This window comes from Nicotiana tomentosiformis, chromosome 1 (genome assembly GCF_000390325.3).
Source record: "Nicotiana tomentosiformis chromosome 1, ASM39032v3, whole genome shotgun sequence".
Lineage (NCBI taxonomy): Eukaryota > Viridiplantae > Streptophyta > Magnoliopsida > Solanales > Solanaceae > Nicotiana > Nicotiana tomentosiformis.
The window spans coordinates 96,527,077-96,599,165 of record NC_090812.1 but is presented as its reverse complement, the minus strand read 5'-3'; the positions used below and the strand labels follow the sequence as shown (position 1 = coordinate 96,599,165).

The 72,089-nt window shown below is 37.2% G+C and overlaps 3 protein-coding genes and 1 pseudogene across 16 annotated transcripts; 3 read left to right on the top strand and 1 right to left on the bottom strand.

Moving 5' to 3' along the window:
- The first annotated feature begins 3,660 nt into the window (after positions 1-3,660).
- On the top strand, positions 3,661-12,231 carry LOC104106667 (uncharacterized). Of its 12 annotated transcripts, none has more exons than XM_070188186.1 (15): positions 3,661-3,794; positions 3,998-4,028; positions 4,127-4,197; positions 4,973-5,012; positions 5,161-5,210; positions 5,616-5,801; positions 5,913-6,066; positions 6,408-6,805; positions 6,910-7,038; positions 7,133-7,254; positions 7,375-7,466; positions 7,535-7,644; positions 10,772-10,905; positions 11,294-11,385; positions 11,603-12,231. In XM_070188186.1, exons 1-14 carry the CDS (start codon positions 3,753-3,755, stop codon positions 11,358-11,360), a joined length of 1,626 nt encoding a protein of 541 aa, XP_070044287.1. In that variant the 5' UTR covers positions 3,661-3,752; the 3' UTR covers positions 11,361-11,385; positions 11,603-12,231. The 12 variants fall into 12 exon arrangements, 10 of the variants coding, with proteins under 10 accessions (XP_070044287.1, XP_070044284.1, XP_070044295.1 ...); XM_070188183.1 differs by having other exon boundaries at positions 5,613-5,801; positions 6,913-7,038; XM_070188194.1 differs by having other exon boundaries at positions 5,613-5,801; positions 7,375-7,463; positions 7,535-7,626.
- A 780-nt stretch (positions 12,232-13,011) lies between these two features.
- LOC104095975 (glutathione S-transferase APIC) lies at positions 13,012-14,862 on the top strand. Its single transcript, XM_009602244.4, has 3 exons — positions 13,012-13,235; positions 13,487-13,535; positions 14,231-14,862. Exons 1-3 carry the CDS (start codon positions 13,089-13,091, stop codon positions 14,674-14,676), a joined length of 642 nt encoding a protein of 213 aa, XP_009600539.1. The 5' UTR covers positions 13,012-13,088; the 3' UTR covers positions 14,677-14,862.
- Positions 14,863-50,195: 35,333 nt separating this feature from the next.
- Positions 50,196-50,769, top strand: LOC138910754 (uncharacterized mitochondrial protein AtMg00810-like; annotated as a pseudogene).
- A 3,311-nt stretch (positions 50,770-54,080) lies between these two features.
- On the bottom strand, positions 54,081-58,570 carry LOC104099027 (putative indole-3-acetic acid-amido synthetase GH3.9). Of its 3 annotated transcripts, XM_070188178.1 has the most exons (6): positions 58,131-58,569; positions 57,755-57,856; positions 56,835-56,857; positions 56,025-56,123; positions 55,154-55,435; positions 54,081-54,593 (listed from the first exon to the last, which is right to left on the bottom strand). In XM_070188178.1, the coding sequence occupies exons 1-6, from the start codon at positions 58,424-58,426 to the stop codon at positions 54,298-54,300; spliced, it is 1,098 nt and encodes a 365-aa protein (XP_070044279.1). In that variant the 5' UTR covers positions 58,427-58,569; the 3' UTR covers positions 54,081-54,297. The 3 variants fall into 3 exon arrangements, with proteins under 3 accessions (XP_070044279.1, XP_009604191.1, XP_009604192.1); XM_009605896.4 differs by having other exon boundaries at positions 56,025-56,857; XM_009605897.4 differs by lacking the exon at positions 57,755-57,856 and having other exon boundaries at positions 56,025-56,857; positions 58,131-58,570.
- Positions 58,571-72,089: the final 13,519 nt, after the last annotated feature.

Genomic DNA, 72,089 nt, shown 5'->3' with positions numbered 1-72,089 from the left:
AGCTGCAATTCAATTTCAATAAATTTCTAATTTATCAAATAGCTTTACAAGCTGCAATTCAATTTCAATAAATTTTCAATTTATCAAATAACATTACAAGCTGTAATAAACTGTCCAAGTATCGTGTAATTATTATTATTATTAAGCACGATTTCTGCCGAGGTCGTACGGCCCGATCCAGAGTTTTGTGTACACTGCCGAGGGACGTGCAGTACGATCCATAGATGCATCTATCCTGCCGAGGCGTTCGGCTCGCTCCACAAGAAAGGAGGATATTTTCTTATGTACCTCCGGAAGGAGAGTATATTCATTATAAGATAAATTCGGGAGGATGAACAATTTCTTTAAACAGTTAATTAATTTAAACAGAAAATTAAGCATATGAAATTTTCATCTTTATTATATTTCCTAACAATTCACAATTTATATATCAAATAATTCAATTAAATAAAAATACAATTTACACAAGTAATTCATGTTTTGTGTCCTAAACTACCCGTACTTTAGCATTAATAGTAGCTACGCACGGACTCTCATCACCTCGTGCGTACATAGCCCCCACAATTAACAATCATTATTAATTTAATCACCTATGGGGTAATTTTTCCCTCACAAGATTAGACAAGAGACTTACCTCGCTCCGAAGTTCCATAGCCGGCTCCAAGCCTTTCAAATAACTCGACCGATGCCTAACGCTCCAAAACTGGCTTTCGCTTTATTAATATTCACAAGTTTTTAATCCTCCTCCGACATCGTAACATTGAGTAAAATACTCATACGCCATCAACAAATTGATATCTACAATTACAATCCCAATTACAATCAAAATATGACTCAAAAATATTTATCAATATCCATTTATGGCTCTCAAGTTGGCTACAAGCCTCCAACTCAAATCGTCTAATAGGTTCACTTACTAGCACATTCAACTCCACTCTTATCATTCAATACCCATTTGAAGTCATCAATGATATTACATTAATTCTCCAACACCGCCAAATAACTATTTATCGTCTTCCTTAACCAACATTTCCAAAACATTCAATTTGGTGATTACTTAGTTGAATACTTTCAACTAAGCTAGAATATGATTCCATAGGTTCATTGCATCCTTTAATTTCATTTCTAAGAACACTATTTTATCTTTCCCTCATTTTCTCAAGAACACTATTCATGTCATGAACTAGAGTTTATGAAATCAATTATCCAACCATAACAATTTGAAACAACTATTAGAATTACTCTCACCGACTCATAAGAAATGAGTTTGAAGCTTAGTATTACCTTCTTGAAGCTTTTCTGAAATTTCAATGTTTGAGAAATTTGGTGTTCTTGAACAACTTGAAAGATTTCTAGGGATTTCAAAGATTGAAGGATGTTAATAGGATGTTATTAACTTAAAATATCCAAATAAACTCACCTTATAATCTTAAGTAGTCCCCAAGGTCGAATCCACCATGAAAGAACCAATCCCTAGCTCAAGAAAATCCCCAAAAATGGCTGCTGCCCGTGACTGCCTTATAAAGGCACAAGTGCTTCAGCGAGTTGTACCTTGCTCTGTGCAGGTTGTACCTCGTATTACAAGTTTTGCCCTGCTGGACACCATTTACTAAAACGTCCATAAGTCCTTGTAGAAATATCCAAATGACGAACGGTCGAAAACTTTAGAAACTAGACTCGAAGATCTTTCATTTGATAGGTTTTTCACCATATAAATCCTTATATATATATATATATAGGCATGCTCGTCCAAAGTTAGGTTTTTGTGTGTACTTATTTGGAACTTTAGTCTATCATGTAATTTCCAACTTGATTAAGACTTAGGGCTCTCCTTAGACCCTACATCACTTATAATATGACTCGTTCACTTATTAACATACGAACCTGCTGGAACCTTAAAATCCCGATTCCGGGGTCGTTTTCTCAAACTGTTGACCGAAGTCAAATTTGCCCTTTTAAGGCTAACTTAAGAAATCAAGTGTTCCGATTTCAACCCAAACACTTCCAAATCCCGAACCAACCATCCCCGCAAGTTATAAATCATTAAAAACACATCCGGAGAGTTTTATTTAGGGGATCGGGGTTCTAAAAGTTGAAACGACCGATTGGGTCGTTATAGCCTTAGCCTCGTCACTACTTCGTCGAGAAGAGGCTCAGCACTTACCAGTACATGGGGTCGGTTGTACTGATACTAAACTCTGCACTTCTTGTACATATTTTGGAGTTTGGTCCCAGCGGCGTGCCATAGACTTGCTCGGATTTCAGCTATTCGAAGGAGACTTGAGGTATAACTGCATGGCGTCCGCAGTTCTGAAGTCCCCGTCTATTTTACTTTAGCTGTGTATTTATTTTCAGACAGCTTTATTTTATTCAAACCTTTATTTGTATTATTCTAGAATGCTCGTGAATTGTGACACCAATTATGGAATGGTATTTAGACACCATTATTTTTATGGATTATTTCACTATATTTCAAACTTTGCTTCCGCCTTTGTTTCCTTGATTATTAATAATATAAAAATTATTTTAAAAATAGATAATATTATTCTAACGTTGGCTTGCCTAGCAAGTGAAATGTTAGGCGCCATCACGGTCCGAAGGTGGGAATTTCGGGTCGTGACAAATATAGAGAATATTTCTCTAGCTTACCTTTAATTGTAACCATAGAAAGCCTAAATTATCACTTCTGGTGGTCATAGGCATATACCACTTCTGGTGGTTAACGAAATTTAGTTACAATGAGATATACGAAACTAACCACTTCTGGTGGTTGTATATTTCTTGCAAACTTTGCTGGAGTTTAAGTGGATTTAACAATGTTATCCACTTTTGTAATCCTTTATTAAGATAATTAGGATGAAAACAGATACCAAAATAGGTACCGTATACATAACATATAACCAAGCAAGCGATGATAAAGATATTAAAATATAAGAAAAAAGCTCAAATTAAATTACGCAAATTTAGCCACTCTAGATGTAAGTGATATCTACATGATCACTACTGTAAAGAAGAAAAACTCACTACCTCAGGGATATAATCTGCCTTATGATGCTCGGAATGAACAAGATCTAACCACGAACATAAGAGTGTCGCCTTCTCTGTGGCTGTGAGTTGCTTCATGCACAAGAAATTAAACTCAAATAAAGAGCTGAAGATGTCAGAGTCTCGTGCTGATAACGTGTTATAAAATAAAGACTGTAAAGTAAATAAATCGAAGACAAGTATAGAGGGAGATTGATATTTTTATTCAACTTTAAACTGATCTACATAATGAACTGAAAACTCCTCTATTTATAGAAAAAAGGAAGCAGCTGCAAGGCTTTTCTTGAGCTGCTTGTAAGTTGTCTGCATGAGCTGCTTGTAAGCTGCCTGTATGAGTTGCTTGCAACCTGCCTGTTTAATAAGAAGATGCTGCAAATCATTTCATTGAGTTGCTTGCAACCTGTCTGCATTAGCTGCTTGCAGATAAACTTCAATAAAGTACCAAATGTATAATCTTCTTCGGGAAGATTATCTATAGCGTAACAATAAATGGATATCTACAATATAATTATTTTCATAACAAATTGAATAATTTCAGATTTTTTGAAAAATTATAATTTTTTACAGATTCACATAAATTGAACCATAAATAAAAACTGAGGGAGTAAAAAAAAGAATAGTAGGATGATATTACTCCGTTATTAGTCTAAACTTCCCGCCACCTCCCCAGTCAGCTCGCAAAATTGCGTCTTTGCCTGTTAGAAGCTATGGAAGAGGGAGGCTTAGCTGCCACTAGTGGATTTCTTCAGGTATTCTGAATTCTTCGAACCTCATTCCACTCCTTTACTTCATAATTTCCGATATTCAGCTCAACGATCGGCTATTCTCTTGTCGATTACAGTTTAGGGTTATCTGCTATTTTCAAGCGAATTTTGTGTTACTTTTGAATGATTTCAATGTCTCCCATTAAATTTAAACTGACTTACCCCAACGTTGTCCAATCATAATGTAGGAAAAGCAAGATTCTGACCAGAGTGTTTCCGGTATCTTCTCCTCCTTTAGAAATTAATCTTCGGAATAATAAACCTAGCTTAGTTGTTCTTTTAATTGTATCTGCTTTTGTGTTGTTTGAAATTATCAGAAGAGGAGGATATGGATGATGACAAATGGCTGGCAAATGACAATTCTCTTAGTGGACCCTCAGGAAACAAGGTATATGCCTCATGTATTTTGTTGCTTACATTTTCACATTCCTCTCCTTTTTACGGGTTAAAAGGCTAGCTGCCTTCTATAATGTCGTGGAGAAACCCTACTTTATCATTTATTTAAGACAATTTGTGTTAGTTTGTCGAATGTCAGCTGAGCAGACTAAATCCAACAACATGCAATCAAGTTCACAGATAAATTCAAAGAAGAATCTAGAGAGAGAAGTTAGAGAGAAGTGAGAGCATTTTTGTGTATTGTGTAAAAATGAGAGAGTGATTAACTAATTAGTGGAAGGGCACTGTTTATAACAGAATCACGTGCCCCTTCCAATTAACTTCCTAACACGTCCGCTAAGTTTCCTCAATCTACATTAGGATGAGTCCTAGACCAACTAATCTTGATAATTTGCTTACTGTTAGAATGAAAATGGGCGCATGGAAAGCTGAATGGATATAGAGGAGTCATATAGCCAACCCCAAGTAGTCTAGTTGGTTGATTGATTGTTAAAGTGGTGCTTCCTTTTATGATGTTTTGGCACATCTTGCTTTCTAACAATTTTCAATGCATTGGAGGGGTTAGGTTTCTGTTTGGCCTTAGATCATTAGCAATTAAATTATAGTTGAGATAAACTGTTTAGTTTTTAATCACAATGACCAGCATGTTTACTGCATTATTTTTCAAGTTAGGCTATTTGATTTTTTCCTGCTTTCCTTATTTTTTGTATCTATTTGCTCATGAATACTTTATAATGTCCAAGAGTCTGATGTTTCTTATTTGTCAGGGATGTATAGGAGTCCTTTCCCAGCTTGAACTACTAACAGGTATTCTCAGTGAAACTTTTATCTGGCAGCCGACTCATCCACTAGAATTTTCATTCTTAACATCCCCCCGCCCATCACCCTCCCAAAAGAAAAAAGAAAAAAGAAAAGAAAAGGGTCTTTGAAAGTTATCCATGTTAATCTTGTGCAGATGTCAAAAGACTTCATCACTCAGCCCACACATTGAATTCTCATCAGCTGGTATTGATTGAATTTACCTCCTTTTTTCTCTCTTTACCTTCATTTCTTCCTTCTATTGTTCCTTTGGTCCTTTTTCTTTTCCTTTTTTTTTGGTTAAATTTATGTTAAAGAGTTATTTCCTAATCGGCGTTAACGGATCATGGTGGTTGAGAATTGAACATGGAAATACTTTTTGACGGGGAGTTCAGAAAAAAAGTTGTTCTCCACTTCTCCTCCTGTTCTTCTGGAATCATCTAGTTTAAGGGACAAACTTTAGTAACTGAGGCTGGAGGCTTGTACTGTCACAATGTGTATCCTTTCCGCAAAAGGGATCAGTTACTAAGTGGAGAAACACAAAAGTGATAAACAATAAAAGGTCCAAATGACCAACTCCTCTTACAGTTCTGTTTGCTTTCCTGTTAGCAGAGGCAAACAGGCTTATGCAAAGAAGGTGACGTTGAAGTTCCTTCTTTTAAGAGTCAGGGTGGTGACTTCATCAACAAAAGCGATCACTGGATGGCATTGTCCTGCTGCTTAGATGACGGATTTAGTCACGTTTCTAGAACGACACCCGCTTCTAATTCAGAAGAGGAAATTATATCTGATGATGAGGTATGATTGAAAACTGTATGCCTTCAAAATCAATGTCACTAAAACTTGATTACTTAATGTTGTGTTCAACAAATACTAAGTGGCTCTTTTTGAGGTTAAAATATCTGGCAGATGAGGCCTTTTGCTGACGGAAATTTAAGAAGAGATGGTAAAAGCACATTGCCTAAAGTAAGTGCAGAATGCAAATCAGGAGTTTTCTTGAATAAAGATGCTGGTTCTTCATCGTCGTACAGTGCCTCATCAAAGTTGAACAGATCATCTAAAGGTATTAGTACTTCTGTCAACTTCATTTCCCTATTTTGCATCATCTGTCTTGATACTAATGATGTCGTCAACTCAACTGATGAGAAGTTTGGTCTTATCAAGCATTATTAATCATAGTTGGTTTAGTTGTCTTGAACTAGGCTGTCACTAACTAGCATAACATGTGTAGTAATGGTGCTTCTCAAGAACAAGAGCACATGGATTCCAAGCAAAATAGAAAAGAAATGGACGCATCTTAACATTGAATTCTCAAGTCTTATATCTATGATGGCTCTTTTTCTTTGTGATCCATTGGGTTTTCAAGCTGTACTTTTAATTTTTTTTTTTTGCAATCAACTGCAGGAAGCCGGGGCAAATCTAAGCCCAAATTTTTGTTCCAATCCCGGCCGCTGACGAAGGATTTTGCTTTGGTTGTCCATGATACTTGTGAAACCAGCACACCATTATCTGTTCTTCCCCTAAATGTAGAATTAGACATGCAAAGAAATAATATAGAGTCACTGGATGACTTATTGGAGGATTTTGGTGGAAAAGAAATACAGCAGTTCGAGGAGGATTTTGGTGGAAATGACATACAGCAGTTCGAGGAGGATTTTGGCGGAAATGAAATACAACAGTTCCAGAAGCATTTGGTGCCATCTGAAGTAGCAGTTGTACATGATCCAAATGAGCATTCAATGGCCGAGTTTCTGGATCACTTTCAGCATACAAGTTCCCGACCACAAGGCAATTCTAGAATGGTTTGCTTTCTTCTGTTCCATATCTCTTTTCTTAAAGATCTTAGTAGCACTTCTGTATTACCATTTTTACTATTTCGTGAATGTAAAGATCAAGTTTTAACCAGCAGCTGCAAACAAAAAGACAAGGATCACGGATCTTACAGAAGAGAAACTTATTGCTGCTCGGTGACAGAAACATGAGCAATGGCGACCAACCTGAGGCACTAGATAGTGACCCATCTACTGACGAGGATGTAATATGTAGTTAATCTTTTACTGTTTTATCATAGCGATCAGTTGCATAGGTAGTTCTCTCAATGGCTTTTTTTTTTTTTTTTTTTGTTTCAGGAAATTCCCCAGATTCTGAAGCCTGCTATACCTCAGAGGACCATGGCTGACCAATTTCATCTAGCATTAGGAGCTGTATCTACGAATGAGAGGCTATCTATTGCAAGGCCTAGGCAATTTGGGTTAGTATGGAACTAGAAAGTGTCAGTAATGAGCATATTATGCATGTTTTCTAGGAACAGATGAAACAGAAAAATCTTCAAATTTCATCTTTTCTCACTTACATTGACATGTCATGCCAGATTATCTGGAAAGTTGCAGCAGCTAATACAATGTGAAAAGGACAGAGATACATATTTCTTGGAGAAGTCACAAACACATGATGCTTCAAGTGGTAAAAGGCCAAACTTGTATATCTTCTGTCCTCTTGCTTTTTTCTGACCTCTTCTGCTGTTATTGCAGGTGCAAAAAACTTCATTGATGTGAGAATTTTGTCAAGTTCTTTGGAGGCCAAGTTGACTGTTTGTTTTTGTGCTTTACATGGAGATGAAGAGGTACTTGGACTAACTATTGTACGTATGCTAAACAGAAAGTTAAGAATATGAGTGCGTCTACTTTATTGAGAATAAGATGCTCCTTTCAACTTTTTGAAGGTCATGAGCATGTTTTTTTTTGCTCTCACTAGTTTTTAAAGAAGAAAATGTTGGTACTTGTTTTAATTATAGCCCAACTTTCACAGGGTACCTAAGACATTTACCTTTCTCGTGTAAATAGGCAACTTGTAAAAGTCAAAGTCAGGTTGTTGCCTAGCATAGAAAGTCAGGTAAGGTAGCATAAGAGTGTGGATGCTGAGGTGTGGGAATTTTACTTTTATGCTTCCTTTCTGAACCAAAAACTTCCATTTTAGGTAGGAGCTTTGAGTGAACTATCATTGTTTCTTAACTTTCTTTAGACCGTTTCCCTCTGAAAAACTGTAAGAAACAGGCCCTGCTGATTCAACAAACAAATATGGTAGTGTGCTTTGAAGTGTGTAATAAGTGAGAAGCTTCTGGAATTATATTCCTCAATGAATTACGTATTCATTTTTTTCTTTTAGAATTGCAGTCATGGAATAGTATGGTGTTTATTGTGATTTAATGTGTTGGCTTCCGTGTAAACTCTTTCAGAAATATATTCCTCGTCCTATTTACGGCTTGAGCTTGACCTTCCAGAGTCCAAACATGAGATATTTATGTACTCATCTCACCCTGCTTCTCTCAACTCAAGTCTACTGTATATTTTCAAAAGACTCATGACAGTTTCTTTTTGCCACCACTATCATATCATATTATGTTTATTATTATATTTATATTTACTAAAAGTGGGAAGCTACCAACGTCAAGGTTGAATTACCAAAATAACCATGTAAAATTGATGGACTTATTTACCCTTTCATACATCAAATAACTCTTCTGCTTTAAAAAATGAATATGTATTTTAAATATTAGCTATTGTGTTTTAAAGTCTTGATTTGACATGATCAGGAAATTTATTATGGTTGCTTCAATATTATAAGTATTCTTTGAGAAGTTACTATCTTTCTTTCATATTAGTTGGAATTCACATCTTGAGATTATGAAATATGTGGCAATTAATAGTTCCATTTTCAACATAGTCAATATACAAAGGAATAGAAGGGGCGGAGGTTACGTCAAGGAAGAAAGGAAAGGCCAAGGATTGTTTTGATCTGACTTATGGCTATAAAGTCATATTTCATGGGAGTTCATTCATTCCTTAGTTAGTTTTGCAATGGTATTGCATTTGATTATTTGATGTGCTTCAACGTCAAATTAAGCACTTTGGAATCTGGAATACAACTAGCTGACAAGTTATAGAAAGAAAAATTCGTGGTGTAGAAAGGTACATGAAGATTACAAATTTCATTTGAGTGACTTAAGGTCAAATGCCATTGTTTTATTTCATATTTGTCTTCTCTTTAGTGTTATTTGTGTATTTGGAGGACCTGTCAAATCATATCTTGGCCGCTTCAATTGTTTCTATTTGTCTATCCTTTGTTATCATCCTCACCATCCTCAAATAATTTAAACTTTTGATGGATGACACCAAACTTTAAAGCTTCCAGCTGCTTAACAAGTATTATCAGATACTCTTCTAAGTCCATAGTTAACCAGTTCTTTATCAATATCTGCTGATCAGTATGTATCAAAGTTAAGGCCATCGGAAGTCGGAACAAGCTCTTAGAAGTTTATTGGGTTCTTCAAAGGTTCTATCTTCTATGTGTAGGGGAGTGTTGGCTGCTTAATAATTTCCAACATAATAAATATACAAAGGAATAGAAGGGGCGGAGGTTACGTCAAGGAAGAAAGGAAAGGCCAAGGATTGTTTTGATCTGACTTATGGCTATAAAGTCATATTTCATGGGAGTTCATTCATTCCTTAATTAGTTTTGCAATGGTATTGCATTTGATTATTTGATGTGCTTCAACGTCAAATTAAGCACTTTGGAATCTGGAATACAACTAGCTGACAAGTTTTAGAAAGAAAAATTCGTGGTGTAAAAAGGTACATGAAATTTACAAATTTCATTTGAGTGACTTAAGGTCAAATGCCATTGTTTTATTTCATATTTGTCTTCTCTTTAGTGTTATTTGTGTATTTGGAGGACCTGTCAAATCATATCTTGGCCGCTTCAATTGTTTCTATTTGTCTATCCTTTGTTATCATCCTCACCATCCTCAAATAATTTAAACTTTTGGTGGATGACACCAAACTTTAAAGCTTCCAGCTGCTTAACAAGTATTATCAGATACTCTTCTTAGTCCATAGTTCTTAACCAGTTCTTTATCAATATCTGCTGATCAGTATGTATCAAAGTTAAGGCCATCGGAAGGCGGAACAAGCTCTTAGAAGTTTATTGGGTTCTTCAAAGGTTCTATCTTCTATGTGTAGGGGAGTGTTGACTGGTTTATTTTTTATTATTATTTTTTTTTATCATATGTTTGTATTTAGTACAATCAAAATTAATCTCATGACACATTGTATCCACACTAACTAAATGTAGTTGTTCAAGTTTGCAAGCTTAGACGATATCATTTAGAGTCAATTGTCAAATTGGTCGAATAGGCTTACTATTCATGGGCTCCTATTTTTCCCTTCAAAATTTCATGTTAATAGCACACATGTTTTAATAATGTATAATGCCATTTTAAAAAGTTTATACTAATTATCATGGGATACACGTGCAACGCACGTATCCAAAAACTAGTAAAGGAAAAAAGCCAAAAGGTGCCTTGTTGGGTATAGCGCCTGCATGAAGATTGATATGGTTTATTTGAGCTTCACTGGTCGCTTACAATCCATGGACATAATTTGTAGTGGAAGATTATCTAATGCAGATTGTATAAATCGAATTATATAGGTTTTCCTTTTTGTGTTTAAATATGTGAACTCTTAAAAATCAAACCAACACTAATCAGTACTCAATCCCCGAGCGCGTAGGTCTGGAAGGGAAAGAAAGAAGTTCTATACCATCTGGCTATTCATTTCGTTGTATGGGAACTTTTAATAATGAAAAGTGCGTTCCAACATTTTATTAACTGTTTATTCCTAGTCTGGCTGGTGTTGATGGTTTCATTGGTTAAACAGAATAGATTTATGGCGTTGGGCGAATGCTATCTACAATTTTATGTTTCTTTGCAGGGTTCTGAATGCCTGAGCAATCCTCAAAAAAGAAAGGGTACTGGAGGAAGGAAGTTAACTATCATTTTTAACTCAAGAATCTGTAAAGATATCGAGCTGGAAATAGGGAATTTTATCCGCATACATCAGCCTTGGTAGGAGCGGCTCTAATACTTCTTTCTTCTATATCTGTTTATTTTGTTTGATTGGAATTCTTTGGTATCAGTTTGAGTGAGCTGGCTAGCTTTTGGCACCCAAGCTAAACTATTATGGTTGAAATGCCTAGACCATCTTTTTGGTAGTAGCGGAATACCTATACTTGAATCAAAACAAAATAGCAGATAAAGCTAGATTTGTTTTAGCCCCTCCTATTCCCGAGAAAAGTTCTGGCTTTGTCCTTGGAAATTATTCTTTAAACCATTGTTGTGGATATGCATATGCCAATGTGTTCATTTTGGTAAAAGCTGCACCTTTTACTAAACTTTCTTGTATGCTTAAAGAATGCTATGTGATTTTTTTCCCGGGTTATTTTTTCTGGTGCAGGAAAGAGGTACACGTGAATGAGAAAGATGAGGCCATCATTTTATGTGCATATTTCTCTCAGATTTAGCCCTTGAATCGCATTTTATAACAAGGTAATAGCAAGGTTTCTAGAGATAACTTTATTGTTGTACTTTTCCCGTTCCCTCTATTTTCCTTGTAGAGTATAATGTAGAAGTTTGTCCGTTTTCTACCCGAATTTCACCCAAGAGTACGTCTAAATTTATGAAGGTAATCTGATCACTTTATTTATTTTGAGCCTCATTGGATTGGTGGGAGTTCTAGTCCTGACTTCCTATGCTCTTTAAGTAGGCTCATCACCGATCTTATCCTATACAATGACCACACATATGCAGAAAGGGAAATCAGTAGTTAGGGCAGGAGCCAAAGAAATTGGCCATCATGTCAGTGTGGATGGAGGTTGAATCAACAATGTTCGATCTTGTAGCTTCCAAACTGAGCTTTGAGCTGCCGTTGTTGGGCATGGTGACGGACAATGCAACTGTGGCAGAAAACGAAGACAATCTTGGAAAGATTCTTGATGTATACGAGATGAGACTACGGGAATTAAAACACTTGGGAGAAGACAGCCTCACCCTGGCAGATATGCACCATGTCCCAGTTATACACCCATATCCCAGTTATACACTACTTGATCGGAACTATATCCAAGGCTGCGTTTAATTCTCATCCTCATGTAAGAGTTTGGTGTGAGTAAAAAATGTTGAAACTCTAGCCCTTATTAGAGGATCATAATACTTCCCATAAAATGGAAATTCTTGATCAATGGAGGAAGAATAGTGATTAATTAGCTGGAGAAGGGACAATTGACTTCGTCGCTTCATTCTTCCATACAAGTGGACGAAAAAACGTTCAACTTTCAAAGTTTTGCATTCATTTTTATCTTATTTTCAGGTAGATTATGCCTGGCCTCACAGGAACTCCTGATATGATGTTTTTGGTTAATTCTTACTAAATAGCCAGTTGCCTAGAATTGATAACTATAAGTGTTGAAGTTTCCGCACCTCCCACATTTGCCCAAACCCTGTCTCAGACAACATTTCAGCAAATTACAGCGGCTGGTTCATGTCCGATTGTTGCAGAACAAAATACCAAGAGCTTTACTTTATCAGCTTCGGTCGCACCCCCCCCCCCCCCCCCCAACAAAAAAAAAAAAAAACCTTTTTATTTTTATTTTTTTATTTTACTTTAACTTTCACACTTCTACTATAATTTGAAGTAGTCAATGTGTGCTATCCAACTTGGTTTTGTCAACGTTCAAATACAGTTAAAATCTATTCTAACATCTTACATAAAATAGTTTCGCCTTACTTTTTGGCTTTTAAATGTCATCATCTCTGATCGACTATTTCATATCAGTATATAATATCAAAGAGAACGTGCATCCTGACAGAAGCAGATATGTAATTACCCAAAGTACTTTCCTGGAAGGAAGATGCAGCAGGCACGCTAATAGGCAGTACCATTATTATTAAAAGAAATGAGTTGGTCAACAATATGAGGAGACTTGTGAGGCCATTACTTACCTAATCAGATTATTAATTAGTCTTTCTCCATCTCAAGATCATTGTATTAGCATCTTAATTAAAAGCATTAAAGGGTTTGTTTAGCCACCAAGACTTTTGGGATAATTTTATTAAAGAATGAGATTAAGAAATTTTACCTCGTACTCTATATATACCTCCATAACATAACCTTATTTCATCATGTTAAAGCAATATATTTATCACAATCCTAATTGATTATTCTTGATCTTTTAGTTATATATTCAGAAATTATGGCGATCAAAGTCCATGGTAGCCCTATGTCAACTGCAACCATGAGAGTTGCTGCTTGCCTAATCGAGAAGGATCTGGATTTTGAGTTGGTCCCTGTTGATATGGTCTCTGGCGAACACAAGAAGCACCCTTACCTTTCCCTCAATGTAAGCATAATCACATTAAGTCTATTGTTAGTGATTATTTACATATATATATTTATGTTCCGGAAAAGAACACTGAGAGATCAGTTGAACCCATTGAATATAGTCACCGTCTGCCTTTGCTTATCACCATTCCATTTCAGCATATTGCAATATTTATAAAGATATCTCATTTTATCATTTTCCGCAACTTTAGCGTTGAACATGGATTCATGCCCTCTCTCTAAAAATGACATTTTTTAAAATTGATGCAGCCTTTTGGTCAAGTACCAGCATTTGAAGATGGGGACTTGAAGCTCTTCGGTAAGTACTTTTGTTATTCTTGCAATTTATATATATCAGCACAAAGGTGGCAAAATTTGAAAAGATTTAAATTATATATATAGATAGTGTAAATATTTTCTACTTCTTAGTGCCCAAGATTTTGTATTATTTCTTCCCAGGATAGAACGAATTACATATTTACTTTTAACAAATAAATTTGGTCCAAAAAATTAATCAATCAATTGACCGAAGTCAAAGTCGAAGAGCGACGGCGACGGCACGAGGCTTGCCTTCTTCTTAACTCTTCAAGAGCTAGAAAAAGTGCAATTGTATATATACCCATCAAAACCTTTTCCTCTTCTAATATGGGACAATGTCCCTTTGTCAAGGAGGAAAACTCAAATATTTTTAATTTCCCTCCATTTCCCATTCACTCTCTTTTAAGCTACATTTAAGCTTAAAAAACCCAACAATTATATCTACTAGTTACTAATTAATGATTATTATAGATATTTTTACGTATAATTACCTTTCAAGTAGGGGCAGAGCTCGTGTAGTGGTAAAGCCGTAAAGGAGGTTCAAAAGTTGCTCTAGGTCACAAGTTCAAATCCTAAGACATTCTAACATAAATTTTAAATCCCTTTATATAAATTCCTGATTCCACCACATCCTTTAAGCAACCTGATTTTTTACACTATCAATTTGAAATGATAAATTGGGAACTTGTAATGCAGAATCAAGGGCAATCACCCAATACATTGCTCATGTTTATGCTGACAATGGATATCAACTAATACTCCAAGATCCAAAGAAGATGCCCATTATGTCAGTGTGGATGGAAGTAGAAGGCCAAAAATTTGAACCACATGCTTCAAAGTTAACTTGGGAACTAGGCATAAAACCAATTATCGGCATGACCACAGATGATGATGCTGTGAAGGAAAGCGAAGTGCAATTGTCTAAGGTTCTTGACATATACGAAACTCGGTTGGCAGAGTCAAAATACTTAGGTGGAGACTCTTTTACATTGGTTGATTTGCACCATATCCCAAATATATATTACTTGATGAGTACAAAAGTTAAGGAAGTGTTTGATTCGCGCCCTCGTGTTAGTGCATGGTGTGCTGATATCTTGGCTAGGCCAGCTTGGGTTAAGGGATTGGAGAAGCTGCAAAAATAAAGAATATCATGAGCTAATGGATGACCATATTCTCAGAAGCCTAATTTATGTTTCATCTGTTGTGTTTTCTGTCTGAAGTTGTTGTCTTGCAATACAATAAAACAGTCAACAGTCATCGATATCCATGTCATTTACTTTGTGTACTGATATGTATGGTACAATAAATATAATTATGTGGTTTTTGTAGACTCAGCCTCATCTCCTTTCCATTTCCTATTAAATAGAACCGTTTTGTTTATTAAATTCTAAATCTCTTTTTATAAATAAGCATATACAATGTAATTATCTGGTATTCGAAACTCACTGGCATGACTAATCCAGATTCGTAAAAAATATACCCAATAAATAAACAACATTTGAAATGTAGTAAAAAATACTAGTAGTAAGTTTTCAGTTACAAAGACCTTTTTACCCTTAAAACTCAGGACAATATTATCCTGTAGAAGTTCGAACTCCAGAATCGTCCTGGAGCTTTAAGTTGTAAAAACTGAACTCCTGGACAGTATCTTAGAATTTTTCCAGCTCCAAATCCTTGGCATTTGAATTTCTAGCTCCTGGATAGTATCTTAGAATTTTTCCAGCTCCAAATCCTTGGGATTCGAATTTCTACAAGTAAAACTCCAGGGCAGTGCCTGAATGTGTGTAACTTAAAAGAGCAAGCTGATTCTCTTTTTCCTTTCCGAAAGGCAGTTCTGAATAAATTTTATGGGTGGTCATTAAATTTTGTGTTCATTACCCTAAAGTAATTTTTCTTTTTTTTGGTTACGTAAAAGTAATTCAACTTTGTGTTTGATAGAAACTAAGGGTCCACCAAACTATATAGAGAACCAGCTTTTCGATCTATTAGTTCCCACAGAACACACGCATACTGCAGTAGGTAAATGATACAAAGAAGTTTTACGTGAAAAACTCTCAGCTCACGGGATTAAAAACCACGACCTACCCTTGTAGGATTTCAACTTCACTACTGAGCAAACTTTAGATTACAACCTATTGTAACCTATGAATTAACCTCTTAATCACTTACTAACTTGTAACAACTCTATTACAAGCCGCTTTCTAATAACTCTATTACAAATACTTACAACTCGACTAACTCTAGCCAAGACACAAACACAAGGGTTTATGATTTATAAAGGTTTCCTACACAATGCTTCTAACTAAGCTAAGTAGGAATTACTGTGAACAATTAATTTTTGACCACACTCGAATTCTATACTATTTTAGTATAAATATTTCTTTTAGGTATAATTTTGATATTGTAAACTTTTATCTTACTCTTAATAGATTTTATTTAAGAAAATTAAAAACTACATTAAATATTCACATTCTTAGAGTATAACTTTTGTTCCTATTTTTAAATAGAAGAATAAAATATATATTTGATTTCTTCTAATTTTACATGTAAGCTATAGTATTTTTTTTCTTAGTATAATTTAAACTACAATGTAAATATTTAGTTTTCTTATGTATATAATAATTAAGTCTAAACGTAGCTGACTAATATTTTTAGCTATACATTTTACTTTCTCTTTTCTTCATTTAGAAAAATAAATAAATAAGTAAAAGTGTTTTTTTTTTAAAAAAGCAACTAACGAAAATACAAAAAAAGGTAACAAAATAAGTAATACAAAATTTTTTCTCTTAATCTTAGTTACATCACGTCCCTTCCCCTCAACCCCTCACGTCTCACTCACATTGCACACAAACACAAACGACACAATGCACACACAGCGCACTAGTTACACTTTTCCTCGGCGACTCACACATTGCACTATATAAAATATTTCACTTTTAGTATTTAAGAGGAGGAGTCCAATTTTTTGAAAAAAGGAGAAAAACTTTGAGCAGAGGAGAACGAGATTTGGAGGTTAGAAAACAATCTGGAAAAAAAAATCAGTCACCTTCTTCATAAAAGAATCGAGCCTAAAAAAACCATAAAACCTTCTTAATACCACGTCAATCATCAGTTCCTCATCCATTAACGCCAACAAAATCGGGTCACATTCCAGTTGGGGTTAGTCAAGGCAAATTCCGGCGAGATTTCGAGATTATCGTGGGGTTCTTGTTTAGTCACGGCTGTGAGAAGCATAAATCCAGATTCAGTTGGTAAAAAAAAAGTTTCTAAAGGTTCTTTGCTTATCTTTTATCTTTTCTGTATTTATTCTTCAAATACAAAAGTGTTCTCATTGAATTCTTTTTTTTTTGAATTTCCTTTGTCGTCTATATGCATTGAGATTTTGTGAGTTCTGTCATAATTAATTATCAGGTAATAAGATGCATTGTTTATTAGTATTAATTTTGTTTTGTAAATTTTATTGATATGATTCTATTTTTGGGTTTGTTTAAGCTAAAATGAAAAATGATTTTGGTTAATTATTCTAAATTAATTTTTGGGTGTTGGTTTATTTGTTAAGTCTTTAAATATTAGCCCATGTGTTCATACCCGAACCTTGGATTGATATGCTTAAATAATAAAAGGATCATGTGCGCATTTCCGCATCTCGATGCCTTTAAATTTAAAATAATTATGTTTTAACCATGTGTACATTCTGTACCTTGGTTTAACATCTAATTTCTAAGAAGTACCTTGTGTGCATACCGTATCTAGGTCAAAACAATTAATAAAATATAATAATAAATTAAGCGGTAATACGTAAACCATAATCAATAAAATACAAGAGTAGCCAATAATTGATTTAAGCCGTACATAGGTCAATAAAAGCGACCATGCTAGAACCAGGGGACTCGAGGGTTGCCTCACACCTTCCCCTCGGTCAACAGAATTCCTTACTCAGTTTTCTGTTTTTGTAGACCATAAATAAGGAGTCAAATATTTCATTTGATGAAGAATTCAAATAAAAGCTGACTTGGAATACCAAAACTCAATTCCAAGTGGTGACTCCAAATAAATAATCCCTTTTTCAAATTGTCACTTTAATTGAAAAATCTCTTCTAACTCAACCTCGTAATAGGGTTGCATGGAAAAAAGAGGTGTGACAATTACAAGTAAAGAACTTTAATAAAGGTGCAACACAACTAGGGACATGTAATGACTCAATACATGAAACTGGTTCTTTGTTATGTTGTTCTTTGTTCTTGATGCCCTTGAGAATCACTTGCAAGATTAGCACAGACTTGAGAGAAAAATGCTTGATCGATTCTTGAATGTGCAAGTATTTTGTTTTACCTTTGCTTGATGTAAATAACTCATTTGTGACATCACCTGAATGATGTAAGCAAGTTAGGTAAAGGGCATTCCCAATAAAGTTGACTGCTGTACTGTTTTTGTAACGACCCGGCCGGTCGTTTTGAGTATTACCACCCTGTTTTCCCCATTTACTGCTCAATTTGTGCTTTACAGTTGTTGTGTGACTTACTTGGGTAATTTGTTCGGGTTCGATGAGGTTTTGGAATAAATTGGAACACTTAGTTCCAAGGTTTAAAGCTTAAGTTAAAATAGTGACCGGATATCGACTTATGTGTAAACGACCCCGGAATGGAGTTTTGATGATTCCAATAACTCTGTATGGTGATTTTGGAATTAGAAGCGTATCCGAAAATTTATTTGGAAGTCCATAGTAAAATTTGGTTTGAAATGACGAAAGTTAAATTTTTGAAAAGTTTGACTGGAGAGTTAACTTTTTGATATTGGGGTCGAAATCCAATTTTGAAAATTTTTATCTATCTGTTATGTCATTTATTACTTGTGTGCAAAATTTAAGGTCAATCGGAATTGATTTGATAGGTTTCGTCATCGAATGTAGAAGTTGGAAATTCTTAAGTTCCTTAAGATTGAATTGGGGTATGATTCGTGGTTTTAGCGTTGTTTTATGGGATTTGAGGTTTTAGCTAAGTTCGTATAATATTTTAGTACTTGTTGTTGTATTTGGTTGAGGTTCCGAGGGCCTCGGGTGAGTTTCGGATGGTTAACGGATCAAAATTTGGATTTAAATAGCTGCTGGAATTTTTCTGCTGGAAAAAAAAATCGAGGCTGGAAAAATCAAGGTCATAAAAATCGAGACCATGAAAATCGAGGTCATAAATATCGAGGACAGAAAATCATCTGGACAGAAACTTTAAGTTATAAAATGGGGGTTTCGTCCCATTTTTCTATTTTTGACAAATTGAAGCTTGGGAAGTGGCGATTTTTGAGAGATTTTCAAGGAAAAAAACATTGGGATTCGGGACGTTTGGATACCGATTTGAGAGGCAAAGACATTTTGGAGTAGAGTTTTACTCGGATTAAGGTAATTAACACTTCTAAACTTAGTTCCGAGGGTATGAATCCCCGAATTTGGTGTTATATAAATTGCTTGGAGGTGACGCACACGATAGTTAACGAGCGTGTGGACGTGCACCATAGAAATTTTGACTTGAATAAATTCTGTGGAGTTGAAAAATTAAAGAATCATATTATTATCCGTGTATACTCCACGTGTAAGAGAAATTTAGCTGAGACTCCTATTAAAGATCATGTTTAGGCTACGTACCGATATTTTTGGGACCCATGGGGTCGAGTTGCTGTTGAATTCATTGTTTTAAATTGTAATTTCATACTTAGTCATGTTCATTCATTTTATATCATATCTCAGCGTATGTTGCTATTTATTGATACATCATATTATCATTTTGGGCTGATTTTCATGACATTTTGAGCCCAAGAGACTGGAGAGATTGAGGACTAAGTGAGGCTGAGGGCCTAATTGTGAGGATATTTATGGGATCGAACTGCGCGCCGCAGCAGGCTATATTGGCTTTATATATATATTATTATTATATGGATCAGGGCTGCCCGCCAGCAGCAGGCCTTATAGGCTTTATTATTATTATGGGATCAGACTGCAAGCCGCAGTAGGCCATATCTGCTTTATATAGCGCTTGGGCTGAATGGGCCCCTCCGGAGTCTGCACACACCCCCAGTGAGCGCGGTTGATTTATATTGAGGGATGGATCTTCCCTGGACATGGATCGTGTTTGAAGCATTTATATTGAGGGATGGATCTTCCCTGGGCATGGATCTTGCCCGAAGCATTTGTATTGAGGGATGGATTTTTCATGGACGTGGATTTTGTCCAAATCATTAATATTTGGGGATGGATCTTCGCCTGGGCTGGATTGGCCATATACAGTATTGAGTGATTGAGTATTTTAGATTGTGAGTACACAGAGTTTTCACTAAGGTGCATCACATACAGCATGTACATTGACATGTAGATACATAGATGTCATATTCCTCGCATTGTTCAGAATTGATCTGTTTTATTTGTACTGAAAGCAATTATTGAACTTGAAAGCATGCCTACATTTCTGTATTGTTATTATTTATACTGAACTGTACCTGCGGAGCTCGTCACTACTTTCAGCTAAAAGGTTAGTCTTGTTACTTATTGGGTTGGTTGTACTCATACTACACTCTGCACCTCGTGTGCATATCCAGGTGCTTTCGGACACGGCAACCGTTAGATTTCAGAGTGCTATCAGTTGGAGACTATCAAGGTAGCTTCCTGGAGTCCGCTGACCTTGACTCCCTTTCTTTCAGTTATTGTACTGTTATATACTTTCAGACAGTGTTTTGTCAATCAGACTTTGTATTCATATTAGATGCTCATGTACTCAGTGACACCGGATTTTGAGAGTGTTTATATATGTAATTGTAAGATTTCTTCCGCTGAATTTAAATATTATATTTTCAAACTTAAAAGATATGGGGGTTTATTGAGATTGTCAGCTTGCCTAGTATTGAGATAGGCGCCATCACGATAGGTGAGATTTTGGGTCGTGACAGTTTTTGCACTGTTGCGTGTTTAGCTCCTTTTCAGCTTGGCGCAAGTATACGCGGTCGTAAAGTAATAAAGTGACTAAAAGTCGGATGTCGAACCCACGAGGACTTATGATTAACTATTAACTAAATTAGACTATCCCAATTATCTAAACAAGAATTAAATCTAAAAATATTTTATTCTAAACTAATTAAATAAGAAAAATATAAATAATAAACTTTGAACAGAGAAAGAGCAGATTTTAATGATATCAATGTAATGAAAACGATCTAGGGTTATGGGCTATCTAACAATCCTATTGTATTCTTCAATTGAATTGACCGACTAATTTATCTAGCTTATTGGTTGACAGGGTTAATGCTCATAAGAATCTGTCGAGTTCTTACTCGCCTATTCAAGCTAACCTAACGCCTATATGTCTATGGAGTTAGAATCAACAAGAACGCATTTATAATTCCTGTAAATCAACCAAGCAAGGCAATTAGGTATATGTCTATCCTAACTACGAATCCGTTCCCCGATGCCCGAGTTCAAGAACTTGCCCTACTCAATCCTATATGCAATATAGAATTCCCACTTTCGAGTTCAATTCTAGATTCGTAGATAATATTCAATTGGTGATCAAGCAATTAAATAATTAAGTGCAAGATTGAATAAATAAACTAATATGATAAATCAAGAAGTCAAAATTAATATCCGAATAACAATAGTCATGAAAGAATCACAACCCTAGAACGTGAAGTTTAGCTCCATATAGACATGGTAGCCAAACAACAAATCATACAAAGAAACATAAAAATTACTAAGTTTGGTGGGAGAAAGATGGAACTTGATGAATTCCGGCCTCCACAGCTTTGTCGTGCCTTTTTCCCTCTTCCCAATATGTTAGATGACCTAAAAGAGGCGTTTTTGGCTTATATATTGCGTACCAAAGTCGTGGGCCAAAGTTCTCCTATTTCTAATCCAAATCAGCTTCAGGGATTGATGTTAGGGTGGATGCGACGCATCCACCTCGTCCTCCATTTTAATTTTGCCTGCGAAGGTGGATGCGACGCATCCACCTTGTCCTCTATTTCTCAGCTTTGCATGCGAGGGTGGATGCGACGCATCCACCCCTAGTTCCTCCATCTCAGCTTTGCACAGGTGCGGATGCTATGGCGGATGCTATGGGCTGACTTCACTGCTAAGGGTGCGCGAACTGATCTTTTTCTAGATTGGATGCGACGCATCCAATCTCTCTTCCTCTACCTAGAGCACCTTTTCTTCATATTTTTGCACTCCACACACCCTAATTCACCACACACAACTCAATTAGTTATAAAACCAATAATTAAACCATGTTGGGCATTTTAAAGATCAAATAGCATCAAAAAGCGGTTAAAACATGGGTAAAGTAACATCAACACATATCGAAATATGCCAAACATCACTACCCCACACTTAAACCTTTGTTCGTCCTCGAACAAACCATCCTATAGTAGACAAAACAAAATTAAGCTCTTATCATTCAAAGCACACTGCACCTATGACCGTGGTTATTTGCAACAATTAGGCTCTAGGCTATGCATCACATACCCTTCCCTTTACTTATGCCATTCTTTAAAAATATTCGAACAAAGACAACATGCTCACAACAATCCTAACCTCAAAAACCGACTCAATGTCACTATGCACTCATGGCTTGAACACCCAACATCATAGAGAAGTCTAATAACGTTACCTATCCCTCGTGAAACCATGTGCCCTCACAACAAGAACAAGAGAGCGAGTTCAATCCACACATTCGAATCTCATGATCAAATATATTTTAATGACTCACATATATCAAAGAAAATCGCTCACTCTCACAAAGAAGTCACATGCATGAAATTAGTACCATAGGCTTGCCCTTAATGTAAATCTCTACTAATGTAAGCTCGCTCGATCTAAAATCAATTAGGACTTTTACATGGTTGTAATGTGGGCTAAGGGACGGGTAGGATATATTTAAGGAATAGTGACTCACCCTCCTAAGCACTTTAATACATCACAAAATTACTTTAAGCATTTTTTTTTTCAACCCCACTTCAATTTCACAAACAATATCACCCCCAAAACAGTCCCTTTTTTTTAAGCACTACTTTAGTTCATACCCACTAGCAAGAACAAGATAATAATTTATTCATTTATATTTTTCTTTCTTTTTTTCCAGATTTTTCTCTTTTTTTTTTCTTTCAATTTCCGCTAGTGGTGTATTATTTTACAAAATAAGTGCACCCTTCTTTCTTTCATTGGTTCCACTCAAAAGTCACCCCACACTTAGTCCCTTCTTACTTCTTTTAGCGCTCATCTAACAATTAAAGTGCTTTAAGAGGTAAAAGGATCAAAACAATGTCAATTAAGAATAAAAAGGGTATAGGCTTGTAATGTGGGTACCAAATAAAAGGTCTACAGGCTCAAAAGGGTTAACTAGGGATAGATTTTATTTGTGATAAGCAATAAGCTCAAAAAGATCAAAGAAATCCTAAAATCATTTTTCAAACCGAGCATCACCTAAAATTTCGCTTCAACTCACATACCGGGCAAGTTCTAGACACAAGTACAATACATGGACAACACAAAAAACCTCACCACACATGGCACATGACTCACTAAGGACGATCACATTCCGACTCTCAAGCAATGCAAGTATTCACGGAGCCACGAGATATTAAGTATTAAACACAAGGTGAACATAAGTCATGTAAACGAGACATAGGCGCCACAAAACATGCTATCCAATATATAAAGGCATCAAGATTAATATCAAAATATAGGGGAGATACTACACATGCCAAAGCATAAATATGCTACTATGAAACAAGTCAAGGGCGCTTAGGTTCATCATTCTTCCTCCTTTTATTTCCTAAATTCCTAATCTACTCGGAAAGAAAAAAACTACCCGGTTCAAACTACATCCCATGGAAAAGAACCGAGGCACAAAGAAAAACTACAGGGGATTATTACTACCTAAAGAAAGCTAAAAGACATATTTTGAATTTTTGTTTAGACTTTAATCCCTCAAAAAAACTGTCTAGGAGATCAATCGTCGGGAAAAGTCCAATTTTTCTACTTTTTCATTTTTTTTTTTTTTTCACAAAAGCTACTACACTTAAGAATGAGTACTACAACTAAGCTAAAATAGCACAGAAACTCATCCAAACGATCTCCGCAAAATTATTTGGAAGTCCGTAGTGAAATTTGGTTTGAAATGGCGAAAGTTGAATTTTTGGAAAGTTTGACCGGAGAGTTGACTTTTTGATATCGGGGTCGGAATCTAGTTCTGAAAATTTTCATAGATCTTTTATGTTATTAATGACTTGTGTGCAAAATTTGAGGTCAATCGGAATTGATTTGATAGGTTTCGGCATCGAATGTAGAAGTTGGAAATTCTTAAGTTCCTTAAACTTGAATTGGGGTATGATTCATGATTTTAGCATTTTTTTTATGGGATTTGAGGTTTCAACTAAGTTCGTATGATGTTTTAGTACTTGTTGGTGTATTTGGTTGAGGTCCTGAGGGCCTCGGGTGAGTTTCGGATGGTTAACGGATCAAAATTTGGACTTAAACAGCTGCTGGAATTTTTCTGTTGGAAAAAAAAATTGAGGTCATAAAAATCGAGGCCAGGAAATCGAGGTAATGAAAATCGAGGGCAGGAATCGAGGTCATGAAAATCGAGGTCATAAAAATCGAGGGCAGGAAATCGCCTGGACAGAAACTTTAAGTTATAAAACGAGGGTTTCGTCCCATTTTCCATTTTGACAAATTGGAGCTTTGGAAGTGGCGATTTTTGAGAGATTCTCAAGAAAAAAACATCGGGATGCGGGACGTTTGGAGACCAATTTGAGAGGCAAAGGCATTTTGGAGTAGAGTTTTACTCGGATAAAGTAACACTTCTAAACTTTATTCCGAGGGTATGAGTCCCCGAATTTGGTGTTATATAAATTACCTGGAGGTGACGTACACGATAGTTAACGAGCGTGTGGACGTGCACCATAGAAATTGTGACTTGAATAAATTTTGTGGAGTTGAAAAATTAAATAATCATATTATTATCCGTGTATCCTCCACGTGTTAGAGAAATTTAGCTGAGGCTCCTATTAAAGATCATGTTTAGGCTACGTACCGATATTTTTGGGACCCATGGGGTCGAGTTGCTGTTGAATTGATTGTTTTAAATTGTAATTCCATACTCAGTCATGTTCATTCATTTCATATCATATCTCAATCTATGTTGCTATTTATTGATACATCATATTATCATTTTTGGGCTGATTTTCATGACATTTTGAGCCCAATAGACTGGAGAGATTGAGGAGTGAGTGAGGCTAAGGGCCTAATTGTGAGGATATTTATGGGATCGAGCTGCGCGCCGCAGCAGGCCATATTGGCTTTATATATATTATTATTATATGGATCGGGGGCTGCCCGCCAGCAGCAGGCCTTATAGACTTTATTATTATTATGGGATCAGACTGCAAGCCGCAGTAGGCCATATCTGCTTTATATAGCGCTTGGGCTGAAGGGCCCCCTCCAGAGTCTGCACACCCCCCTAGTGAGCGCGGTTGATTTATATTGAGGGATAGATCTTCCCTGGACATGGATCTTGTCCGAAGCATTTATATTGAGGGATGGATCTTCCCTGGGCATGAATCTTGCCCGAAGCATTTATATTGAGGGATGGATCTTGCCCAAAGCATTTATATTGAGGGATGGATTTTTCATGGACGTGGATTTTGTCCGAATCATTGATATTTGGGAATGGATCTTCCCCTGGGATGGATTGGCCATATACAATACTGAGTGATTGAGTATTTTAGATTGTGAGTACACAGAGTTTTCACTAAGGTGCATCACATACAGCATATACATTGGCATGTAGATACAGAGATGTCATATTCCTCGTATTGTTTAGAATTGATCTGTTTTATTTGTACTGAAAGCAACTGTTGAACTTGAAAGCATGCCTACATTTCTGTATTGTTATTATTTATACTGGACTGTACCTGCAGATCCCGTCACTACTTTCAACCCAAAGGTTAGTCTTGTTACTTATTGAGTTGGCTGTACTCATACTACACTTTGCACCTCGTGTGTAGATCCAGGTGCTTTCGGACACAGCGACCGTTAGATCTCAGAGTGCTATCAGTTAAAGACTATCAAGGTAGATTCCTGGAGTCCGCTGACCTTGACTCCCTTTCTTTCAGTTATTGTACTGTTATATACTTTCAGACAGTGTTTTGTCAATCAGACTTTGTATTCATATTAGATGCTCATGTACTCAGTGACACCGGGTTTTGAGAGTGTTTATATATGTAATTGTGAGATTTCTTCCGCTGAATTTAAATATTATGTTTTCAAACTTAAAAGATATGGGGGTTTATTGAGATTGTCGGCTTGCTTAGTATTGAGATAGGCGCCATCACGACAGGTGAGATTTTGGGTCGTGACAGTTTTTGCACTGTTGCGTGTGCAGGCAGTAACTTTATAGCTGTGGGGAGTTGACTTGTATAGTCACCACGGGAACTGGTGGCCATCTGTTCCCTCTGTTGTTCCTTTGACTCTGAAGAGTTGAACTACGTCCCCGAACTGAAACTTGTTATTCTTTAAGTGCTTGAGGATGTGTAATAGGTTCCTTATCTGGTTCTTATCATTAAGTTTGTTAGATCATCAAAACATAACAAGGATACATATAACCTATCAATTTCCCCCTTTTTGATGATGACAAACTTATAATTGAAGTTTCCTCTAAGAGCCAGAATGGTAGATCAGTTTAATGTATTCCCTCTGAATCTGTTCCTCAGCTTGTTCCCCCTCAATTATTTTTCCCCCTTTTGGCATCATAAAAATGTCAGTAGCAAGCAAGAAGCAAAAAGAATTCTAGCTTGGTTAACTCATGCCACATGTGTGCATATAATCATGACTAAAAACAGAGCAAAAGAGCAAGACATACACAGCAAAAGGATGAAACTTACGTTAATTTTTGGAAATTAAGCAGGGATCAGTTCCATTGTTACCAAAACATCCACAAAATAAAAACAACAAAAGGTACCAGTCATAAACATCATTAACACTAAAAATAGAGGACGAACACTAGGAGCTTGACACTGGGAATAGGACGGCTATTAAGGAGTACTGGAAGGGGGAGCATTAGAGGCAGAGGAAGAGGCAAGGGTTCTAAAAAGGATGTACATACAAGCATTTGCAGACCCTTGCTCGGTTAGCAACCTATCATTCAGGTCCTCAACCTATTTTCTGAGAGCAACATTTTCTTTTGTCAGGCGGGCAACCTCTGTGTTTTGGGCACTATTGGAACCAGCTGCCTCCTGGGTCTAACTGAGCTGACCTTAGAGAATGGTATTCTGAGCCTTCAGCTTTCTTATTTCTTCAGTGGCACTATTTTGAGCGTTGATCAACTGAGAAATGGTCGAATTGTTGCCTACCCCTCCACTTCTATCAATGCACTCACACTCTTCAAAGGTGGTTTTGGAGAATGATTGCTTGTGAGTTCCTACTTTAGCCTGTCCCAAGGGAACCTTGAAGAATTCAAACACTTTAGTGAGGAGAAACCCGTAAGGCAACCAATGATTACCTTCCTTGAACTCTGCTACTTTCTTCATGTGCTCTATCATAAGACCAGGCAGGTTTATGGTGGTGTAGCCATCCAGTGCTTCCATGAGAACCAAGTCTGCTCATGATGTAATGGAGCGTCTTTCAGCACGTGGGAGAAGAACTTTGTTCACCATTTCGAACAACAGTTGGGGGCCTTCTTGTGTACCCGTTTCCCTTGCTGTACTGCCTTATCCTTCACAATGGCGTTTCTGAAATTTGTAGAGCAGACCTCCTCAATAGATGACATCCCATCAGTGGGCATGCCCAAAATGGCTCCCAATATACTAGTGTCCATCACAAAATCAACACTGTTCACTGTCAGACAAATGTTATCATCCTCAACTGTGAAGAAGTCAGCATAAAAGCTACGCACTTCTGCCTTATATACCTTGAGATTGTCAGCTGTGAACAGATATGTCCACTATTGGAATTCACAGATCTCTACCAATTGCGCATTCCTGACATATCCAGAATATCGGGGGCAAATGTACGGCCCCACAGTACCTTTTGGATTCTCAGTTTTTCCCTTCCAGCATCCTGGGTTGCACCAACCTTGGCCCTTTTGGAGGAACCGGGTTCTTCACTAGCACTAGCCTTCCATTTCACTGATTGTTTTGCACTTTTTCTTTTCTCACCAGATTTCTCAGGCACCGTTTTCTCAGACACTTGTTCAATCAACTCTTCACCAGATTTCTCAGCTACTTTCTCACAAAATGTTTCACCCTCAACCTTGCTCAAGTCCATTTTACTCATAGATGACTCCATGTTGGACTTTGGAACAATAAGTTTCTTTGAGGACTTACGAACCAAGGAACCAGGTTCCTCTTCTACCTCATCATCAACAATAACGACTAGTGCAGGAGGCACTACCTTCTCATTTACAACCTTTCCATCTTTCACCAATCTCCTCTTCTTTTTTTCCTTTTTACTTTTCCTTAAAACTGACTCAAATTCTTCCTTCTTCTGCAACCTAGTGATAGGTCTATTAGAAGTTGACTTGTGGGGAGTTGCCTGATTACTCCTAGACTTGATGAAGCTCGCAGATCCATATTGTCATAGGCATCTTTACTCCCTTCGTTTTCCTCCTCAGATAGAGATCACATCTCGGGAGGAACAATGGCCAATGGCTCAGCATAGAAATGAGGAGAGGGAGCGGGATCAATACTGACCTGGGGTTCTTCAGAAGAACAAGGAGTTTCATCCCAAGTAGGAGCATAGTGCTCCTCTTATGTGGAGGGATCACGTCCCTCAGGAAGTTCCCCAGTAGTACTATCTGGTGCCAGATTTTTGACAGGCACCAGTTTCCTTCCCTCTGCCAGTAGACTATCACCTTCCCCCTTAGACCCATTTGTTTCAGACATGCCTTAATACTCATCAACTACACAACCCTCAGCAGCGATTAACAACATATTCTTTATGGCCTCTTGTTCTTGCAAACCCAAAGTAAACTCAGAAGACATAAGAAGAGCATTACCTATAGACTAGACGACATTCAAATCAAGACCTGGGGTAGTCTTTGCCGATTCATCACTGTTACAACCCACTCCTTGCATCTCAGAACATTCTTCCACTGGTCGACTAGAAATTTCCTGATTGTCTTTTTCCGCCACTGTATCTGCTTCTACTATTTTTTTCGACGAGGCAGAAGGAGAAGTTGCTGCCACAAATTTCTTGGGAGTCGAGATTTTGCGACTCCTATGAGAGCCAGTGCTCGACTGAGTTGGAGAGGAACCAGTAGATGGTTGTGACTCTAACTTAGGGTTTGGACTAGATGGTGTAGGGATTTTAGGTTCTAGCACTGGGGTTTCAATGGGTGATGACATAGTAGGGACGATGCTTGGAGCAGTCTGAGTCTCTAGATTTTCAGACATGATGGAGGATAGTGAGAGTTTGATGGAAAAAGAGAGTGTTTGGTTTGAAGGAAAAAGAGAATATTTGGCTTTGTTGTGAACAGTTATGATAGTGACTGTGAGAGAGGTTATTTAAGAGGGGTGAGGGACCGGTTAGGAACGGGTATCAAGTTGGGTAGACGGATCATTTCATAACGGGTAGGACACTTGAGTACCAAAAAGAGAGAGAAAGGAAGGATTGACATTTTAATGACATGGCACCATTTCAGCCGTTAAAAAGATGTGGATGAGAGTACATAGAAACTACTAACCTGTGTCAAAGGAACCAGGTTCCCTGACAGATTTTATAAATGTGAACTTCATCCTTTTGACTGAAATGTGATATTATTGGCTACTTGTTTGCTCTATAATCGTCATACGTGTCTACCTGCAATGGTATAGAGATGAGTTAGACTTTGCCAGAAAATACTTTCTAGCTATTTTACCTGTACATTTCTTTCATAGCCAATCATCGAGGGACCAGGTCCCTAGCTAGATTTCATCAACCTTAGTGCCAAGCGATTCTTTTCAGAGTGCTCTCTGCTCAGAGCTTTGGTGAAGATATCTGCAATTTGATATTCTGTGCTAAAAGACTTCATGCAGATGAGCCCTTTCTCAACATTGTCTCTAAGAAAGTGATGTCGCACATCAATATGCTTTGTTCTCTTATGTTGAACTGGATTTTTTGCCATGTTGAGAGCACTAGTGTTGTCACATAGTAAGGGCACACAATCAGAAAACACACCGAAATCTTCTAGTTGCTGCTTGATCTACAACAGTTGAGCACAGCAAGAGGCAACTGCCACATACTCAGCTTCAGTAGTTGAAAGGGCCACTGAGTTTTGTTTTCTTGTGCCCCATGAGATTAGACACGAGCCCAGAAAATGTCTCGTACCAGAAGTGCTATCCACCAGATAACCATCATAGTCAGCATCGGCATACCCTATTAAGTCAAAGTTATCTCCTGAGGGATAGTAGAGAATCAGGTCCTGCGTTCCTTTGAGATACCTCAGAATTCTCTTTGCAGCCTTTAGATGAGACTCCTTTGGATTGGATTGAAACCAGGCACAGAGTCCCACACTGAAAACAATGTCTGGTCTACTTGCTGTGAGATACAGAAGTGACCCAATAATGCCTCTATACATAGTCTCGTTTACAGGAGAACCAGGTTCATCCATATCCAGGCGAGTGGCAGTGGCAATAGGTGTATCAATGATCTTTGAACACTCCATCTCAAATCTCATCAGAAGCTCTTTGATGTACTTTTGCTGACTTATCATTGTGCCCTTAGAAGTTTGCTTGACTTGTAGACCCAAGAAGAAATTCAATTCCCCCATCACGCTCATTTCAAACTCACTTCCCACGAGTCTTGCAAATTCCTCACATAAAGAGTCATCTGTTGCTCCGAAGATAATGTCATCAACATAGACTTGCACTATGAGCATGTTCCTCCCCTGTTTCATACACGAGGAGCCCGCTTTAGTCCAAATAATGCCTTGTCAAGTTTAAACCCGTGCTCAGGATGTTCATGGCACTCGAAACCAGGCGGTTGCTTGACGAAAACTTCTTCTTTTAGAAAGCCATTCAGAAATGCACTTTTGACATCCATCTGAAACAATTTGAATTCGATATGAGATGCAAAGGCAATAAGGATTCTGATGGCCTCCATTCGAGCAACTAGAGCAGAAGTTTTATCATAGTCAATTCCTTTTGCACATGCATCACACACCTTGTGATTTTTGAAGCTTGACTTGGGCAATCCATGAACCAGGTCCTTCCTGACCAACTTGTTCAGCCATGTAAAACTTGCATCGCCCAACCTTCTGTGTCATAGTTTAGCGTCATCATCCACAACACTCAGACACGTGAGACCCCTATTATGTAGTGACTCAAAATCAGCGACATAGATGTTCTTGTATCTTTTTTCCATAAGGATCACATCACCAGACACAAGATTTGTGATTGTGCAGATTTTTGACACAAATTCCACCTTGTTGCTTTTGTTGCAGATCTGAGAGTCACTCAGCAAGTTGTACTTCAGGCCATTCACGTAATACACATTTTCGATTGAGTGAGTGAGAGACTTTAAAATTCTTCCTACTCCAAGAATGTATCCCTTTTTTTCATTTCTAAAGGATACACTCCATCCTTGCAGGGCTTTGAGTGAAAGAAAATCATTAGTGCTTCCAGTCATATGCTTCGAGCAGCCACTATCCATGTACCATCTTTGGCTGCTTCCTTTCACTACTCCCTGCACAAGAGAATCAAAGATTAGACTTAGGAACCCAAACAAGTTTGGGTCCCTTGTAATGAGGAAATGGGTGAATCAGGGTTCTTTTTGTCCAAGCAGGCAATACACATTTGTTATATGAGGGAGCAAGTTTTTTTTGCAATAGTTAGTTTTTCAGCAAAAACTTTATTTTTCTGCTAGGACTGGAATCTAACTTTACATGTTTCCTTGAAATGTCTAGTGTTACCACAGTGAGTGCAGATCCAGTTATCAAGAACAGTAACATACTTGTTGTGTAGGTTGTAAAGGGTTGTTTTTTTTTGGAACCCGATTCCTTGCCTGTTCCCCCCACTGTTCGTATACATAGTAGTGATTGCATCAGAGGACCAGGTCCACTTAAGAGATTTTTCTAGGTCACTCTTCACTCTGCCTAGATCTTCCTGAAGTTGTCTGTTTTTCTCAAGCTCATCACACAGACTAGATTTCATTGATTTTAGCTCATTTTCAAGCCTAAGGTGTGCCTCACTTGCAACTTCCTTTTCCCCTTTGAGTGTTCATAGGCCTACTTTCCCTTCTTAGTTCTTCAATTGTTTCCTTTAGGTTTACAACTACTACTAATAGGTCATCTCTCTCATGCTCTATGTTTGCAATTCTCTCAGTCAAAATATCCTTTTCCCTTTTTAAACTCTCAATGGTCTCTCTTAGATCGACCGTAACCACCACTAGATCATCTCTCTCGTGTTCTATTTCTCCTAGTTCCGTGGTTAGCGCATTTTTATCATTAATGAGACTGTGATAAGAATCAATTAAAACATTAGCCAAAGATATAAGCTTCTTTTGAGAATAGGATTTCAGATTTCTTTGAACATCCAGAAAGTTTTACCTCATCTTTATCGTCATCTTCCTCATCCTCATATGATTTAGCCATTAGAGCAAATATGGAATCATATTCAGCTACTTCACTTTCTACTGCCATCATGGAGCTGTCACCTTGATTATCATTATCTCCAGATTCGCTGGAGGAGTCTCCCCATGCAGCAAGAGCTTGTTTCACAACATTGTCAGTGACATCTTTTCTCTTGAACTTTTTGTCAGGAACCTGGTTCCTTTTGACTGCTTTGTCTGTGTTGTGTTTGTACTGATCTTTCTTAAGGAGGGGAAATCCTCGATGAAATATCCTGGTTTCCCACACTTATGACATAGTTCATAGCCTCTTGTCTTGCTAGAGCTGCCTCTTTTTGGAATACCTCCATTTCTGTGAACCATTTTCTGAAATCTCTTTGTCAGGTAAGCCATGTCGGCATCCTCACCACTTGAGTCATTTTTTCTGTCTTGAGGACCAGGTTCTTCTCCCTTTTGGGCTCTCTTCTCTCATTGTCCTTCTTCTTCTTCTTCTTTTTCTTCTTCTTCTTCTTCTTCATTTCATAAGTTTTCAGATTACCAATGAGTTCATCAGTGGTCAGCTTCTGCAAATCCAATGAGCTTATGTGATGGCGTTTACCTTGCTTTCCCAGGAACCAAGTATTTTCCTCACAAGTTTGTTCTTGGGAATGATTTCTCCCAGTGAGTGAAGCTCATTGATAAAGAGGTAAAGCGAGTATGCATGTCCTAAATGGACTCGTCGTCCTTCATTCTGAAGAGCTCATACTCAGTTGTTAACATGTCGATCTTCGAGTGCTTGACTTGAGTTGTCCCTTCGTGTGCTGTTTGAAGAGCTTTCCAGATCTCCTTAGCACTCTGATAAGCTAAGATACGGTTGTATTCATCTGGTCTGATGCCACAGACAAGAATTGTTTTTGCCCTGAAATTCTTCTCAATAGCCTTTCTGTCAGCATCGTTGTAATCTTTTCTCGTTTTTGGGACTGTAGTTGTTCCCTCATCAACAGTTTTCATGAGAACAAAAGGTCCATCACAGATTACATCCTACAACTCTGAGTCCTCAGCCATGATGAAATCATGCATTCTTGTTTTCCACCAACCATAGTATTGATCGTTGAATCTAGGTGGTCTGTACGTTGATTGTCCTTCCTCGAAGTTTGGTGGAGCAACCATGAATATCCTTTCTAGGTGTTAGCTTGATAGAAAGAACCTGCTCTGATACTAATTGATAGAAACTAAGGGTCCACCAAACTATATAGAGAACCAGGTTCTCTATTAGTTCCTACAGAACACACGCACACTGCAGTAGGTAAATGACACAAAGAAGTTTTACGTGGAAAACTCCCAGCTCACGGGATTAAAAACCATGACCTACCCTTATAGAATTTCAACTTTACTACTGAGTAAACTTTATATTACAACCTATTGTAACCTAGGAATTAACCTCTTAATCCCTCACTAACTTGTAACAATTCTATTACAAGCCACTTTGTAATAACTCTATTATAAATACTTACAACTCGACTAACTCTAGCCAAGTTACAAACACAAGGATTTATAATTTACAAAGGTTTCCTACACAATGCTTCTAACTAAGCTAAGTAGGAATTATAAGTAAATAACTTTAACAAAGGTACAACACAACTAGGGACATGTAATGACTCAATACATGAAACTGGTCCTTCGTTATGTTGTTCTTTATTCTTGATACCCTTGAGAATCACTTGCAGGATTGGCATAGGCTTGAGAGAAAAATGCTTGATCGATTCTTGAATGTACAAGTATTTTGTTTTACCTTTGTTTGATGTAAATAACTCATTTGTGACATAACTTGAATGATGTAAGCAAGTTAGGTAAAGAGCATTCCCCATAAAGTTGACTGATACACTATTTTTGCACCATTGCGTGTGCAGGCAGCAACTTTACAGCTGTGGGAGTTGACTTGTATAGTCACCACGGGAACAAGTGGCCATATGTTCCTTCTATTGTTCCTTTGACTCTGAAGAGTTGAACCACGTCCCCGAACTGAGACTTGTTGTTCTTTAAGTGCTTGAGGATGTATAATAGGTTCTTTATCTGGTTCTTATCATTAAGTTTGTTAAATCATCAAAACATAACAGAGATACATATAACCTATCAGTGTTCATTACCCAAAAGTCACTTTTCTTTCTTTTGTTACACAAAAATTATTTTACTATGCTCTAGTTATCACAATAGTCACTTTGACCAAATTTTATAAAACTTTCACCTGAAAAGTCTATTATGCCCTTGCATTATAAATCCATCAGTTTATGTGATACCTTCTATATTATATACTGTACAATATATTTTTACCTAGGTATTTTACTTAAAATTAAAATTTTTAATATTATTTGATTTATTATTTTTATAATATATTCGATATTTAATTTTCCCTTAACGTTAATTTTCAAGATATAGAGGTAGCATTGTTAAATTGTTAGTAACATTACTGTGAATAAATCTCAAGTTTACATTCTTAACTATACCTAATAAAATATTTTTAACAAAAATTAAAAAATTAAAGCTCACAGATTTATCAATCACGCCATATTCGTTAATCAAATAAATAAAATACCCATATTTAGCACACTGACACATCAAATTAACACTTTCAAAAAATTAATATTAACAGATAAAAGCTTTAAAAGAATTAATAATAAACACAACTATATTTGAATTTTTTTTGAAAGTTTTGCTGAATATAAAAAACTATCATTTGTTAACTAAATCTGTTATTATTATTTCAAATAAATATTAAAAACTGATATTTTTTGTCATTTTTATGTTTCAATATATGTTCATGTTTGAATATGATTAAACAAATTGAGTGCCATGACAAAATTAATTGTACGGATATATTATAAAATAATAAATAAAATACTATAAAGTTATTTTAACTATACGTAAAATACCTAGGTAAGAATATATTATATAGTATATAATACGTAAGGTATTACATAATGGGAGAATTTATAATGCCAGGGGTATAATAAACTTTTCAATTGAAAATTTTATAAAATTTGGTCGAAGTGACTATTGTGATAACTAGAGCATAATAAAATGATTTTTGTGTAACATAAGAAAGAAAAATAGCGTTTGGGTAATGAACACAAAGTTGAATGATTTTTACGTAACCAAAAAAAGAAGAGTGACTTTAGGGCAATGAATACAAAGCTAAATGACCGCCCATAAAATTTAGTGTGTAGTTCTAGATCTCAAATTCAGTAGATTCGTCTTATATATGGATAATATTCTTATCTGGTACTCAAATCTGGTGCCAATTGGAAAATATTCTTGTTCCACTATAAGTACTTTTCCTCCTTCGTTATCTGGAATCAAATATCTTATTTAAATCATCTGAAATTATTTCTTTCGAATTTTACTATTTTCTTTTTAATATAATAGTAATATCACTTTTCGATCGTGCTAGAGAGCACAAATGCTGATTAGGGGTGACTATGACTATTGAATATTGATACGAGCAAGCTGATATATATCCACAAACAAAAGGAATATATGCTTAATAAGTGGACTTATCGATCATATGCCCTCTGCTCTGCTTCTCATTTCATGGAGTAGTTTTTCTATAAATTTGCTTACACTTTGTCCTTTAGCTTAGAAATCAATATCTTGGGCAGGCTAAGAGAATTAAATAAAAATATTTCAACACACCAAGATATATATAATGAAACATCACCATTTCCCTGCAGGAGATAACTCTTTGATTAACGAATCAAAGAGAACAATGAGGGAGAAGCTCTGGGGAGCTTGTGAATCAGCTATTAATTCCAAGCAAAGTTCCAAGAAGGAATTAGGGAGTACTGCAGCTGAGGCCTATAATATTTGCAGCAAAAATCAAAGAAGAAAGATTTCTAATTTGGAAGATCCAATGAGAACTATCATGTTCGTGGGGTCTTGGAGCCATACTTAAAATGATAAAAAAAACTCTTTTTATATTGGGTGGGAAAACTATATATGTCTGCTTTCTCAACTTCTTCTTCTTCTTTTTTTAATAATTTTTTTAAATTTTGGTAAATGGTCTTATTATGTATATATTTATATTGGAGTGAAGTGAGTAATTCGAAAGCTTCTTCTGAATTTGTATGAATAATAGTATTTCATGGAGTATATATGCACTTCTACCGTTATTAATCACAGTCACATCCCAACGGTCTAATAGCATGTTTGGCTAAGCTGGAAAAATCAGCTTATTTTGAGAAGTGCTTTTCGAAAAAGTACTTTTGGAGAAAAATAGTTTTTGTTTGGCTAATCAATTTGAAAAGCACTTTTGAACAATAATTTGTGTTTGGCCAAACTTTTCGAAAAGTGCTTTTAAGTGTCAAATTACAAATAAGGACATGAAGAGATTTGCCTAATAGTTAATATTATATAAGTAGATAAATAATTATAAATATTTATTATTAAAGATAATAATTAAGTTTTTTTATTTTATTTAAGTAAAATATAAAAAATAATTGAAAAGTACTTTATTCTTTCAAGATAATTTAAATATATCAAAAAATCATTCAATAAATATGAAAGTTCATCCCAAAAGTCATTTTATATTACTTAATAGTTTAAACTAAGTAAGGTTATTTTGGTATATATAATATTTTGCAAAGGGTATTTTTGGTAGGAAGAAAAGTCAAAACTGCTTCTGCTTCTGCTTCTGGGGAGAAGTTACTTTTTTCTGATTCTTCAAAACTGCTTCTAGCCAAAAATACTTTTTTTTCCCAAAAAAAGTTTGGCCAAACACCTCAAATTAAGAAGAAAAGTACTTTTTGGAAAAAAAGCACTTCTCGCTTGGGGAGAAGCTTGGCCAAACAGGCTATAAGTGATGGATAAATTACTCTAAAAGATATGGTTGAATGGTATTTTTGTTTTCAAATTTAGTTAGATCTGTTTATCTCATAGGAAAATTGCTCCCACTTAGTGTATAATTAAGTTCATGACTTTGGACTCACTGCCTTGCTTGTAATTCCTCTGAGATCTCGTGTTAAGGTCCTTACGTGTTTTGACATCTATTTTCTTGAAATGGGAGAAGAATGGTTCGATGGTGCAATCTTCTGCAAAATAATTGGGGTAATTGTTGGGAATTTCTATTTATTGGCCAAGCGATTTCAACTACCAACTCTCGAAACAAAAGGCAAAGAAAGAGAAGAGTCCTCTCATTTCATCAAAGTTAGTTGTTTGTTCTATTCTAACTTGACATAAATAAAAGTCGCGAGAGATTTCTCTTTTTTAAATAGAGTTATTCCTGTATTATTATGATGTATATATGGTACAATTTTTTTACACTAATATTTATAATGTAATGGCAAAATACATAGCCAGCCAAAAAAGAAAATGATCCAAAAATCCTTTTTTCTAGTAGGGAGACTTTCTCTCTCTATAATTATTTTCCCTCCCCTAAGATGGCCCCATCCCCACTCCCTGCATAGGACCAAATACCACCACCAACGTTGAAACCCACTGACCCACCGGACATCAACTCAACACCAATAGAAGTTGAAACAACTCAGAAAGAGAAAAAGAATACCTTCAAGGAGATCCTATCGGAGAAAAACTTAACAAAGTCAAGTGTGTACCACACCTAGTACCTCCAAACGGAGGCAATGCCCGAATTAACTAGGATAGAAGACACTTCCAAGCCTATTCTCCTAAGTCAAGAATAAAAATGAGAATCTATCATCCTTGGAGATTTTCAATCATCATTAAGATCTTTGGGAAAAAAGTGTCGTACCATATCCTAAGATCCAAGTTACAACAACTATAGAACCCTAGTGAACATTTGATTCTCATAGATCTGGACTGAGACTTCTTTATTACAAAATTCGAGAAAGAAGAGAACATGACGAACGCTCTGCACGGAGGCCCTGGTTCATTATGGGTCACTTCCCCTCAGTCAGAAACTGGGAGCCAAATTTTGTGATGTCAGAGTCAAAAATCCAAGCCATGGCTATTTGGATTAGGCTACCTCAACTGCCACTGAATTCTACGATAGGGAAATCCTAAAAAAGGTAGGAAAGAGGGTAGGTAAACTATTGAAAATAGATGTGTGCACCTCTGCCACCTTAAGAAGTAGATATGCACGGATCTGTTTCCAAGTGCCCATCGAGGTACCCCTCCAAAACGCTATGTTAATTGGAGAACATAGGAAACTGATCGAGTATAAGAAAGAGGGTATATTGTGCAAAGGGTGTGGGAGAATAGGTCATCTTTCCAGAAAATGCCCACGCCAACCATCGCAGGGAACACAGGAGAAGGCATAGACATCGACGGCGAACTAAAGTGCGCAAGAGGAACGGGGTTGGAAAGTGGTGGAATTTCCACAGAGAGCACGTCGAAAAGGGAAAATAGAAGAGCACAAAAATTACAGGCAGTCGGGGATAACATACAGTAGACCGGAAAGCGGGAAGTATACGCCGGATTCAAGTAAGTTTGTTGTTTTTGGAAAGATCGGGGAGGGCGGCACAAGGGATGTGGAACAGACGACCCCAATTAGAACGCAGCCCCATTGATGAGCATATGCCACAACCCGTGCCCAAAATGGACCACACACCGGACACACGCTCTCACGAGACACACACACCAACTGTCACACACGCGGCCCCTGACAAAAGATATGTACCTACATCGGGTAAGTATATCTCACAAGGTTCAATCCCAAATTTGGTACCAACGAACCCCGATATAAGTCAATTAGTGGGGGGGCTACACACGCGCCTAAATCAACTAATAATACTACCAACACAGGAAAATGGGTAAGGGCTTTAATTCTCCCAAGTGACTAACTCACTCAAACTCATACGCCCAATTTTCCCCTTATCATTTTCCCTCAAATGATTTGACTGACACCGTCGCCTCCCAACGATCTCAAATGATGAGAGATCTCCATGCACGAAAATCAAATGAAAAGGGAGATAACTTAAAGGGTAACTGGTATATGACAGGAGAAGATAGCCTTACTGTCAATCAAAATACCAAAAATGGAGAACAACCCAAACAATCAGACCACTAATGCCAAAATGCATACCCAAGAAGGGGAACCAGTCCCCATCCTTATGACATCGACGCCCCTACCCATGGACTACATCACAACCTCATGGCTGGAGATGGTCCTACAAGGGACTGCATTCCCCTTTAACTTTCATAATAGGGTCAATTCCCATTACAATGGTCATCCAAAAGCCCCATTACCAGGCCAAAGTAACCATTGCAAGTCTGAACCATGCAATGTTGAACTATGGCCATCAACTATGGTTGGCTACACTGATGCAAGCCCAGGTAGCCCTGAGTCAACAAACATTGTCAACCAACCAGCTGAGCTCACTCATGGAGCAGATAAGCCACACCATCCCCTTCTTCCTACTAGTCTCCCCAGGAGAGGTGATTCCCAGCCCACCCTTCTCCCCATGCACACCAACATGAAAAATGACTCCACCACCAATGGTAGGGTTGGAAAATGTCCACAAACACCAAGAGGAAATCAATACAGAGCTGGAGGCAATAATAGAAAAACTGAGAGTGCCCAAAACAAATGTAATGCTCTTGCAACAGGAGGAACTAATAGAGTTAAGAGGGAATGAGGGAGAAATGCTTATCGTACTATGCCCAAGGAGCATGATAATATGCAGAGTAAGTCTAAGGTTAGCCTTAGAACAAGATTTAGGAGACTTAGCTGTGAAACTAAGCCTAGTAATGGTCCAGACAGCCACCCAAACCACTCCTGAAATGGAGAATCCGTTAGGGCACATCAGTGAAAGGGAAAGCCAAATGCCTGAAAAAGAAGTCACAAACCAACCCCGAGTTGCTAATGAACTTCATCAACTAGAATGCTAGGGGGGCCAACAGTAGGGAATTTAGGAGATATTGTGCATAAATGGTCAAGCTGTACAAACCTGCAATGTTTGTTCTCTTGTAAACCAGGATGACTGAACACAAACACCTGATTCAGGAGTTAGGCTTCTCTGGCCAAATTCAAAACCCAGCTGTGGGTTTGTCAGGAGGTATTGTCATCATGTGTAAATATGACATCCTGAAGATTGATGAGGTCTACACCACTCCTCAGGACATCAATATCATGGTCAAGGTAACTCCTTCTTCCACCCCTTGGTTGTTTACTGTTGTCTATACTAGCAATACTTATGCTAATAGAAGGAACCATTGGAACCAAATTATAGCTATACCTGATAATTATAATGGGGGATTGGTTGGTGGGAGGGGACTTTAATAAAGTCCTAAGGTCTAGAGACAAGCAGGGGAAAAATTATATCTCTACCCCAAGAGCTAACTTATTCTGGCAGTGTATCAACCACTGCAAGCTAATTGATATGGGTTTTAAAGGAAGTAAGTATACTTGGACTTATATGAGGTATAGAAATAGAATCCAACTAATCCTGAAAAGACTAGATATGTGCTTTTCTAATGACACATGGATTCAAGAATACCCCTCTAGTACAGTGAGTCACTTCCCTAGAACCCATTCTGATCACTGCCCTATGTTAGTCAAGTTGTGGTCTAATTCCTGCAATACCCCATCCATACACTTTAGGTTTGAACCCACGTGGTGTAGCCACCCCTCATTCTCTAATATTATCCAACAAGTATATGAGGGAAGTTGTAGTCTAGAAAGGGGAACTGCTCAGTTCCAAGCTCAAATCTCCACCTAGAACAGAATAATTTTTGGTAATATCTTCCACAAGAAGAAACACATCTTAGCCAGGCTTGGTAGTATCCAAAAATCCAGAGCTTACCCATTTAGCACATTCCTCCAAAGTTTAGAGGGTCAGATCCTAGAAGAATACTCTTCTATCCTGAATAGTGAGGAAGTTTTCTGGAAAACTAAGTCTAGGATCAATTGGTTTATGGAAGAGGATGCTAATACTAGGTTCTTCCATACCTCAATCCTTAATAGTAAAAGAAGAAACAATATCCTGCACCTACAGGATGAGGTAGGAAACTGGATTGAGGGGCAACAAGAGATAAAAGATAACATTTATCAGTTCTACTCCACTCTCTACACCACTGAGCACCAATTCTTACCCATACCCTGATAGAGCACAACCTACAATACACACATCCTTTCTACTAGGGATCAGACCAATATGAATTTTCCATTAAGGATTAGTGAGATTAAGGCTGCTATATTCTCTTTCAAACCAACCAAGGCCCCTGGGCCTGATGGTCTCCACCTACTCTTCTACCAAAGATACTGGAATGTCCTGGAGGATAAAGTCACCAACTTCTATAAGCAGACTTTTCATAGCCTTAAAATGAAGCCTGCTGTGAAGACAACCTACCTATGCTTAATCCCTAAGTGTGCCAATGCCATAATTCTTAAGAATTTCAGGCCGCCAATTACTCTATGCAACACAATATACAAGCTGATTACCAAAATTATTGTCAATAGAATCAAGCATGTCCTTCTTTCTATCATTGGCCCTAGTTAGGCCAACTTTCTGTCCAATAAGAGGGCTAGTTAAAATGCCATCATTGTGCAGGATACATCAGCCACTTCACTAAATTGAAAGGAAAAAATGCTAACATGATCCTTAAAAGTAATCTAGAAAAAGGGTTTTGACATATTAGAATGGTCCGTTATAAGAGATACCTTAGTGTCATTTGGTTTTCCCCATAATATGATCAAGTTGATCCTATCATGCATTTCTACTAGCTCTATCTCAATCCTTGTTAATGGGGGCAGGATAGATTTCTTTCACCCTAGCAAGGGCATCAGAAAGAGAGACCATATGTCTTCCTAACTCTTCATTATGTGCATGGAAAGACTCTCTAGGAGAATTGAGGCTCAAGTGCAAAATGGTAGCTTGTTTCCCATCAAAATCAGCCACACATGTCCCAAAATCTCCCACCTATTCTTTGCTGATGATCTAACCCTGTTTGCCAGAGCAAACACTAAGAACTGTGCCACCATTATGGATACACTACAACCGTTTAGTTGTAAATTAGTCAGAGGGTTAATACCCTCAAGTCAGAGGGACTTCCAGTTCATCATAGATAACATGCAAACCAAGCTAGTTGGTTGAAAACCCCACTTCATGAACATGGCTGGGAGAACCATTCTAGCTAAGTCTTCACTGGGTGTATCCTCAGCCATGTTATGCAATACATTAAGTTACCTGCCCAGGTGTGCAATCAAATTAATAAGATACAAAGGAACTTCAACTAGGGAACTACTTCTGTTAAGAAGAAAATGCACCTAGTAAAATGAGGTACTATCACTAAGCCTAGAGAGGAAAGGGAACTTGGTTATGCATAGAACTGATCTTAGGAATACTGCAACCCATGAAGGCCTTTCTTGGAGGATGTATAACAATCCAAATTCTTTATGGGCTAGAGTCTTGTTTTACAAACACTGCACTAGTGGACACCCTACTAGACACACTGCTTCTAGGATTTGGCTCAGTATTAGGAATGGGGGAAAATCTACAGTAAGGCCAATAGGTGGATAGTTCATAAAGGGGATAGAGTCAACATGTACAATGATAGATGGATACAAAACATGGAACCCCTTAAAACCTTGGTAAGTGGCCCTCTTAACAAGGAGGAAGAGAACATGAGATTGTCATCCTGCCTCCTAAATAGCCATTGGACCCCACACAATCTGTCATTTAACCTTCCTGACAGTGTTGTTTCAAGCATCAACTCCTCCATTTCTAATGCCAACCCTAATAGAGTTGATAGTATGGTTTGGAACCAAACCTACAATGGGCTGTTTTCAACCAAATCTGCTTATTCCCTAATCCTTGGGCATACTGATCAGCATGACCATAATTCTGGGGGGAATTTTAACTAGATATGGTCAAAAAAGCTTCCTAATAAAATCAAATACTTTTTATGGCTAATGACTCGTGGAAGACTTCCTACTAGCAAACACCTTCACTCAAGGGGATTAAGTTAAGTCTTGTGTGCTTCTTTTGTGATAAGGAGGAGGAACCATTGAGCATGTCCTTATCAATTGTGACAATGCTAAATAGTTCTAGGATAACCTATCCCAGCTGAGCCAAAATAACCTTATCATCAACTCTATTTTGAATGGCCAGAACCAATGGGGATGCACCATTAACAGGACCTACAATTAGAATTTCAACAATCTTCTTAAATGGGGAGAGTTGATCCCCTTCTGTCTCTGGCAGATTTGGGTCACCAGGAATAGCAATTGTTTCAATGATAAAAGAGAGTCAATTCCCTGTAAGAATGCAATAGCTAAAGTTGTAGAATTTATACGTGTGGCAGGTGGATGCCCAGTCATACCTGATCTTGTAATAGGAATAAAATGGCATCCTCCAAAAAGGGGCACTTACAAGCTTAATATAGATAGTGCAACCCTCCAAAAGGAGTTAATAAGAGGCTTAAAAAGGAGTAATTAGGAACTGAAATGGGGTTCATGGGAAAAATAAACTGCACCAACACACTTTATTCTGAACTAACAGCTTTTATGCATGGACTAAGAATGACAGTCTCAAACAATCTCCTACCCTTGGAAGTTAACTTAGACTCATCTGAGGTAATATATTATGTTAACAAAGGTAACTTGATTTATGATGCTATGGTATGTGAATGCAGATCACTCCTAACAGCACTGGGGCATTCACAAGTAAGTGATATCTACATAGAAGCCAATAGAGTTGCGGACAAGCTAGCAAAGAAAACAGGGAAGCAGATAGAAACGAGAACAAACTTTTTGATAGTTCCTCCGGTGTTTATCAATGAAACACTATGGGCAGACACCCTAGGAGCTATTTTTGAAAGGAAGACAAGGGGTTGTAATATTCCTAATGTAGTAATAGACTACTCTCTTTTTGTGGATGTGAATAGTTCACCACAAAACACTCCTGTAACAGACAATTATCTAAGTTGTCTAATATATAATATCGTGCTTGACCAAAAATAAAAATACATCGCCAGCCCCATAAAGTTGTCCACAATTTTCACTTAGACACTCTATCTTAAGTCTGTTCTATTTGAACACTTTAACCAGGTATTTACTGTGTCATTTAGACATAAAATTCGTAGGCAGCAAAATACAAAAGGTGTGTGTAATTCACACACTAAAGTGACGAATAAAATGAGGACACATGGATTTAAATTAAAACATTAAAAAATAAATAAATATACAAACCAGAACCCTACCCCCACCCACCCCACCCCATCGTCTCTTCCTCAACGACCCCTCCTTGCCGAAAAATCAATTTTCGGCTATCTCTTTTCCAGCTCTATCTTCTTCTCCAGAAATTTGGTCTTCTTCTTCTTCTTATTCTTCTTCATTCTTCCTTTCTAGGCTAAAACTACTGAGAGTTTTGGCTGTTAATAAAGAGTCCAGGACCAAACTGACTGAAGAATACTTATTTGGTGACGAAAATCACCGATTTATTTATGCAAATCAGTTGTTGTAATACCAGAAGCAGAAAATAAAAGAGCATAATAGCCCCTTTTTACATAGGTAAAGGAGTGTTGTTTTAATAAATTGAGAAATCAAGGACATTGCAGATAGGGGGTAACCACCTTTCGTCATTAATTCTTCGAACGAAACCTTGTAGCATTCAAATTTTTTTGTTGCAATAGGAACAATCTTCTGGGTGTGGGTTTGCTAATCCCATACGCCACCCGACATTGCCTCACCGGAATATTTAGTATCTAAAGAAGTATGAAAGGTTTGTCTCTCAAACCATTTTTACGTGCTTAAAAAATATGAGAAACACTCACCTTGCCATATCAGCATTTTGTGTCGAAATAACATAGTAAAGGCCTGATTAAAGTGTTCAAATAGAATAGACTTAAGATGAAGTGTCTAAGTGAAAAGTGTTAATAATAAATTTCAATGATGAAAAATAATATATTCCATTTGGTGTAGGATCACAAGGAATAAGGATTTAAGAAGTAATACCAGTCAGGATTAGATCAAGGAAATAATCTATTAACGGAGGGTCCAAAAGCAAACAAGGAAAAGAATCAATGATCAGTAATGAAAAAGGAAAAAGCAGCGGAGATCCGGCAAGAATAATCAATCAGAGATTGACGGAAACCATTACTGAAAGGCCCCAAATCAAATGGGAACGAGATCACTGAAAACCAATGAAGCCAGAAATCAAGGGATCCAGTGGATACGCCTCAAGTAACACAAAGATATGCCTAGCGGATGAAAAGCTCGTCAAGATCATAAATCAAGGAAGATCAACAGGAATTTGACCTTATTCTTGGAAAGAATCAATTCATGATTCCTTTCAATGATTAACTCCTTTGGGTTTGCAATCTCTCAAGATTCTCGAAGGCCTTAGGAAGTATATATACAGATGTTCCGGACCTGAAAAGAATATACTTTGAACGAACCATCTTCACTCTTTTTGTTCTACTCCAAACAAGTATTGTAGTTTATGTTAGATCTGATGTGCAATTAGTGAGAAAAGAAAAAGAGATAAATACTGGTGAGGCATTGTATCAATAAAATAAAAGATACATAGAGATTAAGTTATTGGCGTAAAGCTACATCATCCATTCTGTACTCAAGAAATATCGATCACTGAAAGAGAACGCCCTTGCAACCCAAGGGGACTGGACTAGGATTCACATTGAATCCGAATCAGTATAAAAATTCTAGTGTCTTTATTTCCTGTATTTTATTTCTGCATCTACTATTATCATGTTCTTATTTTCAGTCGACTAATTGGTAAACTAGTCAACTAATTATAAAAAAATTTAAATAAGCAATTCACCCTCCCCCCCCCTCCCCCCCGTACTTTCAATTAATATCAGAGCTAGTCTCACACTTTTTGCTTAATAGCTTGTGAGAAAAGATCATGGCAAATCAAGTTATTGTTGGAGCACTCTTTCAAGAGGGGACATCGCAAGTTAGGCCACCGTATTTTAATGGATAACACTTTTCTCACTGGAAAGTGCATATGGAAATATATGCAAAATCCTATGATGTCAAAGTTTGGCGAGTTATCAAAAAGGGAAACTATCCACTACCAACAACTGCTCAACCACCTGCTGATCCAGAAGATATATATGAGTACATAGACGAGCAAATGGCAGTTGTTCAAGTTAATGCTAAAGAAAGAAATTTACTCACACTACTAAAAATTCGGTAAAAATCGACCAAGATCGACCGACCAACTTTGGTCGATAAAAAAAACCGACCAAAAAACCGACCAAAGTTGGTCGGTTTTTCAAAATATTTTTTTTTTTTTTTATGAAACCGACCAACTTTGGTCGGTTTTCTTTGGCGCAAAAATGCGGGAAACTATTTTTGAGTCCCGCAAAATTTATGTTTCAAGAAACCGACCAACTTTGGTCGGTTTTTTAATTAAAATAAATAAAAATTAATATTAAAAAAATCGATCAAAATTGGTCGGTTAATTCGGCGGGTCATTTAAAAAAACTGATCAACTTTGGTCGGTAATTTTACTTTTTAATAAAACCGACCAACTTTGGTCGGCTATTTTCATGCGAAAATACAATTAAAGAGTATAAATCAAATAAAAGACAATCTTAAAATAAAATGTACCAATGGTCTAGTGGTAGAATAGTATCCTGCCACAGTACAAACTCCGGTTCGATTCCCAGATGGTGAATTTTTTTATTACATAATTAAAATACCGACCAACTTTGGTCGGAAAAAAGTGACCAACTTTGGTCGGTTTTTTTTGCAATATTTTTTTTTTTTGAATTTAATTGACCGACCAAAGTTGGTCGGTATTCCTTTCCGACCACAAAAATACCGTCCATACGTAAATGGTCGCGTTTTGGTCGGTTTTTGGCTATTACTGACCAACGTTGGTCGGTATTTTTGGTCGATTTTTACCGAATTTCTAGTAGTGTCAATGGCAGTTGCTCAAGTCAATACTAAAGAAAGAAACTTACTCTATAATGCTATAAGTGGAGAGGAATATGAGAAAATTTCTAATTGTGATACAGCCAAAGAAATGTGGGATAAACTAGAAGTTACTTATGAAGGAACAAGCAAAGTAAAAGAAACTCACATCAACATGTTGGTTCATGAATACGAACTTTTCTAGATGAAAGAAGGAGAATCCATTGAAGAAATGTTTGCGAGGTTCAGCAAAATCATTAGCGATCAAAAAGCTTTTGATAAACCATACTCAAGTGGTAATCAAGTTCAAAAAATTCTGAGGAGTCTACCTACCACTTGGCAGACAAAAGTAGTTGCACTCGAATCACAAGATCTAAATAAACTTTCTTATGATGAGCTTCGAGGAGATCTTATAGCATTCAAGAAAACTCACCTCAAGAAAATAAGCCAGGAAGAGAAGAAGAAAACAATCGCCTTCAAGGCTACAATCGAAAGGACAAAAAAAGATATTGATGACGACCCAGAAGCTCTTGAAGAAGAGATTGCCATGGTATCAAGGAACATGGATGGTTTGATGAGGAGATACAGAAACACAAGAAGAGATAAGGTACCACCTAGGCGAACCAGGCAATATAATGAACAAGATAAGAATGATGGAAAATACTATGAGTGTGGAAGATGTGGGTATGTTCAAACTGAACGCCCAAATCTTAAAAGAAAGGTTTCCAGAGGATTCAACAAAAACAAATCATTTGGAAGCTGGAGTGATGAAGATAGTTCGGAACACGAAGAGATAGCAAATCCATGCTTCATGACAATCCTGGAAAATGACATAAACAAACTCTCAGGCTGCTGGACATATGAAGATGCATCAGATGATGAATGCAAAGATGATAATGAGAATTGTTTCATGGCACGAGGTGAAACAAACGAGGTAAGATCTTATAACTGTGAAAGATGTAATGAATTACAGGATATCCTTAACCTTACTCTAAAAGAGTATCAAAAAATGATGAATGAACTAAGGAGACTCAACAGGGAAAAGAAAGATGGGAACTCAAGCTTGAAGTATGTGAAATTGAAAATGAGGAACTTCAAGATGAAGTTCAGGAATTGCAAATACAACTCAATGGCATGTGCAAATCTACCAGTCATAGTTCTGTCAAGTCTAACCATGCGACTTATTAGTCAACTAGAAAAGGACCAGCTAGAATAGAGTCCACTAGTACTAACACAAGTGGAAGATCTAAGAATGGATCAGCCCCTATGTGTCACTACTATAATAAAAGTGGACATAAATATTCCTTTTGTCGATTTCGTAAATCTAATGTTTCAGGGTGGATTTGAAAACCCAAAAAACAACCCTGATCTTAGTAAAACTAACCAACAAGGACCTAAGCAAGCTTGGGTACCTAAAAGAAAGTGATAATTATGTTATGCAGGAACACCCCAGGAAAAGCCGCAAAGGAAAATGGTACTTAGATAGTGCGTGTTCCAGTCACATGACAGGTGACAAAAATATGTTCAAAGAAGTTACAAAGATAAATGGAGGAAGTGTTAAATTTGGTGATGACTCAAGAGGGATAATAGTTGGCACTGGCACAATTCCATTCAATAACAACTTTGATATTATTGAAGTTTATCTTGTAGATGGACTTAACTACAATCTCTTGAGTATAAGTCATCTATGTGATTCAGGGTACGAAGTAAAGTTCAAGAAAACAGGCTATGATATTGAAGATGAGACAGATGAAGCTTTGAAAAACTTTGAGATATTCTGTAAAAGAGTTGAAAGAGAAAATGAGTATCTTATTATAACCATTCAAAGCGATCATGGATGAGAATTTGAAAGCAGAGCATTTGAAGACTTCTGCAATGATCAAGGATACACCCACAACTTCTCAGCTCCAAGATCACCCCAAAATAATGGAGTAGTTAAGCGGAAAAATAGAACTCTGCAAGATATGGCGAGAACTATGATACTAGAATATTCCTTGCCTAATCACTTTTGGGCAGAAGCAGTAAGCACAGGTTACCACATTCTCAACAGATGTCTCATATGACCTATCTTAAAGAAAACTCCATATGAACTATGGAAAGGTAAACGACTCAACATAGGTTATTTCCATCCATTTGGCAGCAAGTGTTTCATCCACAATAATGGTAAGGACAATTTTGGAAAATTTGATCCAAGAAGTGATGAAGGTATTTTTCTAGGTTATTCCATAAACAATAGATCTTTTAGAGTTTATAATAAACGCACTCATCTGTAGAAGAATTAGTACATGTTATATTTGATGAAAATAACACTATGACCGAGAAAGGAATTATTGCATGTGATGAAGATCTCAATCAAGAAACACCTCAGTCAAGCAAACCTCAAGAGTTGACTGACAGGCCAGACGGTGTCATGGAGTCAACTAATGAGCTTAACAACAGTCAACCAGAATCACAGAAGGAGTCAACTACTCATACGAGTGTAACACATCCAAATGAATAAAGAAGTGAACGAGAATATCCTCAAAAGTTTATCATAGGAGATCCAAATGAAGGAATGAAAAACAGGGAAGCTCTCAAGAAAAAGGCAATATAGCAGTGATCTCTCAGATTGAACCAACAAAGATAGAGGAAGCTCTAAAAGACTCAAGCTGGGTACAAGCAATGCAGGAAGAACTGGATCAATTTGACAAAAACCAAGTGTGAAAATTACTGCCTAAGCCTGTAGATGCTACTATAATTGGTACAAAATGGATTTTCAGAAACAAGCTCAATGAAGATGGAAAGGTTGTGAGAAACAAAGCCATATTAGTAGCTCAAGGGTACTCACAGCAGGAAGGAGTCGACTACGAAGAAACCTTTGCTCCAGTAGCTCTATTAGAGTCAATATAATTCTTCTTGCATATGCATCCTTCAAAAGATTTAGACTTTTTCAGATGGATGTCAAAAGTGCATTCTTAAATGGCTTCATTGATGAGGAGGTATATGTAAAACAACCTCCTAGTTTTGGAGACTCAAAGTTCCCTTACCATGTGTATAAGTTTACTAATGCTTTGTATGGCCTTAAACAAGCTCCACGAGCATAGTACGAAAGACTTAGCTCATTTCTACTTGATCACAGATTTATAAGAGGTAAAGTAGATACTACAATATTCATCAAAAGATCATCGGAAGGTAATCTTATTATTCAAGTTTACATTGATGATATTATCTTTGGTAGTGCTAACCCTCTTTTGTACGAGGAATTTGCTAATCTCATGCAAAGTGAGTTTGAAATGAGTATGATGGGAGAGCTCACGTTTTTTCTTGGACTTCAAATTCAAAAATCTGAAGAAGGAACCTTTATATGCCAAGTGAAATATACAAAGGAGCTAATTCAGAAGTTCGGTATGAGCAGTGCTAAAGCTATTGGTACACCAATGAGTCCGTCAACAAGTCTTGACAAGGATGAAAAGGGAAATCCTATTGATAAAACCAAATATCGTGGAATGATTGGCTCTTTACTTTACCTAACTGCCAGTCGACCAGATATTATGTTTAGTGTATGTAAATGTGCCAGGTTTCAGTCAGCTCCTAAGGAGTCACATCTGACTGCCGTAAAGAGGATAATTTGTTATCTCATTGGAACTATTTCTTAGGGACTATGGTATCCACATTCTAATAATTTTAAACTAGAAGGTTTTTCAGATGCTGATCTTGCAGGTGATAAGGAAAACAGAAAAAGCACCAGCAAAACATGTCAATTACTTGGAAAGGCACTAATATCATGGAATAGTAAAAAATAAGGATCAGTTGCACTATCCATAACGGAGGCTGAATATATCGCCATTGGATAATGTTGTGCACAGTTATTATGGATGTCTCATCAACTGGGTGACTATGAATTATTTTTTAAACCTATTTAAATATTCTGTGATAACTCTAGTGCTATATGTCTTTCAAAGAATCATATGCATCACTCTAGGGCTAAGCATATAGATATCAAACATTATTTCATTAGAGATCATGTCCTCAAAGGAGATATAGAATTATCATTTGTTGGCACTACTGATCAACTAGCAGATATTTTCACTAAGCCTTTACTTGAAGATAGATTTTATTCTCTAAGAGAACTACTTGGTGTTATTTCTCTTGATCATAAAAATTAGGACCTATTTGACATTGTTAATTCTTGTATGCCTAATGTTTCTAATTTTGTTTGTTTGTGTAAGTAATCATTAATTTAGCGCCTCATATTTTCCTCTCTTTTCCCATCAGTTGCAGCTTTCAAGAAAGGAAAATCAATCATCATGACCTTTCACTGACACCCTTTCCTTTCCTGCACTCAACCGTCAAAATTCTGCCTTTTTAATCTCTGAACCACTCGTCTCAGTCTCCATTGTTCCTATCGCTCAGAAACCCTCTTCAGAAATCCTTCAAACTCCTTCCCAACAGTCTTTCCATGGCTAAACACTCCAAAAATCTATCTGCCTCCACTAGAAAAAGTACTCGCTCCAAGGGAAAACCTTCTTCTCAGCCCCCAGAACCAGTAGAGCTAGGGTCTGACCACTCAGAAGGGTTTGCCTCTTCTCAGGCAGAACTATCAGATCACTTTCATCATTTAGGAGAAAAAGCCCTAGGAAAAAGGCCTATGGAAGACCCCTATGTATCTCTTACCCCCAAGAAATCCAAAATAGACCTCTCGAGTTCTCTAGAGTCAGACCTCAATTTCTGGGATACCCCAAACATAGATTACTTTGTTACTATGAGAGACAAGCCCATTGCTCATGGCAGAGTAGTCGACCTTGACGATATGGAGGCCCTCAATTGCAAAGTAAAGGATTTGTTTGTCTTTCAAGGATGGTCAAAATTCCTCTCTGTACCCCTTCCCAAAGTCTATGAACCCTTAGTGAGAATGTTCTATGCAAATCTTCGCTATAGCAAGTCTGATAAGTTGGAATCCCTAGTCTTAGGTAAACGTATTTTTCTTGATTGTGCCATGTTCGACTCAATTTTTTAGTGTAAGTGCTCTGGTTTTCCTATGCTTTTCAAGAATACTTGGCCTGATAATTTTGAAATTTCTTTTGATCAAGCAAAATGTTGTATTGCTGGGTGTCCATCTGATTTCGTCCCTAACTAGTTAGGACCTAGTGATGTTAGTTTTGAAACCCGAGTTCTGACCCACATTGTTGCAACCACTCTTGTTCCTCTTACTGGATCATTCACCACCTTCTCTCAACGAGATACCTTTCTTGTTTACAATCTTGTGACCAAACTCAAGATTAAATTATCCTCTTGGGTCATAAATTTTATAATAGAAAGTGTTGATGATCCCACCAGTTTGCCCCTATGGTATGGCTATCACTCACATCATGAAAACTCGCAACATCTCTATCTCGGAATACCCTTTTGTCTATATTTCAAAATCCTACAATTCTAGAGTGTTTGCCATTATGGGTTATGTGTGTGCAAAGGGCTCCGGGGTGAAGAAACAGAAAGGTGAAGTCAAGAACGTTCAACCTGATCCCAAAATCAAAGCCTTTGTTTTTCATCACAGCTTAAGTGATCTTGATCTTGCTGAGAAACTGACTGCCATTGACAACAAGCTGACCATCATCAAGGATTTTCTTGTTTCCACTCAGTCCACTGTTGGAGACATCCATATAATCTCCAAGGAGACAGGGTCTGATGTTTCAAAGATGAGGGTTAAAATTCTCAGACTTGTAGAAAATGCAGTCAAAGCATTCAAGGAAATGCATGACAGGATTGATAGGGTGACAGTTTCAGCCAATCACTACAAAAAAAACTACAATTAGCTGCGAACGTCGTCGCTAATCTGTCGCTAAAACGCTAGTAGCTAGCAGAATTTCTTGATAATTCATTGCTAATCCGTCGCTGAATGAGATTAGCGACGGATTTTTTATTTAGCTACAGAATTTGTCCGTCGCTAAAACTTGATTTTTTAGTAGTGAATGCCAACTTTAAACGACTGAAGGAGGCGATTTGCAGCACTCTTACTTACTTCTTACGTTGCTAGTTGTGGAAGTTTCAAACAATTTTTTGTGTTTTGCTGTTTTGGACTGGATAACCAGTTGTTGGATACTTTTCTTATTTCTGCTAAAACTCTGCATGCATATAATGCCTGCTTTAGTATCTATAATGATTGCCTAGGATGTGACTGTCTTTACATTGCTTGTTTTAGTATCTGTATATCCCCTCTTTGCTAATGTCAAAAAAGGAGAGAAAGAACTGTACATTGCACGAGTCGACTGAAGAACATAACAGTTCGCATAGTATTTATTGAGGGGGAGTCGACTGAATTATGCAGCACTCATTGAGGGGGAGTCGACTACATGAACTACAGGGAAGTCAACTGTTGTTTATATATATATATATATATATATATATATATATATATATATATTATTTTTGTCATCATCAAAAAGGGGGGAGATTATTAATTATAAGTTTCAATGATGAAAAATAATATATTCCATTTGGTGTAGGATCACAAGGAATAAGGATTAAAGAAGCAATACCAATCAGGAATAGATCAAGGAAATAATCTATTAACGGAGGGTCCAAAAGCAAACAAGGAAAAGAATCAATGATCAGTAATGAAAAAGAAAAAAGCAGCGGAGATCCGGCAAGAATAATCAATCAGAGATTGACGGAAACTATTATTGGAAGGCCCCAAATCAAAGGGGAACGAGATCATTAAAAACCAATGAAGCCAGAAATCAAGGGATCCAGCGGATACGCCTCAAGTAACACAAAAATATGCCTAGCAGATGGAAAGCTCGTCAAGATCATAAATCAAGGAAGATCAACGGGAATTTGACCTTATTCTTGGAAAGAATCAATTCATGATTCTTTTGAATGATCAACTCCTTTGGGTTTGCAATCTCTCAAGATTCTCGAAGGCCTTAGGAAAGTATATATACAGATGTTCCGGACCTGAAAAGAATATACTGTGAACGAACCATCTTCACTCTTTTTGTTCTACTCTAAACAAGCATTGTAGTTTCTGTTAGATCTGCCATGTAATTAGTGAGGGAAGAAAAAGAGATAAATACTGGTGAGACATTGTATCAAAAAAAGAAAAGAGGACGATGATGGCAATTAAAAAATAAATAAGAGAAACTTGGAGCTTAGGAAGAAGATAGCAATTAATTGAGAATTCAACATCAGTTAGAGGACGATGATGTTCCACTAGTAATTAAAGATTTAAAGAAGCTTCTCACAAAATCATGAAAAACGCTAATAATACAAGCCTATGGGGCTCGTATATTAGAGCTACAACCCTCAAACTGCAACTTCGTTGTCAGCTTAATAAATCAAAAGGGAAATTAATGTTGTTAGCAGGACGGAGAGATTACTTCAAGCACTCCAGGAAGGTTCCCTTGGGCTAAAATAAGAAGCTTTTACAGTAGAATTCAGAAGTTCAAATGCAGATTCATTGGACATAATGCATCTTGGAGTTTTGTACTGATTAATAGATCCACCTTGACTTATAAGCAAGTCCATTAACGCTTCAAAAGTGCCTGGCTTCACCAATCGAATCTCTAGTGGCCCAACGGACTTGTCATTCGTCCGGCATCGCCTGTATATGTAGTCAAGCTGTTCTTCAATGGCAATGCAACACTCTTCAAGCACTTGTGCTTCCACATTGACATCTGTTAGAGGAAGACAAATGTTAGAGAAGAGAACTCGTTGTATTCGCTTGCAAATATCAAGTACAACGTAACTGTGTATGTATATGTTAGAAAAAATGAGATTTCTGAACTCATATTACATCAACAGTATTAATTTTCTATAGTAACTACTTTTGTCCCGTCGTTTAAGCAGAAGCATAATTAAGAATGTACATTCTTGGAGGCAAACTAATGCACTTTCTTGTCAAAACTAGAGGTGTCAAATGGCAGGTTAGATTATATTTGGGCGGGTTAAAATGGTTCAAATCATTAAACATGTACTTGGGTTATACGTCATCCAATGTTTGCTTGGATGAAAATGGACATGTCAATTTGAGCTAAACAATGAGTGTACATATGCAACCCAAATTAGCCCCATTTTTTAGAAGAGCTTACTCTGGCTATGACTAAAAAGTTAGATGAGTTATATATATTTTCATGGTCTAAATTTGACACCCAAATCAAAATAATTTGTAAAAGTTATATGCACTCAGTTGTAGGATATATAGAGTTCTAAATACTAAAATTATCGTAATCAACACCTTTGTCGATGATGGAATGGCTGTGAACGATCTCCCAATAGAGGACGTAGTGGCCTGGTAGGGAGGAGGCATCAGCGTAACTGGTGTATTCGACGAGCAGAGCCTGGTGCGGCTCCAGGAGTTTCTTGGCTAGGGTTATGCTCCTGTGAAGGTCTTGCTCGTTGGTCTTGTCATTGTCAATGCTGAGGACCACGTTTCTTCGGCAAATGAATCTGAATTGAGGGGCTTTATTGTGGAATCCAGTTACTTGCAACACATCTCCAATGCGATACCGATACAGTCCTAACGACAATAATTTGAAACAAGTAGAAAGACAGAAAAGAAGATTAGTGATTTAGGCATGGTACAACAACAAAAAATCCAGCGAGTTCCCACAAGTGGGGTCTGGAGAGGGTAAGATGTACGTAACCTTACCCTAACCCGGAAGAGAGATTGTTTCCGATAGACCATCGGCTAAAGAAACGATGAAAAGAAGAAATGATAACAAGTAGTAACAACACAAGATAAAAAGAAACCGAAGATAAGATAGCGGTTAAATGCTAGATAGTAATAGAAGTCTAAAAATAAAAATATATCTTACTATCAATAATGCTATCCAACTGAATTAGGCATAGTGCAATTCTGTTAAATGACGGTGAAATTTTTATATTTACGTGTTTTAACTTCAAATACACTAAGGTGTAAACAAAATCTTACGAGCAGATAATTCGTCCTACTTTTCAGGATGCTAATATTCTTATTGTGGATGATTACATGTCGGTATCATTTAAGTGACTTGATGATGTAAATTGTTTTTTACATATTATTGTATGGACTAATAGAAATTAAACTCTGATAATTTATATATTTCTACAAACCGAAGATGATGTACCTGAAAATGTAGTAATCACCAACTCGTAATAATAACCGAGTCTAACGTGGACCAGGTCAACCAGCTTACTCTGAGGCACAAACTCTTCTTCGTCCAAGTCTATTAAGAAAGTTCCATTAGCTCCTAAAGGTATGAATTCAAAATATGCCATATTAGGCAATAGGGTGAAAGACACCTCATCTGGAGGATTCAAGGGTTTCAAATTGACACCAAAGTAACATTCAGACGAGGCATACATTGTACAAATTAAAGGCAATTTTCCTTCACTATAGTACTCTAAAGCCGGTATATATTGTGACATGGACCCTGTGACAACTGCCTCAATATATTTCGCCTTAGGCCAAAGTTGGCAAATTATCCCCTTCCACGACGAACGTCCACAAATTTCCTCAATCTCATCTGTATCGATATCAGAGTCTAGGTTTAAAGTCGAAAGAATATTGGACAGGGAAGATCGACAAGAAACATCGGTGATCATGGCATTTAATTGGCCCGTTCGAATGTCATGACACATATTTTGCCAATTACGTTGGAGGAAAGAGATGGCACGGAGGAGGGCGGAGGCGAAAACGGCACCAATTCGGAGGACTTGGTGGCGATAGACAAGTCCAGCTAGTAACTGGCAATACATGCTTTGGTTACTGTCATAACAAAGTATAGCTTGGTCTGGGCTTGTGAAATCGTTATAAGGATCCTTTGATCGACATTTAAAGTGCTTGCTTTTGTAGTAACTTGTTAGTACTGTCCTTGCTGGTATGCCACAAGGTGTAGACATTTCTGCCTTGACAAAGTAGAGGAACATGGCTTTACCTTCATCAAGTCCTGGTATATACCTGGTCAAATAATTAGGATTAATTAGTGTAGAGCACCAGAACAGTAAATTAAGAGTACAAATTAAAAACATATATATACACAGGAATGAAACTCAGTATGAAGCAACGGAGACTAGGAAAGAGTAAAAACATATTTGCACCGGGTGTTTACACCAAACCAATTCAATTTGCCATGGTTATGTAATTTTATTTGGTGAAAATGGTATTAATTAATCATAATTAAGTGAAATGAGTCTATTTACAAATATATGTCATGCAACTATTGGTTTAGTATAAACACCCTGCATAACTATTTTTAGTTTTTTTACTAGGTAAGCCTCATTTCGGGAATGAATGACTTTCTTTTTGAAATATTGAAAAAAGGACCTAATCCTAGTCCCTAGATGAATAAAGTGAAATCTGTTGGGGATTTGTACCTTGAATAATAGTTTGTGCATGGAGTAGCTCAGAATATTATAATTCCGTTCGAAAATCATTACACGATCAATGAGGGACGAGTGTATTATCTAACACCTTTCCCCAAGTGTAATCCGGTTCTAAGCTTACACATGAATTTGATTTTTCTTTCTTTTTTTGCCTTTCTAACTTTTTTCTTGTATAGAGAAAGGGAGGCTCAACGGGAGTGAGCCTTGATTAAAGGGAAACAGATTAGACTCAACACTCAACAGGCCACTGAGTGTTGCTATTGTTCCAGTCACACCAAAGACTAGTCTTGTCTCTTCTACCTAATTACCATATCCCACCTTTCAACAGCTAGCCTACTATGCCATCACCCCCAAATTTTTTTATCGAAAAGACTGGGGAATTTCAATTCATTTTGTGAATGCATGCAACATGCAAAATAGCTAGCACGTACTGCTAATAATTTACAAGTGAATGAGCGTGAAATTAATTAACTGGTTCATAATAGGCATGATGAGATTGTAGAGAAACGTTCGACGGTCGAGATCTTCAGCAATTGAAGGCATCAACTTAGGCTCCCCACCTGACGTCCCTGAGCTACAATATGTATCCAAAGAAGAAACAAAAAACAGAAACTCAGCAACTTTAAATAGAAAGCAAATCAATCAGCAGATTGAGTTTTTAAGTTATATACACTGTCAATGAGAAATAATTTTTATATTATCAGTTCACTTAACCTATGTAGCAGTTAATTTGTCTTATTTTTAAGTTATAAATTCCAATTTTTGTGGGTGAGCTGATAGTGAAAAAAATTATGATATACTAATATAACTTAGGCTCTATACATGAAAACGGGAAAAAAAAAATATACCTGCAAAGCATTTCAGTGATGGGGTGAGCAGAAATAAGATTAGAGTCTTCTCCATTAGCAATTCGTAAGATATAAGGCTGAATTTCCTCGTAAGTAACTGTTGGGATAAGACTCTTGAATTTTGAGACTTGTTTATTATCTTTTGATCCCATGAATTTTTTCAAGTATTCAGTTTCCCCGTTTTGAAATAAAATTTCTCTTAGAATTCCCTCTTGAACTTCATCAGCGCTCTTCGTTAGACTCTCGATCTCTTTCATTGCCTCCTTGCCTTTGTACTCTAATTTCTTTCCGTTCATTTGATTTTTTATTCAAGAAAATATAAAGAAACTGTAAGTTCGTAATGTTAATTAAATTAAAGAAATAAAAGGAAGTATTGGTAAAAGGAGGAGAAAAACTAGCAATAGGCCATATCGGGAGAATTTTCTTATTGAATGTGAAGAACCAAATGGATGTGGCTTTTATAAAGAGTCATGGCTAATATCAAACAGAATATTTCACAATAAGTACTTAGTTGGATAACGTCAATGAACAATTAAAAAGGTTCATCATGTCGATTGATAATTTTTATTTCGCTTTAGAGGGAAGTCTCATAAATTAATTAAAGTGATTGAGTAAGCATCATAATTTGTGATTAATTCAGAGCTACTTTTTCTACTTATTTTATGTGACACACTTTCTCAAAACCCACCTCATTGATAGTAGATTTCAAACTTTTTTTTTGTTTGTTAAACTTCGTGAGAAAGTACAAAAAATATTTTTCCAAAAGATGGTTGTTTTTCCTCTATTCTTTTAACTTTTTTTCGAAAAAATTTGCATGAAGATTGATTCCTCATTAAAGGCATTCCAAGACAGTACGCAATCATTATGGGCTCCATCTAGGCTCTTAGATTTTTTGGGGAGAAAATTTACGACTTTGAAAGGTGCAGTGTATATTGCTTTAAAGTTCAAAAAATTTCAAGGTCTTGCTTTTGAAAATTCTGTAAACGATAAGGTCCGAATAGATAATTTGATCAGTTAGACGTTCGTTGCCCTTATTACCGTACACTAGTATTAGGGCGTGTTTTCCATATCAATGAATAATTCTTTTTAAAAATATTACATAAAGTAAATATTATTAAATAATATAATTGAATTATAAAATAAAAATAAATTAGATAACTTTCTAAAATTAGAAATGTTGATCCCATTTAGTAGAGAAATCATGTAAATGGAAGTCTTCAAAGAATAATAAGGATAACTTAGAAAATTATTGTTAATTATTTTCCTAATATAGAAACAAACAAGTAAAAAAATACTTCTATTATGATAATTTTTCAAATAATATAAATTGATAAGTTGCATTTTAAACTTTAAATATGACTAATATTTAATTAATAATTTATAAAAAAAAAAGCATAATATATAATAATATAGGGAGTTGTCATTTGTTGGAATATTTATGAGAAAAAATAATTAATGATATCTCATTTAGAATATATTTTTATATTTTACCATTTTATTCTTATTGCTTCAAGTCTACAAATATTAATAGAAAAATAATTATTGTGTTTATGATATCCTGACATTATTGAGTAAATTCTACTCATTTAGAATATATTTTTCTTAATGATTTTGCATGTTGAAATAATTACTAACCGTAATTTTTAAATATTATACAAAAATTCAATAAATAAAATTTAAGTTGATTTTGAAGTTCTGAATATTAAGATTAACATGCAATGTGTTATAGTTATGTTGCATAGTCCAAATAAGGAAAGAATTTATTTAAGGTAAAATCTTTATTGATTTAAACTTTTAATTATTAGATTTTTCTACATAATTCAAATGAAAAATTTAATAATAAAAATTTTTACTGATTTAAAATTCTACATATTTTAAAATAACAGAAATTGTTTCCAATGATTAGAATTATGTTTATGTTGTTTCCAAACTATAGTGAGCTATATATTTATGTTTTTAATTACTTTTTCATATATTTCGTCCGCATTATTTTAAAATTTCGTTTTTAAGTTTTTCATAGAGTTCATAATTTTAGATGGTCAGAATGGGTTAAAGATTATGGGTACTTTAATGACATAAGTATATTTTTCAAGAAAATAATTATATAGATTTTAATGTATATACGATAGTTTTATCATTTAATTTAGGATAAAAGTACGCATTTAATGGAACCATAAAATGCTTAATGAAATTTGATATGTACGTTTCTAATTAGTTTGTATGCACGTATAAGAAAAAGAAAAATCTATAAATAATTTGTTCAATTGATTTATTTTAATGCCCTAAATATTAGGATTTCCTATGTAGTAGTTTAAATAAGGAAAACTTTAATAAGCAAAATTTAAGTTGATTTAAAAGTGCTAAATATTAGGAGAATAATTAAATGACTATATTATCCAGTGTAACCTCTATTTTAAAAGGGTAAAAAAGGCGAACAATATTTCGCTAAGAGATTTCGTGCTTTTAATATAGTATAAATGGTTCTATTAGAGATTTTTACTTAGCTATACAAAATTATAAACTTATTTACCCCTAGTAGAAAGGTTATCACTTAATACATTTTTATATACAAATTACCAACTATATAAAAATTAATGATAAATGAGTATCCCTTAATCATTGGTAATTAAATGAGTAATAATTGATGCCCCCCTCAATTTTTCGTCTTTCTTCATCACTCTCTCTTCATCTCTCTTTATGTGTATACGGGTAGAACCGAGTTCTATACTTAATCGAGGCATCTGGAATAATAGGTCAAGACTCGGCACCTGCATAAGAGATCGAAGTTACAAGTGTGATTGAGCCCGATATCAAGGATCGAAGTTCGAACAAGACCATCAGATTTGCCCTCGAATTTATCGGGCGCACGACCGACCCCGCTTCTAACGACCTCGAAGAAAAGCTTTGCCAACTCACACGACAAGTATCAGTAATTCTCGCCACTGACTAATCATTATGGCGAACATTATGGGATTAAGTCAAAAAGGGAGCCAACGGTCTACATAATTTCCTATAAAACTATGTCTTAAAGGTTTCATCTCCCTGTATATATAAAGGGAATAGAGTAAGTCTTGGGACACATTGTAACATACTTAAAAGAACAATATACTATCTTTTGAGCTTGGTTCATATTGTTTTGGCTTCAACAATATTCCAAAAATATCACATCTAAATTCGAAGAAAATTAACCTTAGGAGGTTTAAGTTGTTCAATCTGCATGATTTGTATTTATTTTTCTACTTATTCTTTCATATTAAATCTGATTTCTCGCTTTGTATCAAATTAGATCATGTATCCTTAAAATCACGTATAAATTCAATTGTTATCCGATTTTTGGAGTAAGCAGTTTGGCGCCCACCATGGGGCTAAGGATAATAGTGGTTATTTGGTAAAAACCTTCATAACACACACTACTTTACACTTTCTCTTTGAAGTATCTTTGATCTCAGGCCGAAAATGGCAAACTCTCAACTGGTACCTCTACATATCGACAACGAGGCTGGTCATCAAGGTGAGAATAACAATATGGCGCCCGCTAATGTAGGGCCACCCGCTGATGCCGTTGGGATTCAGACTGCAGATCCAATCGATGTAAATTCATATGTGGCCATCGACGCGAACTTGCGGACTGACCCTAAAAATAGCTTCCGTGGTGGAGCCCGATCTGCAGCTCGAAACACATAGAACATTGAAGAAGACAGGATTAGTCTATGCATGATCTTCGAAATTCTACAAGCTCAACATGTGGTGATAGCTTAGTTGCAAAGCCAAACCCAGGCACCAAGCAAGTTGAACCCGATCCACCCCAAGAATTCACCCGTAGAACGGAACCGGCCGAGGTAAGGTCGAATGAACAAGAAGCGGGGACTAACCCCGAAATTATAAAAATGTTCGAAGAGCTAACAAAGTGGATAGAGTCAAGGGAAAAGAGGATCGAAGCGAACGATAAAAGGTTCGAAACCTATAATTTCAGGGTAGATCAAATCCGAGGAGCGCCCCCGATATTGAAGAGACTAGATTCCAAGAAGTTCATGCAAAAACCTTTTCCCCCAAGCCGGGCCCCAAAACCGATCCCCAAGAAATTTCGTATGCCCAAAATACCTAAGTACAACAGAATGACTGATCTGAATGAGCATGTAACCTCTTATACATGTGCCATCAAAGGGAACGACTTAGAAGACGACGAAATCGAATCTGTTTTACTGAAAACATTTGGGGAGACCCTGTCGAAGGGAGCCATGATATGGTATTACAACTTACCCCCTAATTATATTGACTCATTTGTTGTGCTTGTAGACTCTTTCTTAAAAGCACATCGGTGCCATCAAGGTCGCACCAGGAAATCAGACCTTTTTGAAAGTCAAACAGAAGGAGAACGAGATGCTCAGATAGTTCATGTCCCATTTTTAAATGGAACGAATGGATCTGCCACCGGTCGCTGATTATTAGATTGTTCAGGCTTTCACTCAGGGACTCAATATTCGAAGCTCGGTGGCTTAGCAGCAATTAAAGCAAAGCCTGGTAGAATACCATATTGTTACCTAGACCAATGTACACAATCGGTATCAATCGAAAATCAGAGTCGAAGATCATCAACTCGGGGCACCTTTGAAGTCTATATATCCCGCCAGGACTCTCGATAGACCCAAGAGGGATATCGATCGTGAACCAGGATCAAACAGGGATTGATATCGGCCCTATAATGGAGATCGAAGAAGCAGTAGGTCGGGGCGCAATCCCATGAGGAACGACAGGAGAAGTGATCGAGGTCGAAGAAATTGGGGGCTCATGACCAAAAATGGCTTCGACAGTACCATTGGGTTAAAGAAGAACCAAGGTTATCGGAGTACAACTTTAATATCGATACTGCCGCCATCGTATCTGCTATCGGGTGCATCAGTGATACTAAATAGCCTCGGCCTCTACAATCTGATCCATCCCAAAGGGACCCTAACCAGATATGCAAATATCATGACACTCACGGTCATAGAACAGAATATTATCGAGGGCTGAGGGAAGAAGTTACCTGTTTATTCAACAATGGGCACCTTCATGGATTTTTGAGCGATCGAGCCAAGAACCACTTTAGAAACAAGGATTCTAACAAACCAACAAGACAAGAAGATACCGAACCTCAACACGTCATAAATATGATCATCGGTGGAGTCGACATCCCACAAGGGCCAATGTTGAAACGCACCAGAATCTCCTTCACCAGGGAGAAACGAACTCGAGACTACATACCTGAAAGAGCCTTGTCCTTCAGCGACGAGGATGCAAAAGGGATCATATAACCTCACAATGATGCTCTAGTAATATCTGTACTCGTAAATAAAACTAGAATCAAACGTGTGTTAATTGATCCACGTAACTCGACCAACATTATTCGATCGAAGGTCGTAGAACAACTTGATCTACAAGATAGGATGGTGCATGCTGAGTCCTAAATGGGTTCAACATGGCATGTGAAACTACCAAAGGAGAGATAACATTACTAGTCAACACCACCGGAATCATATGGGAGGCCAAGTTTTATGTAATCGAGGGGGACATGAGGTACAATGCCCTTCTCGGAAGGACATGGATCCACCATACAAGGACAGTACCCTCAACTCTTCACCAAGTGTTAAAATTCTTAATCCCAGGGGGGATCAAGATAATCTACGGGGAACAGCCGGCCGCAAAAGAGATGTTTGCCATCAAAGAAGTGGTTCTGATATCGACGCTCACAACATCGAAGGAACCAAATCTTGACGCCGAGGCCAAATAGCAATTACCGATCCCGGTGACGATCCAATCACATAAGTAAATGACCTACGAAGACAATGATTACGGGGTTCCCCGATCTTTTATAGTCCCCGATGATTCCGACGCCACCAAATCGACAGTCGAAGAGCTGGAACAGGATGTATTAATCGAGCATTTTTCCGATCAAAAGGTATACCTAGGTGCGGGACTGACTCCCTAGCTTAGGAAAAAACTTACTCAATTTCTTATTGTTAACATAGATTGTTTTGCTTGGTCCCATCTTGATATGACAGGGATCCCACCAGAAGTAACCACTCACAAATTAAGCAAGGACCCAAAAATTATTCCGGTCAAACAGAAGAGGAGGCCCCAGTCCGAGGTCAAAAATGCTTTCATCAAGGACGATGTATCTAAACTCCTAAAAGTAGGGTCCATTCGAGAGGTTAAATACCCGGATTGGTTAGCAAACATAGTGGTAGTCCCTAAAAAGGGAATAAACTAAGAATGTGTGTAGATTACAAAAAATTGAATAAGGCATGCCCCAAAGACTTTTTTCCTTTGCCCAACATCGATCGTACGATCGATTCCATGGCCGGCCACGAGATCCTCAGTTTTCTCGATGCCTATTTCGGGTACAACCAAATACGGATGGACCCGGGTGATCAGGAAAAAACCTCATTCATCACTAAAAATGGCACATACTGTTATAATGTAATGCCGTTTGGATTAAAAAATATCGATACCACATACCAATGCCTAGTAAATCGGATGTTCAAAGAACAAATAGAAAAATCGATGGAAGTTTACATTGACGATATGGTTGTTAAATCCCTACGAGCAGAGTATCATTTAAAGCATTTGCAGGAAACCTTCAGTATATTGAAGAAGTACAACATGAAGCTGAATCCGGAAAAATACGCATTCGAAATCGGGTCAGGTAAATTTCTCAGGTTCATGGTATCCAACCAAGGAATCGAGATCAACCCTGACAAGATCAGAGCTATTGAAGATATCACGGTTGTGGACAATGTGAAGGTCGTGCAAAGACTAATCGGGCGCATCGCCCTCAGACTGATTGGCCAAATGGACCATAGAAGTAAGCGGATACGATATTGAATATCTACCTCGGACTGCTATTAAGTCCCAAATATTGGCAGATTTCGTGGCCGATTTTACACTGGCCCTGATACCCGAGGTCGAAAGAGAGTTATTGATTAACTCAGGGACACCTTCGGGAATCTGGACCCTCTTTACAGATGGGGCCTCGAACGCCAAAGGGTCCGGACTTGGTATCGTACTAAAGCCATCAACAGGTAATATAATTAGAAAATCTATTAAGATTGTGAAATTGACTAACAACGAGGCCGAATATGAGGCCATGATTGCAGGCCTTGAATTAGCCAAAATCTTGGGAGCAGAGATGATCGAAGCCAAGTGTGACTCCCTCCTTGTGGTAAACCAAGTTAACGGAACATTTGAGGTCAGAGAAGAGCGAATGCAGAGATACTTAGACAAGTTACAGGTGATGTTACATCGGTTCAAAGAGTGGACTTTGAAACATGTAACTCGGGATCAGAACAGCGAAGTCGATGCCCTCGCTAACTTGGAATCGTCGGTCGAAAAAGACGAGGTTAAAGCAGGAGAGGTCGTACAACTTATGAGATCGGTAGTGGAAGAAGGCCATGCCGAAATCAACTCGGCGAGTCTAACATGGGACTAGAGGAATAAATACGTGGAATATATCAGGACCAGAAAACTACCCTCCGACCCAAAAGAATCGAGGGCTTTGCGTACCAAGGCAGCCCGGTTTAGTTTATTCGAGGATGGAACCTTAGTCAGAAGAACGTTCGATGGACCGATGGCAATATGTTTAGGAACAGGGGATACCGAATACGTTTTGAGGGAAATCCACGAAGGTACCTGTGAAAATCACTCGGGCGTTGAATCATTGGTTCGAAAAATAATCAGAGTCGGTTACTACTGGATCAACATGGAAAAAGACACAAAGGAGTTCGTTCGAAAATGCGATGGATATCAGAGGCATGCCCCGATGATTCATCGGGCAGGAGTCATTACATTCGGTATTGTCACCATGGTCATTCATGAAATGGGGGATGGACATCGCCGGCCCCCTTCCACGGGCGCCCGGTAAGGCACAATTTATTTTATTTATCACTGACTATTTTTTTAAAATGGGTGAAAGCACATGCATATGAAAAGGTCAGAGAAAAAGAAGTCATCGATTTTATCTGGGATCACATTATATGTCGATTCAAAATACCGGCCGAGATTGTATGCGAAAACGAAAAACAGTTTATTGGCAGCAGAGTAAGCAAGTTTCTTGAACACCATACGATCAAAAGGATCTTATCCACTTCTTACCACCCTAGTGGGAACGGACAAGCAGAATCCACCAACAAAACCATAATCCAAAACCTCAAAATGATATTGGTCGACGCCAAAAGGAAATGGAAAGAAGTGCTACCCAAGGTCCTATGGGCGTATCGTACAACTTCGAAGTCCAGTACCGGATCCTATGGGCTTACGGTACCGAAGCTTAATACCGGTCGAGGTCAGAGAACCAAGCATCAGAATCAGACATGCAATAAGGGATTCAAATGACGAGGCTCTGAGTACGATCCTGGAATTATTAGATGAAAGGCACGAAGCCGCCCTTGTCCGTTTGGCCGCCTAAAACTAGCGGATCAAGAGATATTATAATCGAAGGGCCAACCTTCAATATTTCAATATTGGGAGTTAGTATTAAGAAAAGTTACACTGAACACCCAAAACCCGAACGAAGGGAAATTGGGGCCGAACTAGGAAGGACCATACCAAATTATCGGGATCACAGGAAAAGAATCCTATTGTAACACCCCGGAAAATTTTGAAATATTTTAAGTGTAAAGCTCCGTAAATTTCGCAAGTGAATTCAAGGTTTCGTAGTGCCAGAGTAGGCTTACATGTTTGAGGATGGTACGGTTCGGACTTTTTGGGTTGAACAATGCACCGAAAAGTAAAGAAAAATTTTTGGCGAAAAAATGCATTTATGCTACCGCAGAACCACTCTGCGGGCTGCATAATGGCCGCAGAAGTGAGCAGGAGAAGGGCCAGTCTGGGGAAAATTATGCGGTCGACTACGCGACGACATAACTGTTATGCAGTGCATTATGCGATCGCGTAATAGTTATGCGGACCGCATAGTGACCGCATACACAGATAGATTTTTGATCGTTTTGATCTGTAATTATGCGACCGATATGAGGTCCGCATATCCATTATGTGGTCGTATATGAGACCGCAAAACCTATTTCGGAGCTCCATTTTTAGATTTTTAAAACCCGACCCTACATTGTTAAATACATGTTTTGGGTCATATTTGAGCAAAAATCTGATATTTTAGAGAGAAGGGAGAGTGTTTTAGAGAGAGAGGAAACCCTAGGCTAATTATTCATCAAGTCTTTCTCAGATCTTGGAAGATTAACAAGGAAAACCCACAAGTTCTCCATCTAAGAGATCGGGATTGCTAAGAATTCCGGATCATTCTAGAGTTAAGGAAGCTCGATTGAGGTATGTTGGCTAAAATTTCTCTCTTGGAATTAAATTCCATAATGTTTCCATGAGTTTCAAAGTATGGGTTGCGTATTAAAATATGGTGGCTTGAATCGTATTTCAAATGAAAGCTAGTATGCCAAATTGTGTGAGAAAATCTCAATATTCTTAAGACTCTTAACTGCTCATATGTGTACCTAAAGTCTTGATTGGGAATGTCTTATCGTTGATAACCTATAAAGATGGTTGGAAGTGAAATCAGTAAATTGGGAATATAAAGTGTGGCCAACGTGCCAATAGTGAAAGTTATACTAGTGACCAATGGTGTCAAGGAAATGAAATCATGTGAGAAAGATTATGAAATGAGTTTTGACTCAACTATTCCAAAATTGACTTCGACAATATAATCGGCTAAGAGTTTATGAACTCAAGTGATGCCCATATGTGGCTGTTTTAGCTAATGCTATGCTTTGTAAGTAATTTTCAATGTTTCTTGCGTTCTTACATATTCATGAGTGGAAATTATGTATGATTTTAACTTGTATTTCAATTGCCAATCATCTTACTCCATTTATTGGAAATAAATCGATTGTGTTTAAAAGCCTTCATTACTAATGAATTTAAAGTTGTGATTTCTGGAATATTCTACTTGTTGATAATTATGATGATGATCTATGAAAGGGAAAAGAAATGAAAGTGTGGAATATGAAATACGGCCATTGTGCCATGAATAAAGAATCATATGTATGGCCAAGAAAGCCAATAAAATAATAATGTTGTAAGTGGTTGAAAGTACAGATTAGGTGATATGTGGTGTGAAAGGTTATGAAATGTACGTATTTGTACTTTTATTTTCAATGTGTTATGAAACCCTATGGACGGTCTATGAAATGCATAGGTATATTATGTTATGAAACCCTATGGACGGTGTATGAAATACATAGGTATATTGTGTTATGAAATCCTATGGACGGTCTATGAAACGCATAGGTATATTGTGTTAGGAAACCCTATGGACGGTCTATGAAACGCATAGGTATATTGTGTTATGAAACCCTATGGACGGTCTATGAAATGCATAGGTATATTATGTTATGAAACCCTATGGACGGTCTATGAAACGCATAGGTATATTGTGTTATGAAACCCTATGGACGGTCTATGAAATGCATAGGTACATTGTGTTATAAAATCATGTGGACGGTCTATGAACGCATAGGTACATTGTGATATGAACTCCTGTGGACGGTCTATGAACGCATAGGTACATTGTGTTATGAAATACATTGTGATATGAACTCTTGTGTACGGTCTATGAACGCATAGGTAGATTGTGTTATGAAATCCATTGTGATATGAAATCCTGTGGATGGTATATGAAATGCATAGGTGCATTGTGTATAAGAGGTATAGATGTACGGTATGAATAAACACTATGGACGGTCTATGAAACGCATAAGTGTATAATATGATATATGAACACTAAGGACGGTCTAATGAGACACATTATTAATGCAGACAATAGGTGCCCCTTTTGTTGTCCTTGTTTGTACAGGTTGTTTCAATTATATTATATTATGTGATCCACGTATAGATCATATGAGCATTCTATTTTGAAAGAGGATTTCTAGCTATACATACTAGGGTTATTCGACAGTACTAACGTCCCTTTTGTCGGGGGCACTGCATCTTTAATGGATGCAGGTGGTTCTACAGCAGGTGGCATTGATCAGTGATAGCAGTACACACCTTTCAGCCGATTTGGTGAGCCCCACTTCATTTCGGGGTCATGTATCCTTTGTTTCTCATGTACTTTGTGGTTGAGGTATAGCCGGGGCCTTATTGCTGGCATTTTCATATTACTCTTCAGTTGTACTTAGAAGCTCCATAGACAAGTTGTGGGTAGTATTTAATGTTGGGAATTGGATTAGAACTGTTGGTATTTGGCAACATGTTTTTCATTAAATCTATAAACTCGTACTATTTTGGAAATATTGAATGGTGTTGTTAATGGGAATGAAATGGAAGCAGTTAATGAAATCTCTTCAGTATTTGATTAACGGAGTACATCTCCTCTTAATTCACGAGTGAATTTGGGTAGAATGAAATATAACAGGCTTTCTCAGTCAGGTTCACTCAGTTGAGCGTCGGTCGCGCTCTTCGATTTTGGGGTGTGACACCTACAAGCTCGGGACAATAAACGGAGAGCAATTACTATACAAGTGGAATATATCTTATTTAAAACGATATTATTGCTAAGGTACGACCCCAATTCTTTCTTCTATTCTTCTTTTTTACATTTCAAATTGACACTTGCAGGAAACTTACAAAAGATGATACGAGATCCTATGTGTGAAAGCACGCGTTGCACTCTTTTTTTCTTGAACCAGTTTTTTTCCAATTGGGTTTTTTCGGTAAGGTTTTTAACGAGGCAACAAGTAAATCGTGCTAACTTAGAATGCAATGATCACGACAGCGTTTGAGGCCTCTCTTCAGTCAACCTCAAACACTGGGGGGCAAGATCCTTGGGGATGTCGAAATTAACATGGCATTTCAACTTCGAGATTAAAGGGCCTCGATCAACAAGATTTATTGTAAGGGCCAAACAGTCAAATCAACTGTGCCCGCTCAAATCACTCGAGCCCTGCACAAAAAGGGTCAAATAAACCATGCCTGCTCAAATCACTCGAGCCCTGGCACAAAACGTGTATACATGTACGACTATTATGCATAGGAATAAAAAAGGAGACTCTTCTTTGCAGATAAACATCTCGTCTTCAAAAACGTCACTTGTATTTTTTTAAGAATTTCCTACACCTGAAAGATATCAAGTGCCACCTTATTCTGAGTTCGAACATTCGTTGCACTCGGGGACTGTGGGCATCGCCCGAACTCAATGGTTAAGGCCGTTCCGAGTTAATAAAACTCGAGGGCATAAAGCTTATTTGGCATGCCCTAACTCAATGGCTAAGGTCATTCCAAGTTAACAAAACTCGAGGACATAAAGCTTATTTGGCATGCCCCAACTCAACAGCTAAGGCCGTTCCGAGTTAATAAAACTCTAGGGCACAAAGCTTATTTGGCATGCCCGAACTCAACGGCTAAGACCGTTCCGAGTTAATAAAACTCGAGGGCATAAAGCATATTTGGCATGCCTGAACTCAACGTCTAAGGCCGTTCCGAGTTAATAAAAGTCGAGGGCATAAAGCTTATTTGGCATGCCCAAACTCAACGACTAAGGACGTTCCGAGGTAATAAAACTTGAGGGCACAAATTTTATTTGGCATGCACGAACTCAACGGCTAAGACCGTTCCGAGTTAATAAAACTCAAGGACATAAAGCTTATTTGGCATGCCCGAGCTCAACGGCTAAGGCCATTCCGAGTTAATAAAACTTGAGTGCATAAAGCTTATTTGGCATGCCCGAACTCAACGGCTAAGAACGTTCCGAGTTAATAAAACTCGAGGGCATAAATCTTATTTGGCATGTCCGGACTCAACGGCTAAGGCCGTTCCGAGTTAATAAAATCGAGGGGATGAAGCTTATTTGGCATTGCCCGAATTAAAAGGCTAAGGCCGCTTTGAGTTAATAAAACTCGAGGGCATAAAGCTTATTTGGCATGCCCGAACTCAATGGCTAAGGCCATTCCGAGTTAATAAAACTCGAGGGCACAAAACTTATTTTTCATGCCCATACTCAATGGATAAGGCCGTTCTGAGTTAATAAACTTGAGGGCATGAAGCTTATTTGGCATTTCCCGAATTAAAAGGCTAAGGCCGCTCCGAGTTAATAAAACTCAAGGGCATAAAGCTTATTTTTCATGCCCGTACTCAATGGATAAGGCCGTTCTGAGTTAATAAACTTGAGGGCATGAAGCTTATTTGGCATTTCCCGAATTAATAGGCTAAGGCCGCTCCGAGTTAATAAAACTCGAGGGCATAAAGCTTATTTGCATGCCCGAACTCAACGGCTAAGGCCATTCGGAGTTAATAAACTCGAGGGCATAAAGCTTATTTAGCATTGTCCGAATTAAAAGGCTAAGGTCGTTCCGAGTTAATAAGCTCGAGGGCATGAAGCTTATTTGGTATTGTCTGGCTAAGGCCGTTCCGGGTTAATAAACTCGAGGGCATGAAGCTTATTGACCGAATTAAAAGTCTAAGGTCATTCCGAGTTAATAAACTCGAGGGCATGAAGCTTATTTGGCATTGCCCGAATTAAAAGGCTAAGGTCTTTCCGAGTTAATAAACTCGAGGGCATGAAGCTTATTTGGCATCGCCCTAGTTAAAAGGCTAAGGTCATTCCGAGATAATTATTTCATGCTAAGGTATTTAGACCGTCGTTAAGATAAATAAAAAAGCAAGGGAAAATTTTGAGAAATAATGAAAGGAAAAAGCCATATATATATATATATATATATATATATATATATATATATATATATATATATATATATATATATATATATCAAAATTTATTTACAAAGGTTGGATAGCCCCGACGCATGTTTTTACAAAGGCCGAATGGCCTCAACAAATAAATAAGTACAAAGACAAAAAATGGCCTAATCCTCATTGAGGGCTATGTCATCACCTACGGGCTCTTCTTCACCACCGGACTCACTCGACTCTTCAGACGCCTCGGAATCCTTCTCGGGAAAA

Excerpts from the sequence above, each read along its gene's own strand:
- LOC104106667 (XM_070188181.1), top strand. The coding sequence starts at position 3,753 with ATGGAAGAGGGAGGCTTAGCTGCCACTAGTGGATTTCTTCAG. Across the intron at positions 7,645-10,771 it reads AGGTACTTGGACTAACTATT|GGTTCTGAATGCCTGAGCAA; the intron begins GTACGTATGCTA and ends GTTTCTTTGCAG. Across the intron at positions 10,906-11,293 it reads ATCCGCATACATCAGCCTTG|GAAAGAGGTACACGTGAATG; the intron begins GTAGGAGCGGCT and ends TTTCTGGTGCAG.
- LOC104095975 (XM_009602244.4), top strand. The coding sequence starts at position 13,089 with ATGGCGATCAAAGTCCATGGTAGCCCTATGTCAACTGCAACCATGAGA. Across the intron at positions 13,236-13,486 it reads ACCCTTACCTTTCCCTCAAT|CCTTTTGGTCAAGTACCAGC; the intron begins GTAAGCATAATC and ends AAATTGATGCAG. Across the intron at positions 13,536-14,230 it reads TGGGGACTTGAAGCTCTTCG|AATCAAGGGCAATCACCCAA; the intron begins GTAAGTACTTTT and ends CTTGTAATGCAG.
- LOC104099027 (XM_009605896.4), bottom strand. The coding sequence starts at position 58,426 with ATGAACGGAAAGAAATTAGAGTACAAAGGCAAGGAGGCAATGAAAGAG. Across the intron at positions 57,857-58,130 it reads ATCACTGAAATGCTTTGCAG|CTCAGGGACGTCAGGTGGGG; the intron begins GTATATTTTTTT and ends TACATATTGTAG. Across the intron at positions 56,858-57,754 it reads ATCATGCCTATTATGAACCA|GTATATACCAGGACTTGATG; the intron begins GTTAATTAATTT and ends TTATTTGACCAG.